This window comes from Erinaceus europaeus, chromosome 23 (genome assembly GCF_950295315.1).
Source record: "Erinaceus europaeus chromosome 23, mEriEur2.1, whole genome shotgun sequence".
Taxonomy (NCBI): domain Eukaryota; kingdom Metazoa; phylum Chordata; class Mammalia; order Eulipotyphla; family Erinaceidae; genus Erinaceus; species Erinaceus europaeus.
This window is the reverse complement of record NC_080184.1, coordinates 2,860,622-2,929,098: the sequence shown is the minus strand read 5'-3', so window position 1 is coordinate 2,929,098 and position 68,477 is coordinate 2,860,622. Positions and strand designations below refer to the sequence as shown.

Genomic DNA, 68,477 nt, shown 5'->3' with positions numbered 1-68,477 from the left:
AACATGGCTCCTGGGTGGCAGGGAGGGGGTCCGAGTCAGCTGACCAAGGCAGGAGAGCACATCACACATGCGTGTTATCTGCGGGGGTGTGGGGAGGTTAAGCCCAACTTGGGGGGGGCATGATATGGGGCCCCCGAGCACCTGGCCGCCAGGGAACATGGAGGCGCTGTCACGGGAGACCCGTGCCTGGCCCTTCTCTGTGGACAAGATTCTGTCTGAAGACAGCGGGATTCTGGGGGGGGGGGGGGCGCACCCAAGGCTTTTTTTCAGACAAAGGGTCCACCAGAGCCGAGCCACTGGCGAGAGGATGCCGGTCACAGCGTGCGGACAGAAAGCAGAAGTGCACGTGGCCTGCGGTGGTAGTGGGCTGACACCAAGCCCCGAGGGCTTCCTGGGGGCAGCATGTCTGTCAGGAGGCAAAGACCTTTTCTTTTTATTGGTTTCTTTTGTGTTTTGAGTTCTCCAAAGTGTCGGATGTACCGGCGCACACGTGTGTGTGTGTGTGTGTGTGTGTGTGTGTGTGTGTGTGTCCCCAGGGGGAAGAAAGCTGAGCAGTGGAGGTGGGGATGGGGAGGGGAACGACAAGTAGGCTGGCACCATGTCCAGCCACCCGGGGGTGACAAAGACAAAGGGCACATACAGCAGGGACACTGCCGGACCGCCCTGCCAGTCAATGAGCTGGCCGAGAAAAATTCCAACGGGGTCAAAAAGAAGAAAAACAATCGGCAGCCTAGCAGATGAGCAAGAATTTTAGGCGGGAGGGAGGGGGGAGACTCCTGGGGACCCCGCAGAAGGCCACCAGGGAGGGAAACACACGATCGCGACACCGCAGGGGGCAGGGGGCTCCGCTCTTCGTTACCTTTTTCTTTGACCAGGTCCTTGAGGGACTGCCACTTGACGTCGAAGGGGATGTTGGTGATGAAGGCCCGGTACCTCTTGCTGGGGTTGGCGTAGGGCTCGAAGCGATTGGCGCCCCGCTTCAGGTTCTTCTCTTTCCGCTTCTCCGTGGGGGCGGGCCGCTCCCCTTCACTGGATCCAGGGGGGGGGAAGAGGAGGGGAGGGGGAGGGGAGAGGGAGAGGCGAGGGGAGAGGGAGAGGCAGGGGGAGAGGGAGGGGGAGAGGAGGGTTAGGGTTAGAGGAGAGGGAGGAGAGAGGAAAGGGAGGGAGGGGGAGAGAGAGAGAGAGAGAGAGAGGAGTGCGAACGTCAGCACAAGGAGGACAGCCAATATTTGCCCTGCCAGGCTGACAAGTGCCACATGACCCCAGGGCCAATATTGACAAGGCGGTGGCCTGGGCCAGGTGGGTTCACACCCAGGTTCCTCACTTCCCCAGACCGCACCTACCTGTCACCAGCTGCCTGCCTTCCAAGCCAGAATTCAGAAGGAAAAAAAATAAAAGACAATAAATAAATAAACACGCCCCCCCCACCTGCAGGGGGAAAGCTTCTGAGCTGTGAAGCAGGGCTGCAGGTGAGTCTCTGTCTCTGTGTGTGTGTCTCTCTCCCCCCTTACACCCTCTCAATTTCTGGATGTCTCTATCCAATAAATAAAGATAACCACTCACGGCAACAGGAAACGTTCATCTGGGGAGCCCCTCCATATACCCCCTTCCCCAAGAAATCAGAAAAGCTGGCTCTACTGTTTTTTTTTTGGGGGGAGGGTGTTATTCTCTGTATTTATTGGCTAGAGACAGCCAGAAATCTAGAGGGAAGGGGGAGATAGAGAGGGAGAGAGACACAGAGACACCTGCAGCCCTGCTCCACCGCTCAAAAAGCTTTACCCTTGCAAGTGGGGGTTTGCCTCGAACCCAGGTCCTTGAGTACAGTACTATAGTGTGCGTGCCACCACCTGCCCCCCTTTTTTCCTGGGCTGACACTAGCTGCATCTCTCCAGGAATCTAGACTTCCCGCCCACCTTTATTTTTCAAATCAACAAGCCAGCACTCAGCTTTCTGATTCAACCACAAAAATGGACCTGAAACGGGAAGCAGGTCAAGTCAGATTTTAAATATATGTCGCAGCTTCATTTATTTATTTTTTTAAAAAAAGGGGGGGTGGTGGCGGCACACCTGGCGGAGCGCATGTTACAGTGCGCAAAGACCTGGGTTCGGCCCCCGGTCCCCACCTGCAGGGGACAAAGCTCTGCGAGCGGTGAAGCAGGGCTGCAGGTGTCTCTCCCTGTCTTCCCCCATCCCTGATTTTTGGCTGCCTCTCTCCAATAAAGATGACAATTTAAAAGGGGGGGATAGTTTCAACTCGACCTACATATTCAGCCGAAATGACCAGTTTCTCCCCCTGTACCTGACTAAATCACCCCCACAGTTCTGGCTGCTGCTAAGATGATCCCCCATTCTCCCGCCAGGGAGGAGGAGAAAGAGGAGGAGGAAGTGGAAAACCGGCTTCCAGGCTGGCTGCTGGCTCCTGGTGGCCACAGAGGTCACGCGCGAAATCTTCCAGAAGGAAAATCCTGAGAGGCCTCGTGGAAGAGGCTCAGTGTCTCTGAGTGTCACCGATCGACAGGCTTGACTGGGCCTCTGCCCCTCAGCAGGTGGGTTGGGATTTGGGGGTGGGCCTTGAGGAACTCCAGCCTGCCTTTGCCCTTTACACAGTCAGCTAGCTGGGATTTTGTGGGGTTGTGAGCTCATTAGGGGAAGAAGGAAGGAGGGAGGGAGGGAGGGAGGGAGGGAGGGAGGGAGGGAGGGAGGGAAGGGAGGGAGGGAGAGAGGAGTAAAGAAGGAATAAATGCAGGAAAAGAAGAAAGAATAAATGTGGGCCAGGAAGAAGGAAGCAAGGAAGCAAGGAAGCAAGGAAGGAAGGAAGGAAGGAAGGAATGTAGGCAGGGAAGATAAGATAGCACAGCGGCCCTGCAGGAGATTCCAGGCCCGAGGCTCCAGGGTGCTGGGTTCAATCCCTTCCCGGCACTGGCATCAAGGCCGAGCTGGGTGGGAGTCTGGGGGAAAAGGCAGGAAAGGAAAGGAAAGGAAAGGAAAGGAAAGGAAAGGAAAGGAAAGGAAAGGAAAGGAAAGGAAAGGAAAGGAAAGGGCCACCAGCCTCCTTCCAGGGGCGGGACTTTCTTCCTTTTTGAAATGTTATTCTCTTTATTTATTGGCTAGAGACAGCCAGAAATTTAGAGGGAAGGGGGAGACAGAGAGGGGGAGAGACAGAGACACCCACAGCCCTGCAGCATCACTCGCTAAGCTTTCCCCCTGCAGGTGGGGACCAGGGCCGGGACCCGGGGCTTGAACCCAGGTCCGGGGGGAGGTGTGTTAGCACCCAGCCCCTGGGTATGTTTTCTTTCATTTGGTCTCTATCTGAAAAAATTAACCCAGGAGCAGTGACACCCAGGAGGCAAACAAGCCAAAATAAAAATCTTAAAAAAAAAAAAAAAAAAAAGGAAGGATGGGGGGAGGGGAGGGGCACAGCAGATAAATTTTTGGAGTCAGGCAGGAGGGTCCTGGGTTCCAGCCCAGGTGTCTTGCCCCACCCGCCACTATGTACATGCTTTCAGAACAAGGAAATTAAAGTGGGCAGAGGTCAAGGAGATAGCAGAATGCAGAGGGGAAAAAAAAAAAAAACGGCATTCCAGGGTCCCTGGTTCAAGTCCCTCCCGTCCCCACCTGCGGGTGGAGGAAGTTGAAGCAGGGCTGCAGGCTATCTCTCTCCCCCCTTTTATCCCTCCCCTCTTAATTTCTTCCTCTATCCAACAATAAATAAATAAAATTAAAATATATATAAATTAAAACAAAAAACCAAACTGCTCAGCTCTGGCTGATGGTGGTGCGGGGGGATTGAACCTGGGACCTCAGCAGAGCCTCAGGCCTGAAAGTCTTTTTGGAGAACCACTGTGCTGTCTCCCTAGTCCTGCTTTATTTTATTTAAAAAAAAAAAATGAGGTAGATAGTATAATAGTTGTGCAAACAGACTCTCCTGCCTGAGGCTCTAAAGTCCCAGGTTCAATCCCCCGCACCACCAGAGCTGAGCAGTGCTCTGGTATAAAGAAAATAAAGACTTGAACAAAGAAAATGTCTATTTGCATGAGAAACACCAGATACCAGAGCACTGTTCAGCTGTGGCTTGAAAACAATGCGAATCAGATGTGAGCTTGTAAGAACAAGAAAAAAGAGAAAAACAAACAAACAAACAAACAAAACCTCGTCTCCAGGCTGGAGGTCAAAAGTGCTGGGCGCTCAGGCCTGAGTCCCGGGTTCGACCCCAGGCAACACATGTGCCCAAGGGAGGCTGTTCTTAGCCGCTTTTCTTAAACATTTCTTAAAAAAAAAAACTCTCTCTCCACCAATGTGTCCTGGAGCTCCGCTTCCCCAGAGACACACCCCACTAGGGAAAGAGAGAGGCAGACTGGGAGTATGGACCAACCAGTCAACGCCCATGTTCAGCGGGGAAGCAATGACAGAAGCCAGACCTTCCACCTTCTGCAACCCTCAATGACCCTGGGTCCATGCTCCCAGAGGGATGGAGAATGGGAAAGCTGTCAGGGGAGGGGGTGGGGTATGGAGATTGGGTGGTGGGAATTGTGTGGAGTTGTACCCCTCCTACCTTATGGTTTTGTTCATTAATCCTTTCTTAAATAAAAAATTTAAAAAAAAAAACTGTCTTCCCCCTCCTCTCTCCATTTCTCTGTCCTGTACAACACTGACATCAACAACAATGACACCAATAATTACAATAATAACTACAACAATAAAAAACCAGGGCAACAAAAGGGAGTAAGTAAATTTTAAAAAATTTAAATAATAAGGAGTTGGGCGGTAGCTCAGCGGGTTAAACGCAGGTGGCTCACAGCGCAAGTACCGGCATTAGGATCCTGGTTCAAGCCCCCGGTTCCCCACCTGTAGGCGAGTCGCTTCACAAGCGGTCTGCAGGTGTCTGTCTTTCTCTCCCCCCCTGTCTTCCCCTCGTCTCTCCACTTCTCTCTGTTCTATCCGGCAACAACATCAAAAAACAACAATAACCACAACAATGATAACAAAAGGAAAACAAACAAATAAATGACAGAGAGAAACGGAGAGAGGAGGGGAAGACAGAGGGGGAGAGAAAGACAGACACCTGCAGACCTGCTTCACGGCCTGTGAAGCGACTCCCCTGCAGGTAGGGAGGGAGCCGAGGCTCGAACCGGGATCCTTATGCCGGTCCTTGCGCTTTGCTTTGCACCACCTGCTCTTAACCCAACCCGCTGCGCTATCGCCAGACTCCCACAAAAGCTTTTTAAAGGGCCTGAAATCCAAGGAGCTTCTTTCCTTCCCCCCCTCCCCTCCCCAGCTGGGACACCTGGAAGCTGGTTCAGTGGTTAGAGCTCTGGAGCAAAAGCAGACTGGTGTGTGCTCTCTCCCTCTCTCCCCTGTTAAAAGTGAAAGGGCTGGGGAGACAGCACAGTGGTTATATATTTAAAAAGAAAAAGAAAAAAAAACTGAGGCTCTGAGGTCCCAGGTTCAATCCCCAGCACCATCATCAACTCGAGCTGAGCAGGGCTCTGCTACGAGGTGGTAAACAAAAAAAGAAAAAGACCCACAATAGACACCAGACACCGTACCACAAACTCCAGCAAAAACATCTGATCTGGGTGGGTCAAAGTTCATTGAGACGCCAGGTGGCAGCGCACCTGAGTAAGCGCTCAGCTCAGGTTACCACACTCAAGGACCAGGGTTCAGGGTTCGAGCCCCTTGGCCCCACCTGCAGGTGGCGGGGTGCTTCCTGAAAGTTCAGCAGGGCTGCAGGTTGTCTCCCTCCCTCTATCTCCCCCTCCCTTGTCAGTCTCTGTGTCTCTGTCCTATCGTAAATAAACAAACAAAAAAAAAATTTTTTAAGTGCATTGAGTTGATAAAAATCAGAGCATTCCACTGACATAACACGTGGGAAAAAAATGGAGGGAAGGAGAGAGGGAAAGGAATCAGTAAAAAAAAAAAAAAAAAACAGAAATCTTTCCCAAAAAGCCCAGCCTGAGGCTGAGATCCTCAGCCAGGGGGACTTTGGTCACAGATAAACAAACAAACAAGCATGGAAAGAGGGGAAGCCCTAGGTCCATCCCCAGGAGATCAATGGGTGGCTTCTCTCTCAATCTCCCCCACCTTCTCCCCCACTCCCCCACTCCCTCGACACCTTCTCTTAATACATTAAAATCCTAATAAAAACTGTAGTTATCCCCCGGGGGAGAGGAGAGGGTCGGACTTCTGTGATAACTGTACTGAGACAGTCACTAACCCCTCCTCAAATAAAAGTGTGTGTTTGGGGCGGGCATATAGATAGAATAAAATATGGAGGGCTGGGAAGCCTGCCTAATGGTTTTTGGAGGGGGGGAAAAAGAAAGTAAAAGAAGGGGACAGGGCAGACAGGACAGCGGAATGATTCTGCAATCATGATTCTGAGGCTCTGAGGTCCCAGGTTCCAGCCACCATCACCATCAGCCAGGGAGAGGCAGGCTGTTTTTCCTCTTTGTCTCTGTCCTCTCTCTGTGTGTGTCACTAAAATAAAAAGAGTATTTGTATTTGATATGGCTGGGGGGGAGGGGGACTGCGTCTGAGGTCCCGACCCTGAGCCAGAGCTGATGCGGGTGGGGGTGGGGGTGTATGGGCGCCAAATAAAAAGCAAGAAATAAAATACGATTAAAAAAAGACGGGAGGAGGACCTGGCCAAGACTCAGCTGCCGCTCAACTCTCCTAACACTTCAGATCATGGGCTCTGAGGGCTTTCTCTCTCGGATCGTCACCGGTCGGTTAGAATGGGTCTCAGAACTTTTAACTTAGCCGGCAGGTCTCCTGGCAGTATCAACACTCAAGATCGTGCCGGCGGCCACTTGCTGGAGTTTAGTTTTTCCAGCCAGACCCGCTGCCAGCGGAGCCGGATCCAAAGGAACCAAAAGCTGAGACCGGGGCGACCGTGCTCAGAGTCTCGGGGTTTCAGGACTGATCCCAAGCGTCCCATCTTTCTCGCGTGTTAGTAAAAATGCAAAATTTGGGGAGTCGGGCGATGGCGTGGCGGATTAAGCGCAGGTGGCGCAAAGCACAAGGACCGGCGTGAGGATCCCGGTTCGAGCCCCCGGCTCCCCACCTGCAGGGGAGTCGCTTCCCAGGCGGTGAAGCAGGTCTGCAGGTGTCTGTCTGTCTGTCCCCTCCCCCCCGTCTTCCCCTCCTCTCTCCATCCTATCCAACAACGACGACATCAATAACAACTACAACAATAAAACAAGGGCAACAAAAGGGAACAAATAGTTTTTAAAAGTTCTAAAAATAAATAAATAAAATAAAAAAGGGAGGGAGGGCTTTTTTTTTTTCCTTTTTGCACGAGGAGGAGGGGAGGGAGCGGGAGGGGGGAAGAAGCTACCCTAGCGGTGAAGCAGGGCGTGCGGGTGTCTCTCCATTTCTCTCTCCAATCATCAACACAAATATCAAAACAAAACAAACAAACAAACAAACAAAAAAGGAGGGGGGAAGCAAGGGGAAAAAAAGGCGATGGGATTCTCTCTCTCTCTCTCTCTCTCTCTCTCTCTCACACACACACACACACACACACACACACACACGAGAGACACGACCCACAAAAGACGGGGGGCCCTCCCCTCCCCTCCCCGCTTCCCCCTCCGCCCCAGTCCGTCTCCCGGCCTCTCCCTCATTTTCTCCCGACTCCAACCCCAAAATCGGGAGGAGGGGAGGGGAAAAACAAAGGAAAAAAACAACCCGCGGGAGGGGATTAGGGGGAAGGGAAGCCACGTGCGAGAACAAGGAGGGGGGGTCCCGTGCGGATGACATCATCACCGAGCGACCGCGATCTCGCGCGCGCGCGCAGTGGGGGGACGGGGGGGATGGGGGGGGAGGCGGCGCGAGGCGCGTGCGCGAGGCGGCCGGGCGCGCGCCCGGGAAACGGCGGGCGAGAGGGGGGACGACACCGACGGACAGACGGGGGGCGGGCGGGGATGTTGCCCCCCTCCCATCGCCTCCAAAAGGCCGTCTCGCGGGGCTTCCCCCACGTCGCCGTTTCCCTCCCCCCCAGGCGGGCGCCCCCCTCCCCACTTTGCGGTCTTCAATCACCTCCGCCATTCCCTCCCGGGGACCCCCGTCCCCACCCCGCCATTAGCGACGCCACCAAGGTCACCCGGGTGCCGGCCGCAGTCGGCGTGTCCTCCCCCCACCCGGCCACCCCCCCGCGGCGGCCTCGGCGTCACGGCCCGAGATCGGGCCCTCCCCCCCCATCTCCACCTCCATGGCGACGACGGTGTCCCCCCCACACACACACACACACCTAACGCCGCGGGGACCCGGGAAGGGTGGTGGGAGCCGAACGGGACGCCTCCATCCTCTATCCCCCGCCTCGGACTCACCCCTTGGGGCCCGGAGCCCCGTTGCCGCTCGGCACGCCGGGCGCGCCGCTCTCCTCCTCCATCTTGGGCTCCGTCGCCGCCACCTCGGTCGCCGCTTCGACCCCCGCCGCCATTTTCTCCGCGTCTGGGCTTTGTGTGAGGGAACGGGCGGCGCGGAACTGCGCCTGCGCGCTCACGTGACCTGGGCGCGACCAGTAACGCCTGCGCGCGCCGCGCCGGGCGACCGACCGACGTTCACGCGGAGGTGGCCACACCCCCTCCACCCCCCCCCCGCTTTCCCTACGCAGGAGGCCACGCCCTCTCCTCGCTCTCGCGCCGGGGGAAGCCACGCCCCAGATCACGCGTGGCCACGCCCCCGCCCTTCCCCGCTTTCCCTATGCAAGAGGCCACGCCCTCTCTTCTTTCGCGCGCGCGCCCCCGCCGGGGGAAGCCACGCCCAGATCACGTGTGACCACGCCCCCGCGTTCTGCGCAGGCGCGAGCCTGCCTCTGCGAGCCATTCGTTTCAATCCTTCCTTCCTTACTTCCTTTTTCTTTTCTTTTTAAATTTTTTTTTTTTTTTTTTTAACCAGAGCACTTTTTCAGCTCTGGCTTATGGTGGTGCGAGGGATTGAAGCTGAGACTTTGGAGCCTCAGGCATAACCATTATGCTATCTACCCTCCGCCCAATTCTTTCTTCCTCTTCTTTTTTTTTTTTTAAATATTTATTATTATGTCTGGTTTGGTTTGGTTCTGATGGCCGCCAAGGTCATCGCTGGAGCTCGGTGCCCGCACTACAAATCCACGGCCCCTGGAGGATAGTTTCTCTCTCTCTTTTTTCTTTAATTATCTTTATTGATTGATTTGGATAGAGACACTCAGAAATCGAGAGGGAAGGGGGTGATAGAGAGGGACAGACAGATACCTGCAGCCCTGCAGCTTTCCCCTGCAGGTGGGGACCAGGGGCTCGAACCCAGGTCCTTAAGCACTGCAACATGTGCATTCAACCAGGTGCGCCACCACCTGGCCCCAAGGCCAGTTTTTCTATTGGATATGACAGAGGGAAAATGAAAGGTGGAAAGAAAAAGAAAAAAAAAAAAAATGGGTGAGGATAGACAGCATCGTGGTTATGCAAACAGACTCTCATGCCTAAGGCTCCAAAGTCCCAGGTTCAGTCTCCCATACCACCATAAGCCAGAGCTGAGCAGGGCTCTGATAAAAAAAATAGAAATAAAAAAAGAGGAGGTAGAGATTGAAAGACTGAGAGACACCTGCAGCCCAGCTTAGCCACTGGCAAAGCTCTCCCCCTGCATGGGGGTGGGGGCTCGAACCCGGGTCCTTAAGCACTGCAACATGTGCATTCAACCAGGTGCGCCACCACCCAGCTGTTCATTTTTTAAATTTTATAGAAGAGAGAGAGACACCAGAGCCCTGTTCAGCTCTGGCTGATGGTGGTCTTGGAGACTGAATCTAGGCCCTCAGAAGCTCAGGCGGGAAAAATAGGGGGATTTTTTTTTTTTTTTTTTTTGCTTTAAATGGTGATTTCACCCTTTTTTATTTTATTATCTTTATTTATTTATTGGATAGAGACAGCCAGAAATCTAGAGGAAGGGGGTGATAGAGAGGGAGAGAGACACCTGCAGCCCTGCTTTACCACTCGCAAAGCTTTCCCCTTGCGGGGGGAGTCCGGGGGCTCGAACCCAGGTCCTTGCGCATCGTAACATGTGCGCTCAACCAGGTGCGCCACCACCCGGCCCCTGTTTGCTTTTTGCAGAATAGTTATGCTGTCTCTCCAGCCTCCACTGGTTAATTCTTAACACTAGAAAGGGAGAGGAGGGAGAGACGGAAAGAGGTAGAAGGATAAAGAGGAGAAGAGAGAAACAGGAGAAAGAGAGAAGAGAATGAGAGAGGAGAAAGGGGGAGAGAGAGGAGAAAGAGGGAGAGTGAGAGGAGAAAGGAGAGGGAAGAGAGAGGAGAAAGAGTGAGAGGTGGTCCGGGAGGTGGCGCAGTGGATAAAGCATTGGACTCTCAAGCATGAGGTCCTGAGTTCAATCCCAGACAGCACATGGACCAGAGTGGTGTCTGGTTCTTTCTCGCCTCATTTCTCATTAATAAATATTTTTTAAAAAATAAAGTTTTGGGAGTCCTATCCTATCCAACAACAACGACATCAATAACAACAACAACAGTGAGTCGGGTGGTAGCGCAGCGGGTTAAGTGCAGTCAAAGCGCAAGGACCAACTTAAGGATCCCGGTTCGAGCCCCCCAGCTCGCCACCTGCAGGCAGTGAAGCAAGTCTGCAGGTGTCTGTCTTTCTCTCCCCCTCTCTGTCTTCCCTCCTCATTCCATTCTTTCCAACAACGACGACAACAATAACTACAACAAGGGCAACAAAAGGAAATAAAAAGATCTCTAAATAAATAAAGTTTCACTTTAAAAAAAGTAAGAGAGAGGAAAAAAGAAAGAGAGGAGAAAGAGAAGAGAGGGAGAGAGGGAGAGGAGAAAGAGAGAGAGAGGAAAAAAGAGAGGGAGAGAGCACACACACCAGAGCCTTCCTTTGGCACCTGCCTCTCCCCCCAGTGACCTGGAGAGCCGGGTGTGTGGGTGCAGCGCCCCTGCCGGACGGCCGAAACACAACCTCTCCCCCAACCCCCCTCCTTCCTCCCCCCTGGCATCTTGGCGGGATTCCTGGGCTGGAAGCAGCCTCCTCCAGCGAGGTGCCAAAGTCAACCTTTCGGGATCCCCTGACACTGCGCCCCAAGACATGGCAAATGCAAAGAGGCGGGGAGCAGCTGAATTCAGCTCCCTAGTGGGAATGACTGCAATTAACTTCCTTCTCTCAAGAGAGAGAGAGAAGGGGAAAAGAAAGAAAGAGAGAGAGAGAAAGAAAGGAAGGGAGAGAGAAAGAAAAAGAAAGAGAAAAGGGAGGGAGAGGGGGCCAGGCGGTGGGGCACCTGGTTGAGTGCATATGTAACAGTGCCCAAGGACCCGGGTTCGAGCCCCCGGTCCCCACCTACAGGGGGAAAGCTTTGCGAGTGGGGAAGCAGGTCTGTAGGTGTCTGTCTCCCTCTTTTTTCTTTTTAAAGCATTGAATTATTTTTTTGACTATTTTTATTTATTCTTGGATAGAGACAGAGAGAAACGGAGAGGGGAGGGAGAGCTAGAGAGGGAAAGAGACAGAGAGACATCTGCAGCCCTGCTTCACCACTCAGGAAGCTTTTCCCCCTGCAGGTGGGCACCCGGGGGGCCAAACCCAGGTCTCTGCGCATGGTAACATGTGCGCTACCACTCAGCCCCTTCTCACTGGGACCAAGGAATAGGAGAATGTCAGGGAGGAGACAGAACAGGTACTGGGAGACGGGATTCCTTTGTGTTACGCCAGAAGCAAAGGACCCAAGTCTGAACAGCACATGGGAGAACCACGCATAGCTCCAGGGAAGTTCTATGCCTCTCTCTCTCTCTCTCTCTCCCGTGTAATTTTTATTCACTCTCTTAATGAGAAAGAAACAGAAAGACCAGAGCCCGGCTCAGCTCTGGTTGGTGGTGGTGCTGGGACCTGAGAGTCTCAGGCAGGAGAGTCTTTTTGCAGAACCATCATGCTGTCTCCCCAGTCCCTCTCTCTCTCTCTCATTAAATAGATAAAGACAGCAGGAGAGAGTTAAGCAGAAAGGTTCAACAATCCAGGGTCAATCCAGGAGGCCAGGGCAGTCTGGGTCACACACCAGGGGCTTGAACCTGGGTTCTTGAGGACTGTAATGTAAGCACTTAACCAGGTCTGCCACCGCCTGGCCCTCTCAACATTTCTTTCTTTTTTTTTTTGCCTCCAGGGTTATTGCTGGGGCTCAGTGCCTGCACTACAAATCCACTGCTCCTGGAGGCCATTTTTTCCATTTTGTTGCCCTTGTTGTTATCATTATGATTGTTGTTGTCGTTGTTGTTGTTGGATAGGACAGAGAGAAATGGAGAGAGGAGGGGAAGACAGAGAGGGGGAGAGAAAGACAGACACCTGCAGACCTGCTTCACCGCCTGGGAAGCGACTCCCCTGCAGGTGGGGAGCCGGGGCTCGAACCGGGATCCTCACGCCGGTCCTTGTGCTTTGTGCCACGTGTGCTTAACCCGCTGCGCTACCGCCCGACCCCCTTGATTTCTTTCTATCAAATAAAAGAAAGTTGCACGGTGGTTCTGCAAAAAAGACTCTCCAGCCTGAGGCTCTGAGGTCCCAGATTCCATCCCCAGCACCACCATCAGCCAGAGCTGAGCAGGGCTCTGGGGGAAAATAAATTAGTTAATTAATAGGAAACAACATTTTTTCCCCAACTGGACACATTTCAGGAAAAAACAAACATTTATTCCATCACCCCCGACTCCCTGCCTTTTGACTTGGGAATCTTGGACTGCACGTCTTCATCTGGGAATACTCAGAGGGTGATCTCTTCAAACCGGCACTGGGGTGAGACCCAGCTCCTGGGCCCCGGACTCTGCTGGCCTCGGGTCCGAGACGGCTGGTGACAAAGTCCACTTTGGGTTAGAAAGGACACACACCTAATTCATTCCGGGAAAAGGGGTGGGGGGGTGGGCAGAGAGGAGACCGGTGTGTGTTGGGGTGGGGTGGGGTGGGGCTTCAGCCACGCGGTGCAGCTATAAAGTGGTGTGTGCTTGGGATCCCCCAAAAGCCAGCCTGCCATGGGGCTGGGTGCAGAGAAGCAGCAGGAAGCTGGGTGGGGGATCCTCCCAGCCTAAATTTTTTTTTTTTTCTTTTGGAGGGGAAGAAGTTGTCTTTGCCTCCCCTCTGGCTGGGGCTTGGTGGCTCGCCAGAGAAGCTTGAAGGTCGTGTCCGTCTGAAACCCAGGGCCTGGTGTCTGGCCTCTTGGCGATGGTGGCAGGTAGGAGATTCTAGAAGCTTCCTCTGGCTGGGTCGAGGTGGGCATGAGTCTGGCCATAAGTCAACCAGCGCCTGTCACACGGGGGTCTCCTCGGCCGCCTTCTTCAGGAGCTCGGCAGTCAGGGGGGACAGCTGGGTACCCTCCGCCCCCCGGATCTTAAGGCGAACCTTCTGGTTGGTTCTCTTCCACTCTGAATAGAGCTGGCAATGGTACCGGAAGGAAACCTGGGTGGGAGAGAGGGGATGGGGGGCAGGTAATGGAGAGGGGCAACCAGGAGGGGGCCCTTAACCTGGACCCCCAGGCAGCCAGGCTCAGGCTCCCCAAGGTGGACAGGAGATGTAAGAAGTAACCATCAAAACAACAAGGTTGTGGTCCGGGAGGTGGCGCAGTGGATAAAGCATCAGGTCCTGAGGTCCTGAGTTCAAGCATGAGGTCCTGAGTTCAAACCCCAGCAGCACACGTAATACGGTGATGCCGGGTTCTTTCTCTCTCCTCCGATGTTTCTCATTAGTAAATAAATAAAATCTTAAAAAAAAAAAAAACAAGGGCAACAAAAGGGAAAATAAATAAATAAAAATATTTAAAATATTTTTTAAAAAAGAAGTAACCATCATATGATCGCACTGCAGTCACTCTCTAAGGGGTGTAGGAACTGAGCCCCCTCCAAAAAAATTAAGTTGGGGGGGGTCGGGCGGTAGCGCAGTGAGTTAAGCGCATAGGGCGCAAAGGGCAAAGACTGTCAGAGGGATCCCAGTTGGAGCCCCCGGCTCCCCACCTGCAGGGGAGTCGCTTCCCAGGCGGTGAAGCAGGTCTGCAGGTGTCTGTCTTTCTCTCCCCCTCTCTGTCTTCCCCTCCTCTCTCCATTTCTCTCTGTCCTCTCCAACAACAACGACAGTGATAACAGTAATAAAAACCACAACGATAAACAACAAGGGCAACAACATGGGAAAAACGGCCTCCAGGAGCAGTGGATTCATGGTGCAGGCACCGGGCCCCAGTGATAACCCTGGAAGCAAAAAAAAAAAAAAAGGGGGGGGGGTGGTAACACAGGGGGTTAAGGGCACATACCACAAATTTCAAGGGCCGGCATAAGGACTCGGGTTCGAGCCCCTGGCTCCTGAGATGCAGAGAAAGACCCCAGACCCCTGCTCAGCTGTGGCTGATGATGGTGCTGGGGATTGAACCCGGGACCCCAGAGCCTCAGGCTTGAAAAATCTTTTGCAGAACCATTGTACGATCTCCCCTACACGTTTTTTTTTTTAATATTTATTCATTCCCTTTTGTTGCCCTTCTTGTTTTATTGCTGTAGTAATCATTGTTGTTATTATTATTATTGTTGTTGATGGATAGCACAGAGAGAAATGGAGAGAGGAGGGGAAGACAGAGAGGGGGAGAGAAAGACAGACACCTGCGGACCTGCTTCACCGCCTGGGAAGCGACTCCCCTGCAGGTGGGGAGCCGGGGGCTCGAACCTGGGTCCTTACGCCAGTTCTTGCGCTTTGCACCACGTGCACTTAACTCGCTGCGCTACTGCCCGACTCCCTTTTTTTTTTTTTTTTTTTTTTTAATCATTAAGTCAACCAGAGCAGCAGGTCTCCACGAAGCAGCGTTCAAACAGACAAGCCGTTGGCACATTTCTGGCGAGTAAACATTAAACAAGAAAAAAAAAACAGCCTGTATTAGAAAGGACACAGGGTTGGCTGTCAGAGGGGTTTAGTTAAACCAACAAGGCAAGCCACAGCCAGAATCAGCCCCCTGGTGGCTACGTCTTTTGCTGAAGGACATCAGCAAATGACAGACAAACAGACAGAGATTGGGAGCTGTAAGGATTGTTTACCTGCTAGTGTTTCTCTCTCTTTTTCTTTCCTTTCTTTTTTCCCCACAGAGCCCCGCTCAGCTCTGGCTGATGGTGGTGCTGGGGAGTGAGCAGGCTCGAACATCCGGAGCCTCAGGGAGGAGAATGTTTTGCAGAAACATTGTGTTTTTTTCTCAGTCATATAAAATGTGTCATTATTTCAATGACACAGAGATACAGAGAGAAAGAGAGAGATACCAGAGCCCTGCTCAGCTCTGGCTGATGGTGGTGCTGGGCATTGAACCTGGGACTTCAGAGCCTCAGACAGGAAAGGCTTTTGCAGAATAACAACAATAACAATAATGCTATTGTTGTTATTGTTATTTTCCCAGAACCCTGCTGATCTCTGACTGATGGTGGTGCTGGGACTTGAACCTGGGACCTCAGAGCCTCAGGCAGGAGAATCTTTTTTTTTTAATTTTTACTGGGATAATTTCTTTTTTTTTAAAAAAAGATTTTACTTATTGATTGATGAGAAAGATAGGAGGAGAGAGAGAAAGAACCAGACATCACTCTGGTACATGTGCTGCCAGGGCTTGAACTCAGGACCTCACGCTTGAGAGCATTTTATCCACAGCGCCACCTGCTGGACCACTTTTAAAAATATTTATTTATTATTATTTATTCCTTTTTGTTGCCCTTTTTATTTTTTTAGTTATGGCTGATGTCTTTGTTGTTGGATAGGACAGAGAAATGGAGAGAGGAGAGGAAGACAGAGAGGGGGAGAGAAAGACAGACAGACACCTGAGACTTGCTTCACCGCTTATGAAGTGACTCCCCTGCAGTTGGAAAGCCAGGGGCTCGAACCCGGATCCTTGCGCTTAGTACTATGTTCACTTAACTGGGTGTGTCACAGCCTGGCTTCATGGAAGTGTTTCTGGAATGGAGAGACAGAGAAACAGACCCCAGCACCATACCTTCTCCAGGGCTCAAACCCATGAGTCAAACACATGGCTAAGTAACACACTACCCCAGAGTCCCCCCATCCTCTGTTTTGACATGAGATCCATGTATATATTGATGGAGGGGGAGCAGGGGGGAAGGCGGTAGGTAGCACAGCGGGTGAAGGGCGCAAAGCGCAAGGACTGGCGTAAGGATCCCGGTTCGAGCCCCCAGCTCCCCCACCTGCAGGGGAGTCGCTTCCCAGGCGGTGAAGCAGGTGTGCAGGTGTCTGTCTTTCTCTCCCCCTCTCTGTCTTCCCCTCCTCTCTCCATTTCTCTGTCCTATCCAACAACAATGACAGCAATAACAATAATAACAACAAGGGCAACAAAAATGGGAAAAAATAGCCTCCAGGAGCAGTGGATTCGTAGTGCAGGCACCCAGCCCCAGCAAGAAACCTGGAGGCAAAGAAAAGAAAAAAGAAGAGAAAAGAAAGGAAGAAAGAAAAGATAGCATGATGGCCCAGCTGGTTGAATACAGATGTTACAGCACTCAAGGACCCAGGTTCAAGCCCCTGGTCCCCACCTGCAGGGGGGAAGCTTCACAAATGGTGGAGCGGGGCTGCAGGTGTCTCTCTGTCTCTCTCCCCCTCTCTCTGTCTACCCCTCCACTGCCCTGAGCCTGGCTGGACAGACCCCTGAGGTCTGGACCCCTCACCCCCCCACCCCCACCCCCACCCCCACTCACCAGCGTCCAGAGTACGTAGATGGTGAAGAGGGCAATGGTGAGGGCAATCAGGCCCACGGCCTCCAGACGGCTATGCAGCCTGAGGTGGTCCTGAGCTCCCCGCAGACACAGCCAGCCCGAGATGGCGGCCAGCGGTGTGATGAACAGGAAGCAGACCATGTCACAACACAGTGTCCGCTTCTCGGTGCGGGGGCCCGGGTCCTTCAGCCACTGCGGGGAAGAGGGGAAGGATGCATGCACATTGAGAGACAACAGAGAAAGAGAGAGAGAGACTTTGCAGTTAGCAGAGCCTCCCTGGGTGCTGCAGGACCTCCCAGGTGGTGCTGGGGACTGGGACTAGAGAGAGTATAAAGGTTGTGGAAAGGAAAGGAAGAAGAAAGAGAGGGGGAAAAAAAAAAAGGAAGAAAGAGAAAGACAGGCTTTGTGGCCAGGTGGTGGTGCACCTGGTTGATTGCACACATTTACAGTGCACAAGGACCCAGGTTCAAGCCCCCAGTCCCTACCTGTAGGGAGAAAGCTTTGTGAGTGGTGAAGCAGGGTTGCAGGTGTCTCTCTGTCTCTCTCCCTCTCTATCTCCCCCTTCCCTCTCGATTTCAGGCCGTCTTTATCCAATAAATAAATAGATAAAAATAGATAATAAGTAAATAAATCAATGCTTTGATGCCTGAGGCCCCAGAGGCCCCAGATTCGATCCCCAGCACTACCAGAAGTCAGTGCTGAGCAGGGGTCTGGGGGAAAAAAAATTATAAATAAATCTGGGAGAAAGTCTTTTTGCAGAATCACTATGCTGTCTCCCTAGCCCTATTAAACATTAGTTTGTTTTTAATGAGAGAGGGGAAGGTCAGGCAGCAGTGAAACTGGGTAAGTGCACACAGTACAGTGCTCAAGGACCCCGGTTCAAGCCCCTCCTCCCCACCTTCAAGAGGGAAGCTTCACAAGCGGTAAAGCAGGTCTGCAGGTGTTTTTTTTTTCTTTAAAGATTTTATTTTATTTATTTATGAGAAAGATAGGAGGAGAGAGAGAGAGAAAGAAACAGACATCACTCTGGTCCATGTGCTGCTGGGGATCAAACTCAAGACTTCATGCTTTATCCATCAAGCCACCTCCTGGACCACTGCAGATATATATATATATATATATTTTTTTTTTTTTTTCCAGAGCACTGACCAGCTCTGGCTTATGGTGGTGCGGGGGAGTGAACCTGGGACTTCCTAGCCTCTTGCAGGACAGTCTGTTTGCATAAGCATTATGCTGTCTTCACCCGCCCTTCTGCAGGTATTTCTCCTTCTCTTTCTCCCTCTTCCCCTTTAATTTCCCTCTCTCTAGCCAAACAAATAATAAGTGTAACATTTTTTTTAAAAAGCATAAAAATAAACCAATAGGGTCCGGGTGGTGGTGCACCTGATTAAGAGCACATGTTGCAATGCACAAGGACCCAGGTTCGAGTCCCCTGTCCCCACCTGCAGGGGGAAAGCTTCATGAGCGGTGAAGCAGGGCTGCAGGTGTCTCTCTGTCTCTCTTCCTCTCTAGCTCCCCCTTCCCTCCTGATGTCTGGCTGTCTCTATCCAATAAATAAATAAAGATAATAATTTTTAATAAATTTATTTATTTATTATATTTTATTTATTTATTAACGAGAATGATAGGAGAAGAGAGAGAAAGAATCAGACATCACTCTGGTACATGTGCTGCCAGGGATCGAACTGGGGACCACATGCTTGAGAACCCAGTGCTTTATCCACTGCACCACCTCCCGGACCACAATAAAAAAAATGTTTTTTGAATAAACAAATCAATCAATAAAAACACAAGGGCCAGGCAGTGGCGCACCTGGTTGAGCGCACATGTTACAATGCTCAAGGCCCCAGGTTCAAGCCCTTGGTCCCCACCTGCAGGGGGAAAGCTTTGCGAGTGGTGAAGCAGGGCTGCGGGGGTCTCTTTCCCGTTCTTTCCTTTTATTATTATTTTTTTCCTCCAAGGTTAGTGCTGGGGCTTGGAGCTGGCTGCTCCCAGCAACCATTTCTCCGCCTCCCCTCCCGACTTTTTTTTCTTCTATTTTATTGGATAGGACAGAGAGAAATTTAAGAGAGGAGGAGGAGATAGAGAGGGAGAAAGAGAGACACCTGCAGACCTGCTTCACCTCTCCTGAAGCTTCCCTGCTGCAGGTGGGGAGCAGGGGCTCGAACCCAGGTCATTGCACATAACACTAGGTGCGGTGAACCGGGTGCGGCACTACTCGGCCCCCTCTCTTTCCCTTCCTCTCCGCTATCTCTCTGAATTTCTCTCTGTCCTATAAAATAAAATAAATCAAGCTTAGAAAAAATAAAAATCAGGGAGTCGGGAAGTAGCTCGGAGGGTTAAGCGCAGGTGGCGCAAAGCGCAAGGACTGGCGTAAGGATCCCAGTTCAAGGCCCCGGCTCCCCACCTGCAGGGGAGTCGCTTCCCAGGCGGTGAAGCAGGTCTGCAGGTGTCTGTCTTTCTCTCCCCTTCTCTGTCTTCCCCTGCTTTCTCCAGTTCTCTCTGTCCTATCCAACAACGACAGTAATAACTACAACAATAAAAAAATTTTAAAAAAACAAACCAGGGCAGCAAAAGGGAATAAGTAAATAAATAAATATTTAAAATAAATAAATAAATAAATAAAAATACAAAAAGAAATGAACCAATAACCAACTCCCCCTCCCAGCTTCCCCCTGGCCCCAGGACCTTTGCACCTGCTATGCACACTGGCTCTGCCCTTCCCGGGGTCCTTAGCACTGTTGGCTCGGGTCTCCATGACTGGAGGGTGGCAGACAGGCATCTCCTGAAGCCACCCACCCAGGCTATGGAAGGGCTCTGGGTCACCCCCCCCAACCCAACTCCAGGACCCCATCCCACCCCGCCGTACCTCAGTGAGGGGCCGGGGCCGCTTCTCCACGGCGAACTCTGTGTGGCACAGCTCACAGTAGCTGGTATTGGAAGAGGACAGCCAACGCTCCAGACAGCTCTGGTGGACGGCCCCCAGGGTCCCCGTGCAGCCACAGGGTGACAGAAGATTCTCCCCATTGGCCCCCTCGTGGCAGATACGGCAGAACGGGCCATCGCTGGGGGACAGAGACGCCACCTGTCAGCCAGCGGCCACTGGCCACCGGCCCACCCCACATCCCGCAGGCTCAATCTCTGCCCGCTCGGCTAACTCCTACTCATCCCTCAAAACCCGGTGGCCTGTACCCATTCCTCTGGGGGTGCTTTCCCCAAGCCCACACCGGCTTTGAGGTCCAGCTAGGCAGCATCAGAGCCTATCCCTGGAATGGTCAGGCTTGAGCAAACAGCCCCCTGGAGATTTCTTTTCCTTTTTTCTTGTTTGTTTGGTTTTTTAATTTTTAATTTTATTTGTTTTAAATCTTTTTTACATTTATTTATTTATTTTCCCTTTCATTGCCCTTGTTGTTGTTTTTGTTGTAGTTATTATTCTTGTTCTTGATGTCGTCATTGTTGGATAGAACAGAGAGAAATGGAGAGAGGAGGGGAAGACAGAGGGGGAGAGAAAGACAGACACCTGCAGACCTGCTTCACCACCTGTGAAGCGACACCCCTGCAGGTGGGGAGCCGGGGCCTCGAACTAGGATCCTTACGCCGGTCCTTGCGCTTTGTGCCACCTGCGCTTAACCCACTGCGCTACCGCCCGACTTCCTGTTGTTGTATCGATGTTACAGATATCGTTGTTAGATAAGACAGAGAGAAATGGAGAGAGGAAGGCGAGGGAAAGACAGACAGACACTTGTAGACCTGCTTCACTGACTGTGAAGTGACTCCCCTGTGGGTGGAAAGCCGGGGCTCAAACCATTTTTTTTTTAATTTACTGTTAGTTATTGGATAGAGACAGCCAGAAATCAAGAAGGAAGGGGGAGCTAGGGACAAAGAGAAAGAGCGATGCCTACAGCCCTGCTTCACCACTCACAAAGCTTTTCCCCTGCAGGTGAGGACCAGGGGCTTGAACTTGGGACTTGACACGCTGTAACAGGTGGGACCAACAAGGTGTGCCACCACCAGGCCCCGGCCTTCTTTTTCTCCTTCTTCTTCTTCTTCTTCTTCTTCTTCTTCTTCTTCTTCTTCTTCTTCTTTTAAATATTTATTTATTTTCCCTTTTGTTACCCTTCTTGTTATATTGTTGTAGTTGATACTGTTATTGTTATTGATGTCGTCATTGTTGGACAGGACAGAGAGAAATGGAGAGAGGAGGGGAAGACAGAGAGGGGGAGAGAAAGACGGACACCTGCAGACCTGCTTTCACTACCCATTGCTGCACTACTGCCCGACTCTTCACTACTCTCTCTTTTTAAAAGAAGCGGAAGCCAGGAGTCCGGCAGTAGCACAGCCGGTTAAGCGTAGATGGCACAAAGGATCGGCAAAGGATCCTGGTTCGAGCCCCCGGCTCCCCACCTGCAGGGGAGTCGCTTCCCAGGCGGTGAAGCAGGTCTGCAGGTGTCTGTCTTTCTCTCCCCCTCTCTGTCTTCCCCTCCTCTCTCCATTTCTCTCTGTCCTATTCAACAACGACGACATCAACAACAATAATAACCACAACAAGGCTATGGTGCAGGAACTGAGCCCCAGCAATAACCCTGGAGGCAAAAAAAAAAAAAAAAAGACTCTCCTGCCTGAGGCTCTGAGGTCCCAGGTTCAATCCCTAGCACCTCCATCAGCCAGAACTAAACAGCTAGAGGTCTCTCTCTCCTTCCTATCTATCTATCTCCCTATCTATCCATTACCTATCTCTCTCATTAAGTAAAAATACATTCCAAAGAAAAAGACTCTCCTGCCTGAGGCTCTGAAGTCTCAGGTTCAATTCCCAGCACCAACATCAGCCAGAGCTCTGTTTTTTCTCTCTGTATCTCTTTCTCACTCTCTCTTCTTCTCTCCCCCTCCCTCTCCCTTCTTTCCTCTTTCTTGAACTCTCATAAAATAAAATAGAACAAAATACTGAAGAGAGAGAGAGAGAGAGACACCTGCAGCACTGTTCCACCCCTCATAAAACTTCCCCCACTGCAGGTGGGTAGCCAGGGCTCGAACCCTCAAAAGACGAGAGCAGGAACAGATAGGCCACCCCCCCCTCAAGCCAGTCAAGCCTCCCAGGGAAAGACTCAGCTGCAATTAGAGACCCCGGGACTTCATTCCTGCTATCCCTTCCTTCCTCCCTTCACATCCAGAATGTCTAGCAACTGGAACTGGCTGAAGACAGCAGGCTGGTCCACTGGTGGGGGTCTGTGGAAGGCAGGCACCCACCGGGGAGAGCAGAGAGCAGGGCCAGGGGTCCTGGATCAAGTCAGACTCCCGCAGGCCACAATCGCTTTGGGCGAAGCTGATTCATCCAGGAAGGTGCGACTTCCCTGCAGTTAGAGGCTGGGCATTGGGCCAGGAATGGCAGCGTCTCCAGGAAATAAGTTCAGAAATCCCAGCTTTCTCAGCGAGTTGTGGACTTTGGGGGGGGTGGGAGGCAAGGGGGTCCTCTTCCTGAGACCAGTCAGGAGGAAGGCAGCCCGGCTGAGATCTCTCCATCCCCCCTTCAGGGATTTCATGAGTCACTGTTTTCCAGAAATTTCTGCCCAGAACCAGGGAGAAAGGAGGAACCTGGCTGGCTGTCTTTTAAATTTACAGAAAATTCCACCTCCCTCCAAAGTGTCTTTCTCTATCTCTTTTCCTCTCTGCCTAGGGTTTGGGGGGGGGGAGCTCAGAGGCTTCAAAACCAGAGCACACACAGACCCCTTGGGTGGGCCAGAAAGCTCAGCTTTTGAGGAAAAGAAAAACACACGGGAAAATATGACAAAGATATTTTAGTCAACAGAGCCGAGCCCTGCACAGCTCTGGCTGATGGTGGCGGTGCTGGGGATGGAACCTGGGGCGTCAGAGGCTCAGGCAGGAGAGGCTTTTGTAGAACCATCCTGCTATTTCCCCAGTCCTATTTTTACTTATTTAATTATTTTTGAAAGATTTTTTTTTCTTTTTTTTTTGCCTCCAGGGTTATTGCTGGGGCTCAGTGCCTGCACCACGAAGCCACTGCTCCTGGAGGCCATTTTTTCCCCCTTTTGTCACCCTTGTTGTTGTAGCCTTGTTGTGGTTATTATCGTTATTGTTGATGTCGTTCGTTGTTGGATAGGACAGAGAGAAATGGAGAGAGGAGGGGAAGACAGAGAGGGGGAGAGAAAGACAGACACCTGCAGACCTGCTTCACCGCCTGGGAAGCGACTCCCCTGCAGGTGGGGAGCCGGGGGCTCGAACCGGGATCCTCACGTTGGTCTTTGCACCACTTCTGCTTAACCCGCTGCGCTAGCCCCCCCCCCCGACTCCCCCCAGAATTATTCTTTAATGATACAAACAGGAGAGAGACAGACAGACCGAGAGACCCCAGGCCACCCAAAAAGCTGCCTTACAAAGGGGTCGAACCCGGGTCATGCAACGCCAGGTTATGGGCTATTCCATCGGCCCACTCACCTGGGCGTGTCCAGGGCCCGGATGACACTGGACAACAGCCGCCCATCCCTGGCGGTCACCTGGGCCACATACAGAGGCGGCCCAGGGCCCGTGGCCTCCACCACCTTGGAGCCCGCCGGAGGTCCAGAGCAGTCACACAGGGATCCGGGCAGGTGGTAACAGTCCCCCGTTGTCATGACTGCAAGGCGCTCTGGGGGCTCAGGGTCCGAGGCCCATGGTCCAAGGAGGCTGGAGAGAAACCAGCAGTGAGGTCAAAGGCAGGGCCAGCCCAGTGGCTTTGGGGGCTCCAGGAGCTGTGTGTGACCTTCAAGGCTGAGGAGTGAAGGGGGAACTACAAGACGTAAAGGTGGAAGGCCCCAGGGTTTGAGTCTTCCTCATACAGAAAAATAAATGAGTTGGGAGGAAGGGAGAGGTAGCAGGATGGTTCTGCAAGGAGACTCTCCTGCCTGAGGCTCTGAGGTCCCAGGTTCAATCCCCAGCACCTCCGGAAGACAGAGCTGAGCTGGGCTCTGGTAATAAAATAATAATAACAATATTAATAATTAATATTACTTAACTAAGGGTTGAGAAGATAGAAACATGGTTCTGCAAAGAGTCTCGCAGGCCTGAGGCTCTGAGACCCCAGGTTCAATCCCCCACACCATCACTAACCAGAGGTGAGTAAAGAGAGAGAGGGAGGGAGTTAATGGGATAGCTCTCCTTTGCCCTCTGTTTCTCCAGCTATCAAAAAAAGGGGGGGCAGTTGGTGGCACACCTGGTTAAGCCCTCACATTACAGTGACTATGGCCCCAGGTTCAAGCCCCATCCCCACCTGCAGGGGAAAAGCTTCTGGAGTGGTGAAGCAGGGCTGCAGGTGTCTGTCTGTCTTTCTGTCTCTATCTATCACTCTAGATTTCTGGATGTCTCTATCCAATAAGGAAATAAAGATAAATAAAAAAAATTTTTTAAGGGGCCAGGCAGTGATGCACTTGGTTACACACACATAGTACAAAGCGCAAGGATCCTGGTTTGAGCCCCCAGTTCACCACCTGCAGGGGGGACACTTCACAAGCGGTGAAGCAGGTCTGCAGGTGTCTTTCTCTTGATATCTCCATCTCCCCCTTCTCTCTTGATTTCCTCTTTGTTCCACCCAAAAATATATAAAAAATATATCCGGGAATCGGGCAGTAGCACAGTGGCTTAAGCACAGGTGGCACAAGGACCGATGTAAGGATCCCGGTTCGAGCCCCCGGCTCCCCACCTGCAGGGGAGTCGCTTCCCAGGCGGTGAAGCAGGTCTGCAGGTGTCTGTCTTTTTCTCCCCCTCTCTGTCTTCCCCTCCTCTCTCCATTTCTCACAGGCGGTGAAGCAGGTCTGCAGGTGTCTGTCTTTCTCTCCCCCTCTCTGTCTTCCCCTCCTCTCTCCATTTCTCTGTCCTATCCAACAACGACAACATCAATAACAACAATAACTACAACAACAATAAAAAGGGCAACAAAAGGGAAAATAAATAAATATAAAAAATAAAAATAAATAAATATAAAAAATAAAAATAAATAAAAATTTAAAAAAGGGATTTAACAATATCTCATGGAGCAAGACCACTGGGTTTGAGCCCTGGTACCGCAATGGTGTCTGGCTGGCTGTCTCTTTGTCTCTCTCTGATCTGAATGAAGCAGCAGCCCAGGGTGACGAAACTGAACCTTTGTGAGGCCACAGCTCTGCCAAAATTAATAATTGAAGAGAGAGAGAGAGAGAGAGAGAGAAATGACTTGTACAGCTCAGCTTTCTACAAGCCTACAGGGCCCCAGGGGATTCTTCGGAGCCCTGAAGTGAGGTTACAGCAGGCCAGATAAACAAGGATCCCAGAGGCTGGGGGAGTCTGGGAGGAAGGCTGTGTGACCGAGATAGCGCGGCTGGGAGGTGACTGACAGGACTTGCGACCGTCCCTGAACTCAGAGAAAGATCAGCTCAGAGGCCACAGCAGACTCCTCAGGGGAGGGCAACTTCTGCTGGTTTTGAATTGAATTGAATCTTTAAATATTTCTTTATTCATTCCCTTTTGTTGCCCTTGTAGTTTTATTGTTGTAGTTATTATTGTTGTTAGATAGGACAGAGAGAAATGGAGAGAGGAGGGGAAGACAGAGAGGAGGAGAGAAAGATAGACACCTGCAGACCTGCTTCACCGCCTGTGAAGCGACTCCCCTGCAGGTGGGGAGCCGGGGGTTCGAACCAGGGTCCTTAGGCCGGTCCTTGCACTTTGTGCCACATGCGCTTAAACCGCTGCGCTACCGCCCGACTCCCCTTTATTGACATTTTAAATGTTGTCTCTTAATCCAAAGAACTAGCACAGTGGTAAAGCAAAAGTTTTTCCCAGGGACCGGGTAGTGGCGCACCTGGTTGAGCAATGTGCAAGGACGCAGGTTCGAGCCCCCAGTCCCCACTTGCAGGGGGAAAGCTTCGCAAGTGGTGAAGCAGGGCTGCAGGTGTCTCTCTGTCTCTCTCCCTCTCTAGCTCCTCCTCCCCTCTTGGTTTCTGGCTGCCTCTAGCCAATAAACAAGAAAAGATAATAAAAAAATTAAATCCTGGGAGTCGGGCTGTAGCGCAGCAGGTTAAGCGCAGGTGGCGCGCTTTAAGGATCCCGGTTGGAGCCCCCAGCTCCCCACCTGCAGGGGAGTCGCTTCACAGGCGGTGAAGCAGGTCTGCAGGTGTCTGTCCTTCTCTCCCCCTCTCTGTCTTCCCCATCTCTCTCCATTTCTCTCTGTCCTATCCAACAACAACTACAACAGTAAAACAACAAGGACAACAAAAAGGGAATAAATAAATATTTTTTAAAAATTAAATCCTCTCTCTCTCTACACACACACACACACACAGGAGCCAAGCGTTGGCACAACCAGTTGAACTCATACATTACAGTGCGTAGGGACTCAGGCTCAAGACCCTGGTCTCCCTCTGAGAGGGGAGAAGCTTCCTTAGTGGTGAAGCAGTGTTGCATGTGTCTGTCTATCAACCCTGGCGATCAACGGGGTGACAGATGTCGCAGCCAGATTGCCCTCACATCCGCATGTGTCTATCTATCTATCTCCCCCTTGCATCTCAATCCAAAATAAGTCAAATGTATTTTAAAACAAGAAAGAAAAGGGCTGGGGAAATAGCATGGTGGTTCTGCAAACAGACTCTCCTACTTGAGGCTCTGAGGTCCCAGGTTCCATCCCCAGCACCACCATCAGCCAGAGCTGAGCAAGTCTCTGACCTGGTTCTCTCTCTCCTTCCTATCTATCTATCTATCTACCTATCTATATTTCTTTTTTTAAAAAAAGAAACTTTTAAAAAAATTTATTCCCTTTTGTTGCCCTTGTTGTTTCATTGTTGTACTTACTATTGTTGTCGTCGTTGTTGGATAGGACAGAGAAATGGAGAGAGGAGGGGAAGACAGAAAGGGGGAGAGAAAGACAGACACCTGCAGACCTGCTTCACTGCCTGTGAAGTGACTCCCCTGCAGGTGGGGAGCCAGGGGCTCAAACCGGGATCCTTAAGCTGGTCCTTGCACTTTGCGCGACGATCCAACTCCCCCTATCTATATTTCTATCTATCCATTCAAATCTCTCTCTCTCTCTCTCATTAAATAAATAGTACATTCCTAAGAAAAAGACTTTCCTGCCTGAGGCTCTGAGGTCCCAGCTTCAATTCCCAGCACCACCATCAGCCAGAGCTGAGCAGGGCTCTGTTTTTTTTTTTAAACCCGCATATGTAAAGAGTGATTACAAATCAACAAGAAAAAGACAGGGCTAGAGAGACAGCAGAGTGGTTCTACAAAAAAAGACTCTCCTGCCTGAGGCTCTGAGGCCCCAGCTTCAATCTCCAGCACCACCATCAGCCAGAGCAGAGCAGGGCTCTGGAAACAAGCAAACAAAACAAGAAGGAAAGATGTCAAGGGGGGAGGAGGGGAGGATGGTAAATATAGTAAAGGAATGTAAAAAAAAAAAAAAAAGTATGGAATGGAACCCAGGGCTTGCAAAGCCTTACTCTGTGGGTGATAATCTCTCTCTCTCTCTCTCTCTCTCTGTCCTTCTTTCTTTCCCTCTCCCCTTCCTCCTTCTCCCTTTTCCTCCAGTATAAGCCAGGCCTGCAAGCCCTCCTCTCTACCTCCCAACCCACCTCCCTGGTCACTGCAGGCCAGGTTCTAATCCCAGCACTGCCCTGTATTTCCTGTGTGTCTCTGAGCTACTACGTGCTTCACCTCTCTGAGTCCGAGGGAGCCAGGTAAGTAGCGCAGTAACCAGAGCACTGGACTCTCAAGCCCGAGGTCCCCGAGTTCAAACCTCAGTATTGCATGTGCCAGGCATTCTCTCCCTCCGCCTGTCCCCCCTTTCTCAGAAATAACTAAATAACTATATATACATGTATATATATATATATTAATTTTTAATATTTATTTATTCCCTTTTGTTGCCCTGGTTGTTTTACATATATTTATTTTTTGACCACAGCCCTGCTCAGCTCTGACAGATGGTGGCGCTGGGGATTGAACCCTGGACTTTGGAGCCTCAACTAGAAAACAAAAGTCTCTTTGCATCAACACTATATTATCTCCCCAGCCTGTCTCATTCTATTTTCCTTCATTTTCTTTTTTCTCTTTCTCCTTTTTTTTTTTTTTTTTGGTTTTAACCAGAGCCCTGTTCAGCTCCGGCTGATGGCTGGCGGTGCTGGGGATTGAACCTGGGACATCAGGTTCTCAGGCGGGAGACTTTTCTCCTCCTCTTCCTCCTCCCCCTTCTTTTGCTAAAACAATTAGGCTGTCTCCCCAGATCCTTTCTCTTTATTTTACTTTATCGTATAATGAGAGCCCTGCTCAGCTCTGGCTAATGGTGGTGCTGGGGACTGAACCCAGGACTTTGTAGCCTCTGGCACATAAATCGCTTTGCAGACCCTCCCTCCATCCCTTTTCTTTCTTTCTTTTATTTTTATATTTTTTCCCTTTTGTTGCCCTTGTTGCTTTTTATTGTTGTAGTTATTATTGTTGCTGTGATGGATGTCGTCGCTGTTGGCTAGGACAGAGAGAAACGGAGAGAGGAGGGGAAGACAGAGAGGGGGCGAGAAAGACAGACACCTGCAAACCTGCTTCACCGCCTGGGAAGAGACTCCCCTGCAGGTGGGGAGCCGGGGGCTCGAACCAGAATCCTTATGCCGGTCCTTGCGTTTCGTGCCACGTGCGCTTAACTTGCTGCGCTACTGCCTGACTCCCCCTCCTATCTTTTCATGAATAAATAAAATCTAAAAGAAAGAAAGGATCACAAAGGGGTGTCAGAGTAGAAATAATTCACAATATCATCCACTTCAGGGTTGATTGCAGCATATATATATGTATCTAACAGGGCCCTACTCAGCTCTGGCTGATGGTGTTACAGGGGATTGAACCTGAGACTTTGGGGCATAATCATTATGCTATCTACCCTCTGACCCAAATCATCTGTCTTATTTTAAAAAAATATTTATTTATTCTCTTTTGTTGCCCTTGTTTTTTTTTTTTTTTTTTTACTGTTGTAGTTATTATCATTGTTGTTATTGATGTTGTCGTTGTTGGATAGGACAGAGAGAAATGGAGAGAGGAGGGGAGACAGAGAGGGGGAGAGAAAGACAGACACCTGCAGACCTGCTTCACCGCCTGGGAAGCGACTCCCCTGCAGGTGGGGAGCCGGGGGCTCCGGGATCATTAGGGGTCCTTGCGCTTTGCGTTACGTGCGCTTAGTCCGCTGCTCTACCACCCGACTCGCCCTTATTTCTTTTTCTTTTCTTCCTTTTTGAAAACATGTCTTTATTGGAAGATTTTATGATTTTCCCCCAGCCTCTTTCTATCTTTCCCTTCCTTCCCTTCTTTCTTTCTTTCTTCCTCCCCTTCTTTCTTTCTCTCTCTCTCTCTCTCTTTCTTTCTATCACCAGGGCATTGCCCAGCTCTGGCTGACGGTGGTATTAGGGATTGAACCTGGGAGTCTTTCTGCAGAACTACCGCGCTGCCCCCCGACCCCCGCCCTAAACTAAATCTTACTTGTAAAAGGCGCCTGTCACTTAGACTGGCAATGACAGCCACCCCGGCCATCAAAGTTCCTAGCACCCAGCACCCAGCACCCAGCACCCCCCGGCTGGTGAGTGCTCGTGCGCGGTTGCCCGCGAACCTGCTCTAGTCCCCCCTCTGGGACAACCAAGTGGCCGAGGAGGCCCCTGTCCACTTCCTGGGTGACCCCTCCCGATCGTCCCCCCCTGGGTGCCCGGGGGTGACCTGATTGCACGGAGCCGAGCCTTGCAGCCCTGCCGGGTGCTGCACCCGGGGTGCACCCTGCGCCCCACCCCGCCCAGGTGGAGGCCCAGGGTCCGAAGTGGGGGTGGGGCGGAGGGGCTAGAACCCGGGGCCGGTGCGCGGACACGCTGCCCGCCTCTCCGATCCCCCGCCGCCGGCCCGCTGCTTACCTGATGCGGGGCCGGGCCGGGCGGCCGCTCAGGGGCCTCCGCTCGCCGCCGGCGCGCTCCCGGCCCGGCCGGTCCCAGGGGCTCCGATCGCTCTGCTCCGGGCCGGCACCTGCGTCCGGACACCGCCTGGAGAGCCAACGGCGCCGCGGACCAATGGCGAGCGACTCTGGGCGGTGCCGGCCAATCACGGCGCTTGACCCGCCTATGGGGTGTGGCTTCGGGTCCAGGGACCGTCCTGGGGCGCACAGGCTGGCAGCGGCTGGCCCCGCCCCCGCCCTGGATAGACCACGCCCACTAGGGGAAGACCACGCCTCTCGTGTTGGCTCCGCCCCCGAATCCCCACCCCTGGCTTGGCTCTTCCCTGCTGAAACTTCTTTTTTGCCCTCCCCTTCCTCATCCTCCTGTTCCTCCTCTTTCCCCTATTCTTCTCGACTCATTTCTTTTCTTTCTTTCTTTCTCTCTTTCTTTCTTTCTTTCTTTTTCTTCCTTTCTTTTTTTTTTAAATTTATTTCTTTATTGGGGAATTAATGTTTTACATTCAACAGTAAATACAATAGTTTGTACATGCATAACATCCCCCAGTTTCCCATTTAACAATACAACCCCCACTATGTCATTTATCATCCTTCATGGACCTGTATTCTCCCCACCCACCCACCCCAGAGTCTTTTACTTGGGGGCAATACACCAATTCCATTTCAGGTTCGACTTGTGTTTTCTTTTCTGATCTTGTTTTTCAACTTCTGCCTGAGAGTGAGATCATCCCATATTCATCCTTCTGTTTCTGACTTATTTCACTCAACATGATTTTTCAAGGTCCATCCAAGATCGGCTGAAAACGGTGAAGTCACCATTTTTTTACAGCTGAGTAGTATTCCATTGTGTATATAGACCACAACTTGCTCAGCCACTCATCTGTTGTTGGACACCTGGGTTGCTTCCAGGTTTTGGCTATTACAAATTGTGCTGCCAAGAACATATGTGTACACAGATCTTTTTGGATGGATGTGTTGGGTTCCTTAGGATATATCCCCAGGAGAGGGATTGCAGGGTCATAGGGTAGGTTCATTTCTAGCCTTCTGAGAGTTCTCCAGACTGTTCTCCACAAAGGCTGGACCAATTGACATTCCCACCAGCAGTGCAGGAGGGTTCCTTTGGCCCCACACCCTCTCCAGCATTTGCTGCTGTTACCTTTTCTGATGTATGACATTCTCACAGGAGTGAAGTGATATCTCATTGTTGTCTTGATTTGCGTTTCTCTGACAAATAGAGACTTGGAGCATTTTTTCATGTGTTTCTCGGCCTTTTGGATCTCTTCTGTGATGAATATTCTGTCCATGTCCTCCCCCCATTTTTGGATGGGGTTATTTGTTGTCTTGTTGTTGAGTCTGGCAAGCTCTTTATATATGTTGGTTATTAAACTCTTATCTGATGTATGGCATGTAAAGATCTTCTCCCATTCTGTGAGGGGTCTCTTGGTTTGGGTAGTGGTTTTTTTTGCTGTGAAGAAGCTTTTTAATTTGATGTAGTCCCATAGGTTTATACTTGCCTTAGTCTTCTTTGTAATTGGATTCGTTTCATTGAAAATGTCTTTAAAATTTATGCAGAGGGAGTCGGGCGGTGGCGCAGTGGGTTAAGCGCACGTGGCACAAAGGGACCGGCATAAGGATCCCGGTTTGAGCCCCTGGCTCCCCACCTGCAGGGGAGTCGCTTCACAGGCGGTGAAGCAGGTCTGCAGGTGTCTATCTTTCTCTCCCCTCTCTCTCTGTCTTCCCCTCCTCTCTCCATTTCTCTCTGTCCTATCCAACAACAAAGCAACGTCAACAATGCCAATAATAACTGCAACGAGGCTGCAACAACTAGGGCAACAAAAAGGGGGAAAAATGGCCTCCAGGAGCGGTGGATTCATGGTGCAGGCACCAAGCCCAGCAATAACCCTGGAGGATAAAAAAATTTATGCAGAAAAGAGTTCTGCCAATATTTTCCTCTAAGTATTTGATAGTTTGTGGTCTAACATCCAAGTCCTTGATCCACTTGGAATTTACTTTTGTATTTGGTGAAATACAGTGATTCAGTTTCATTCTTCTGCATGTTTCAACCCATTGTTTCCAACACCATTTGTTGAAGAGATTCTGCTTTCCCCATGTAATAGCCTGGGCCCCTTTGTCAAAGATTAGATGTCCATACGTGTGGGGCCTCATTTCTGGGCTCTCAATTCTATTCCACCGGTCAGTGTGTCTATTCATGTTCCAGTACCAAGCAGTTTTGATGACAATGGCCCTATAATATAGTTTGAGATCTGGCAGTGTGATGCCTCCGGTTCTGTTCTTTTTTCTCAAGATTGTTTTGGCAATTCTAGGTCTTTTCTGGTTCCAGATAAACATTTGTAGCATTTTTTCTATTCTCCTAAAAAATGTGCTTGGGTTCTTGATGGGGATAGCATTAAATTTGTAGATGGCTCTGGGTAATATATTCATTTTGATAATGTTAATTCTTCCAACCCATGAACATGGAATATCTTTCCACTTCTTTGTATCTTTTTCAATTTCTTTGAGTAGTGACTCATAATTTTCAGTATACTCTTTCTTTCTTTTTTAATTTTTCAAAATCTTTATCTGGGAAGTAGCACAAAGCGCAAAGATCTGCGTAAGGATACAGGTTCGAGCCCCCAGCTCCCCATCTGCAGAGGAGTCGCTTCACAGGCGGTGAAGCAGGTCTGCAGGTGTCTTTCTCTCCCCCTCTCTGTCTTCTCCTCCTCTCTCCATTTCTCTCTATCCTTTCTAACAATGACGACATCAATAACAACAATAAAACAAGGGCAACAAAAGGGAAGAAATGAATATTAAAAAAAGAGAGAGACATACAGAGAGTAGATTGGCCAGTTCGAGGCCCCGGCTCCCCACCTGCAGGGGAGTCACTTCACAGGCGGTGAAGCAGGTCTGCAGGTGTCTGTCTTTCTCTCCCCCTCTCTGTCTTCTCCTCCTCTCTCCATTTCTCTCTATCCTTTCTAACAATGACGACATCAATAACAACAATAAAACAAGGGCAACAAAAGGGAAGAAATGAATATTAAAAAAAGAGAGAGACATACAGAGAGTAGATTGGCCAGTTCGAGGCCCCGGCTCCCCACCTGCAGGGGAGTCACTTCACAGGCGGTGAAGCAGGTCTGCAGGTGTCTGTCTTTCTCTCCCCCCTCTCTGTCTTCCCCTTCTCTCTCCATTTCTCTCTGTCCTATAAAAAAAATTATTTATTTATTTCCTTTTGTTGACCTTGTATTATTGTTGTAGTTATTATTGTCGTCATTGTTGGATAGGACAGAGTGAAACCAGGTCGAACCAGGATCCTTATGATGGTCCTTCCACTTGGCGCCATGTGCGCTTAACCCGCTGCGCTACCACCCGACTCCCTGTTCATTTCTTTTTAAACCAGAGCACTGTGGGCCCAGGCGGTGGCGCACCTGCTTAAGCTCTCACATTACAGTGCATAAGGTCCCGGGTTCAAGCCCCAGGTCCCCACTTCATGGGGGGAAGCTTCACGAGTGGTGAAGCAGGGCAGCAGGTGTCTCTCTGTCCCTCTCTCTTTCCATCTTCCCTTCTCCTCTTAATTTCTGTCTGTCTCCAATAATAAATAAAATCAAGACATTAAAAATAAACCAGAGCATTGGTCATCTCTGGCTTATGTTGGTGCTGACAACTGAGTATGGGAGGACTTTGATACCTCAAGCATGAGGTCTTTTAGCAAAACTATGCTTTATGCTATCCCCTGACTTTATTATTGTTGTTATTTTGGGAACACACACACACACACACACACACACACACACACAGAGAGCTGGACTTGAACCTTGGCCCTGTACTAGGCCAACCTTCTGACTACATAAGAAAGATATATATATATGTATGATATAATATATATATTCGCTTCCAAGGTTATCACTGGTGCTGGGCACCTGCACTACAAATCCACTGCTCCTGGGGTCATTTTTTCATTAAAAAAATTTTTTTTAATATTTATTTATTCCCTTTTGTTGCCCTTATTGTTTTACTGTTATAGTTATTGATGTTATCGTTGTTGGATAGGATAGAAAGAAATGGAGAGAGGAGGAGAAGACAGAGAGGGGGAGAGAAAGACAGACACTTGCAGACCTGCTTCACTGCCTGTGAATCGACTCCCCTGCAGGTGGCTGATGGTGGTACTGGGGATTGAACCCGGTACCTCAGAGCCTCAGGCAAGAAAGTCTTTTTGCAGAACCGTTATTCTGTCTCCCCCAGCCCTAGCTGGATTGACCAATTGATGAGAGAGGAGGGGGAAAAGAGAGAAACAGTATCTTTCTGGCAAATGCATCGCCAAGGATCAAACTAACCACCATATGCTAGAGAGCCCCACGAGTTGTCCTGGCCTCTTTGTTATTTTTTAAAGAATTTAAAAAATATTTACTAATTCCCTTTTGTTGCCCTTATTGTTTACTGTTGTTGTAGTCATTATTATAGTTGTTGTTAATGATGTTGTCGTTGTTGGATAGGACAGAGAGAAATGGAGAGAGGAGGAAGACAGAGAGGGGGAGAGAAAGACAGACACCTGCAGACCTGCTTCACCACCTGGGAAGCGACCCCCCTGCAGGTGGGGAGCCGGGGGCTCGAACCAGGATCTCTGAGCTTAGTACTATGTGCTGTGCTTAACCGGGTACGCCCCCGCGTGGCCACCGCCATTATTACTGTTTTACAGTCGGCCTGGTCTCACTCCCTGGATCCAGATGCATGTGGGCAGAACTATTTGTTTTCATCTATATCCTGTCCCTAGCTCCCCCTGGGGAGTACTTGCTTGTGGATTTTATTTCTCTCTCCTCTCAATTTCTCTTTTTATCAATAATAAATAAAATATCTAAAAAATAACAAAATTTTAAAAATAAATGAAAGAGGGAGTCAGGCAGTAGCACGGCGGGTTAAGCGCACATGGCGCGAAGCACAAGGACCGGCGTAAGGATCCTGGTTCGAGCCCCCGGCTCCCCACCTGCAGGGGAGTCGCTTCCCAGGCGGTGAAGCAGGTCTGCAGGTGTCTGTCTTTCTCTTCCCCTCTCTGTCTTCCCCTCCTCTCTCCATTTCTCTCTGTGCTGTCCAACAACGACGACATCCATAACAACAACAGTAATAACTATAACAATAAAACAAGGGATACAAAAGGAAATACATATATATTAAAAATATTATATATATATATATATATATATATATATGAAAAAGAGAAATATCCCCACCTACAGGGGAAGCTTCACAAGTGGTTAAGCAGGTCTGCAGGTGTCTCTGTCTCTCTCCCTCTCTATCAACCCCCTTCCCTCTCAATTTCTGGCTGTCTCTAGCCAATAAACAAATAAAGAGAATACAAAGAATAAAATAATAATAAAATAGAAACAGAGTGGGAGTACAGAGAAATTAATATTTGTCCCACAAGGGGGCACTGTGACTCCAGCACTGGATTCTCAAGCCCAGCTTTCTGTTTTTAGAATTATTTTTTTCATTTATTTCTTTTTAAAGAAAATCTTTATTTATTTGATAGAGACAACCAGAAATCAAGAAGGAAAGGGGAGATAGAGAGGAAGAGAGACACCTGCAGCCCTGCTTCACCACACGCAAAGCTTTCCCCCTGCAGGTGGAGACTGGGGACTTGAACCCAGGTCCTTGCCCATTATAACATGTGCGCTCAACCAGGTGCGCCACCACCGGGCCCCACGAGGTCCCAAGTTCCATCCTCTGTATGGCATGTGCCAGAGTGATGCTACGGTTCTGTCTTCCTCCCACCCCTCTTAAACCTTTTCTGAAATATAAAAAGATAGCGACTGAATTGACCACAGAGAAAGTCTTCCCAGGAGTAGGCGGTGACTCACCTGTTTATCATGCACAAGGACCCGGGTTCAAGCCCCTGGTCCCCACCTGCATGGGGAAAGCTTCATGAGTGGTGAAGTGGGGCTGCAGGTGTCTCTGTCGCTCTATCTCTCACATCCCTCTTGATACCTGGCTGTCTCTAGCAAATTAATTAAAAAAAAAAATTTTAAGGGGCCAGGTGTTGGTGCACCTGGTTGAGCACACATTACTGTGTGCAAGGACCCAGGTTCGAGGCCCCGGTCCCCCCGCAGGGGGAAAACTTTGTAAGTGGTGATGCAGGGCTGCAGGTGTCTGTCTGTCTCTCTCCCTCTCTCCCATACCCTCTCAATTTCTGACTGTGTCTATCAAATAAAGAGATAATAAAAATGTTTATTTATTTTTTCAAATAACAGGAGGGGGCTGGGCAGTAGCGCAGCGGGTTAAGTGCAGTTGGCGTGAAGCTCAAGGACCCGCGTAAGGATCCCGGTTTGAGCCCCCGGCTCCCCACCTGCAAGGAGGTCGCTTCACAAGCAGTGAAGCAGGTCTGCAGGTGTCTATGTCTTTCTCTCCCCTCTCTGTCTTCCCCTCCTCTCTCCATTTCTCTCTGTCCTATCCAGCAACAATGACAACATCAACAATGGCAATAATAACCACAACGAGGCTACAACAACAAGGCCAACAATGGGAAAAAATGGCTTCCAGGAGCGGTGGATTCAAGGTGCAGGCACCGAGCCCAGCAATAACCCTGGAGAAAAAAAAAAGTATAATAAAAAATTTCCTCCTATATTCTCCACCTCTCTCACACACACACCCAGCCATCAGCTCAAATAGTTAAATTCCCTAGTGTTGTCGCTAACCTCTATTTTCCTTTCTTTCTAGAATCAGTTTTTCATCTTCATTTATTTTTTTTTCCCAGAAGCTGTGTTAAGAAAGACAAATCCAAACTAGGAGACTCACGATGCTTAAAAATGCTCAAAGCCTGAGTCTTCTGTGTTAAAAGACACAAGTCCTTCCAATGATCAATCGGCAAAGCGTCTTATCTGACTTGCAGTTCGGGCAACGTGTCCAATTTGTCAACGGGACACGGCGATTTTCCCGGGGTATTTAGGATCCGTGCTCTGCTCCAGGCCGAAAGCTAGAAGCTGCTCTGGGTTACCGAGGCGAGCAGAAGCAGCTTTGCATTTTATTTGTTTAAGTCCTTATTTATTCCCTTTTGTTGCCCTTGTTGTTTTATTGTTGTGGTTACTCTTGTTATTGATGTCGTTGTTGGATAGGACAGAGAGAAATGGAGAGAGGAGGGGGAGACAGAGAGGGGGAGAGAAAGACAGACACCTGCAGACCTGCTTCACCGCCTGGGAAGCGGCTCCCCTGCAGGTGGGGAGCCGGGGGCTTGAACCTGGATCCTTGTGTGGGGATACTGGTTCGTACTTTGTGTGCCTAACTTGGTGTGCTACTGCCCGGCTCCCATGATGCTCTGGTCCTCTGTCTTGCGAATAATTAAAACAGGGCTCGGCGGGGGCACAGTAGATACACCATCAGGCTCTCAAGCATGAGGTCTCGAGTTCAAGCCCCAGCATCACATATTGCAGAAGGGGGGCTCTGCTTCCCACTCTCACTCAATTCTCATAAATATGATTCAAGATTGGGCTAGGCAGAGAGCATAGTGGTGATGCAGAGTATCTGAGTATGCCTGAGGCTCTGAGATCCCAGATTCAATTCCCAGCTTCACCATCAGCCAGAGCTGAGCAAGGGCTCTGTTAAAAAATAGTAAGCGGGGAGTGGCGTTGAGGATCCCCACCTGCAGGGGAGTCGCTTCCCAGGTGGTGAAGCAGGTCTGCAGGTGTCTGTCTTTCTCTCGCCCTCTCTGTCTTCCCCTCCTCTCTCCATTTCTCTCTGTCCTATCCAACGACATCAATAAGAACTACAACAATAAAAAAACAGCAAGGGCGTGGCCCGGGAGGTGGCGCAGTGGACAAAACACTGGACTCTCAAGCATGAGGTCCTGAGTTCAATCTCCAGCAGCACATGGACCAGAATGATGTCTGGCTCTTTCTCTCTCTTCCTATGTTTCTCATTAATAAATAAATAAAATGTTAAAAAAAAAAAAAAGCAAGGGAAGGGAATGGATATTTTAAAAAGTAAAAAATAAAAACTTAAAAGGGGGGGGTCGGGCGGTAGCGCAGCAGGCTAAGCGCAGGTGGCGCAAAGCGCAAGGACCGGCGTAAGGATCCCGGTTCCAGCCCCCGGCTCCCCACCTGCAAGGGAGTCGCTTCACAGGTGGTGAAGCAGGTCTGCAGGTGTCTTTCTCCCCCTGTCTCTGTCTTCCCCTCCTCTCTCCATTTCTCTGTCCTATCCAACAACAAGAACAGTAATAATAATGACAACAAGGGCAACAAAAAATGGGAAAAATGGTCTCCAGGAGCAGTGGATTCATGGTGCAGGCACCGAGCCCCAGCAATAACCCTGGAGGGGGAAAAAAATTAAAATATCAAAAAAAAAAAAGCAAAAAAAAAAATTAAGAGACCAGGGGGTTGGGGAGACGATATAATGGTTTTACAGAAAGACTCCTGTTTGAGGCACTAAAGGTCCCTGGGTTCAATCCCCAGCAGCACCACCATCCAGTGGAGCTGAGCAGGACTCTGTGGGCAGGGAGATGGCATGACGGGGTTCTGCAAACAAGACTGTCATGCTTGAGACTTCAAAAGTCCCAGGTTCAATGCCCTCCACCACCATCAGCCAGTGCTGAGCAGTGCTCTAGTAAAAATAGTAAGTGATTCCTTAGTCAAGGGACTTTATTAAGTGATTAGTCAGTCAGGAGATGGTTCATCCAGTGGAGCAAATCCTGAGGACCGGGGTTCAAGCCCTCCAGCGTGGTACCACCAGGGAGCACTGTGTGAGGGCAGGGAAGGCTCCACCAACAGTAGCGATGCTGTGGTATCTCTCCTCTCTCTCTCTTCAAAATTGGATAGGAAGCTTAAAGCTTAACCTGCTGCACTACCGCCTCCCCCCCTTAAAGTATTTTATTTATTTTTGAGAGAGATGTAGAGAAAGATACAGAGAGAAACACCAGAGCTCTGCTCAGCACTGGCTGATGGTGGGGCAGGGGACTAAACCTGGGACTTCAGAGCCTCAGGCAGGAGCGTCTCTTTGCAGAACCATTATGCTGTCTACCCCCCACCACCACCTGACCAATCTCTCTTTGAAAAAAATCACCCAGGGGAGCCCCAGGAAATGGGGTGCATGTCCTGGGAAGGAGGGAACTCCCTCCTGAGTCTCCCCCACCACCAGGGAGATGAACACACACTCACAGGAATTCTCTCTTGGCCAGAGGGGGACAACTCAGAAAGTCCAGCTCCCTGGGGGAATCTCCTTGGGGCTGTGGGTTTCACACCAGGCCTCCCCATCTTGAGAAAGTGGGGGACTGTGAGTGTGTGTGTGTGTGCGTGTGTGTGTCGGGGGGGATCAGGATATCTGACAGTGGAACAGGCAGGAAGATAATCACAAGAGGCAGAAGGCGGCAGGTTCCTGTCCAGGAAATCAATTCTACATTTCAGGACCCGAGGGGCACAGTCAGGATGGGGTGGGTGACAGATAAACAGGGGTCCCCCCCTGGGGTAGAAGAGGAGGAAGGGAGTAAGGCAGGAAGGGATAGGTGTGTTTGTGTGCAGTCTGACCACGTGTATAAAGAACCTTGAGTGTTTCTGATTTTTCCCAAGGACCCAAAAAGAGACCGAGAGAGGTTACGAGAAGAGGCTCCGTATATACAAAACTTGGAGATATTGCTTGGCGGACAGGCGCCTTGGGAGGGGGCCAGGTTAGGGGTGGGGTGGGGTGGGGGGATAGCGCGCTGCGTGCAGAGGGAGGAGGGGGCCACGGAGACACAGGTGGGTTTGGGAGGGGGTGTCTCCTGGCCTGTCTGGTGCCCCCTCCTGGGGCGCCCTGCCTCTGGGCTGTGTTTGTTGGGGAGTCCTGGTTGGGGGGGCTGGAGGGTTGGGGGGGGCTTCAGTGCGGCTGTGGGGTTTCCCCAGGAGTTCTGCCAAGGTGGCGTGGGCCGGTGAGGGGAGCGTGGTTCCCCCTCTGGTGATGTGGGGGGTTGGGGAGGGGAAGGGAGGGCGGCACGGCCCGGAGGGCTGGGGGGTTCCGGGGTGCGGGCCGTCACAGGCTTTGACAGCACTGCAGCTTGGTGGGTTTCTGTCCGTCGCTGGTGGGAGGCACGCTGATGTCCACCACGTTGTTTCCCGGGGACTCGTCGTGGGCGGCCCTGTCCGCGATCTGCTTCTGGGACACGATACGGTAGATTTCTGTGGGGGGGGGGGGAGGGCAGGGGGCCGGGGTGAGTGTGCCTCCAAATGGGGTCACCCTGCTAGGCAGGGCTGAGCCCCTGGCACTGAGCCCTGTGTCCCCCCATTTCTAAATGACCCTGCCACTTGGACGAACCCCAAGATCAGAGACACCCCAAGATCCCAGGGAATGAAGGCCTGTGTACCCCACAAAATGGGGTCACTCCTGGGGGGGAGATCCCAGGGAAGGAAGACCCTGTGGAATTAGGTCTCCAGAGCTGATATTTAGCTGGGAGAGGGGACATAAATATAATTTGTGTGTGTGTGTGTATGTGTGTCATATATAGAGAGGGAGACGCCACACCTGTGAGCTTCCCCTGGTGAAGTGGTTCTCCCGTGTGGTGCTAGGGCTTAACGCCTGTGTTGCCTGACCTGATCAGCCCCTTAAAGGACTCGGATTCAGGGCTGGGGGTCCTGCCCATGGCCCGGACGAGCCCTCAGGGTCACCTGTGAGAATGTTCTTGAAGGCTTCCTCCACGTTGGTGGAATCCAGGGCGGAGGTCTCAATGAAAGACAGGCTGTTCTTTTCTGGAACAGAGACAGAGACAGAGAGAGAGAGAGAGACAGAGAGAGAGAAAGAGGAAAAAAAAACAAACACTGCCCTTATCCGGTTTGACAAGGGAGCTGACCTGGGGGCTCCCTTGGAGATCAAGCTCTCTCTCCCCTCCCCTCTCTCTCCCTCCCCCCTTCCCCTTCTCTCCCCATCTCTCCCCTCCCGTCTCCCCCCTCCTCCTTATCCCTTCTCTTTCCCCCTCCCCACTATCTCCCCTTCCCCTCCCCTCCCCTCTGTCTCTCCCGTCTCCCCCTTTCCCCCTCCCTGTCTCTCCGTCTCCCTCTCTCCCCCTCCTGTCTCTCCCTCTCCCGTCCCCCTCTCCCCCCATCTCCCTCTCTCCCCCATCTCTCCCCTGTCTCCCTCTCTCCCCCTCCCCGTCCCCCTGTCTCTCCCCGTCCCCCTGTCTCTCCCTGTCCCCCTGTCTCTCCCCATCCCGTCTCTCCCTGTCCCCCTGTCTCTCCCCGTCCCCCTGTCTCTTCCCGTCTCCCGCTCTCCCTCGGGGGTCTCCGGGAAGCCCCTCACCCGCGAAGGCGCGGGCCTCGTCGGTGGGCACGGCGCGCAGGTGGCGCAGGTCGCTCTTGTTGCCCACGAGCATGATGACGATGTTGCTGTCGGCGTGGTCGCGCAGCTCCTTCAGCCAGCGCTCCACGTTCTCGTAGGTCAGGTGCTTGGCGATGTCGTAGACCAGCAGCGCGCCCACCGCCCCGCGGTAGTACCTGCGGCCGCCACGGGGCGGGGAGAGGGGGAGAGGGGGCGTCCCTGAGCCACGGCCGACGGGGCAGGGGCGGGGCCTAGCAGCCCGAGTGCCACCTCTGGGGGCTGGAGACACTCTCCCCAGATACTCTGCTCACAGGGTAGGGTGCCCGCCTGGTGGAGGGAGGGAGAGAGGGACAGAAGCAAGGAGAGACAGAGACGGAGAGACAGAGACAGCACTCAAATACGAGGGGCCGGGCGGTGCTGCACCTGGTACCACATACACCTGGAGGACAGCACAGGACAGGCCAGGAGTAAGGATGGGGGTAAAAGAATAGGACAGAGAATAAAAACAGAAGAGGATAAGATAGGATGGGACGGGAGTCGGGCTGTAGCACAGCGGGTTAAGCACAGGTGGCGCAAAGCACAAGGACCGGCATAAGGATCCCGGTTCGAACCCCGGCTCCCCACCTGCAGGGGAGTCGCTTCCCAGGCGGTGAAGCAGGTCTGCAGGTGTCTATCTTTCTCTCCTCCTCTCTGTCTTCCCTTCCTCTCTCCATTTCTCTCTGTCCTATCCAACAATGACAACAACAATAATAACTACAACAATAAAACAACAAGGGCAACAAAAGGGAATAAATAAATAAAATAAATATTTTAAAAAAGGAAGAAAAAAGATAGGATGGGACAGGATGAAATAGAATAGAACAGAATAGAATAGAACAGAGTAGAATAGAATAGAATAGAGAAGAACAGAACAGAATGAATAGAATAGAATAGAACAGAGTAGAATAGAATAGAGTAAAACAGAACAAAACAAACAGAATAGAACAGAACAGAATGAATAGAATAGAATAGAATAGAATAGAACAGAACAGAACAAATAGAATAGAATAGAACAGAGTAGAATAGAATAGAATAGAATAGAGAAGAACAGAACAGAATGAATAGAATAGAACAGAGTAGAATAGAATAGAATAGAATAGAATAGAGTAGAACAGAACAGAACAAACAGAATAGAATAGAATAGAATAGAATAGAATAGAATAGAATAGAACAGAACAGAACAGGACAAATAGAATAGAACAGAACAGAACAGAATAGAATAGAATAGGGTAGAGTAGAATAGAATAGAGAAGAACAGAACGAATAGAATAGAATAGAACAGAGTAGAGTAGAGTAGAGTAGAGTAGAACAGAGTAGAATAGAATAGAGAAGAACAGAACAGAATGAATAGAATAGAGTAGAACAGAACAGAACAGAACAAACAGAATAGAATAGAATAGAATAGAATAGAATAGAATAGAACAGAACAGAACAAATAGAATAGAACAGAATAGAATAGAATAGATTAGAGTAGAATAGAATAGAATAGAACAAACAGAATAGAATAGAATAGAATAGAACAGAGTAGAATAGAATAGAATAGAGAAGAACAGAACGAATAGAATAGAATAGAGTAGAACAGAACAAACAGAATAGAATAGAACAGAATAGAGTAGAACAGAACAGAACAAAACAAATAGAATAGAATAGAGTAGAGTAGAATAGAATAGAACAGAATAGAGTAGAACAGAACAAACAGAGTAGAGTAGAGTAGAATAGAATAGAATAGAATAGAGCAAATAGAACAGAGTAGAGTAGAACAGAACAGAACAGAACAGAACAGAATAGAATAGAATAGAATAGAATAGAATAGAATAGAATAGAATAGAATAGAATAGAATAGAATAGAATAGAATAGAACAGAATAGTCAGGCAGTAGAATAGTGGGTTAAGGGCACATGGCACAAAGCACAAGGATCCCAGTCCGAGCCCCCGGCTCCCCACCTGCAGGGGAGTCGCTTCACAAGCAGTGAAGCAGGTCTGCAGGTGTCTGTCTTTCTCTCCCCTCTCTCTCTTTCCCTCCTCTCTTCATTTCTCTCTGTCCTATCCAGCAACAACGACAGCAATAATAACTACAACAATAAAACAAGGGCAACAAAAGGGAATAAATATTTTTTAAAAAATAATAGAATAGAACGGAATAGAACAGAACAGAACAGAATAGGGGAGTTGGGCGGTAGCACAGCAGGTTAAGCACACATGGTGCAAAACCAAGGACAGGCCTCAGGATACCAGTTTGAGCCCCCGGCTCCCCACCTGCAGGGGAGTCGCTTCACAGGCGGTGAAGCAGGTCTGCAGGTGTCTGTCTTTCTCTCCCCCTCTCTGTCTTCCCCTCCTCTCTCCATTTCTCTCTGTCCTATCCAACGACAACAACAGCAAAAACAACAATAATAAAACAACAAAGGCAACAAAAGGGAATGAATTTAAGTACATAAATATTTTTTTAAAAAAAGAATAGAATAGAACAGAACAGAATATAAAACAATACAATTAGGATGGAACAGGGTCAGGAGTAGAACAGGACAGGACAGAATAGAAGCAGAATAATGGGATACAAACATCACCATGCAAAGGACCTGAGTTCAAGGCCCCTGGTCCCACCTGGTGAAGCTGGACTACAGGTGTCCCTGTCTCTCCCCTTTATCTCCTACTCCCCCCTTTTCTTTTTCTTTTTTTATAAAGAAGTTTGATTTTAATATATTTATTTATTCTAATGAGATAGATAGGTTAAGACAGATAGATGATAAGATAAATGATAAATAGGTAAGATAGACAATAGACAGATAAGACAGATATATGATAGATAAAACAGATAGATGATAGATAGGTAAGACAGATAGATAAGATGATAGATAAGACAGACAATAGATAGATAAATGATAGATAAGACAGATAAATGATAGATATGACAGATAGATAAATGATAGATAAGATAGACAGACAGACAGACAGATAGGTAGACAGACAGACAGACAGACAGATAGATACCACAGCCCTGCTGAGCTCTGGCTGATGGTGGTGCTGGGGATGGAATCTGGAGCCTCAGAGCCTCAGAGCCTCAGGCAGGAGAGACTGAAAGTTTTCTGCATGACTACTGTCTCCCCCGCCCTCCCCCTCCCTCTCAATGTGTCTTTACTGAAAACAATACAAGCAGAAGTAAATAGGAGGACAGTACAAGATCCAGTGACGCCACTCGAACCCGGGGCCCTGTGCGTGGCAAATTACACACCCTCTTTCCCACTGAAGTTGAAAAGAAACAGGAAGGAAGGAAGGAAGGAAGGAAGGAAGGAAGGAAGGAAGGAAGGAAGGAAGGAAGGAGGGGAGAAAGGCAGGATGGAAGGATGCCAGCCCCCTCTCCTGCCCAGGGCTGGCCCACCACCCGCCCCGCCCCGCCCCGCCCCGCAGCTCACGCCGAGGTGATGGCCCGGTAGCGCTCCTGGCCGGCCGTGTCCCATATCTGCGCCTTGATGGTCTTGCCGTCCACCTGGATGCTGCGGGTGGCGAACTCCACGCCGATGGTGCTCTTGCTCTCTAAGTTGAACTCGTTGCGGGTGAAGCGGGACAGGAGGTTGCTCTTGCCCACGCCTGAGTCCCCGATCAGCACCACTGGGGGGGTGGCGGGCAGACAGACAGGGGGACACGGTGAGGAGGGGGTGCTGCCTACGTCCAACACCCGCATCCATTCCTACCATGGCACTGGGTGTCCCGAAGAATTACGGCCCCTCTCTGCTCACAGTGTACCAGAGAGAGAGAGAACACACACAGACACACAGAGACCCCAGAGCCCTGCTAAGGTCTGACTGACCGTGGTGGTGGGGACTGAACTTGGGACCTGGGAGCCCCAGGCAGGAGAATCTGTTTGCAGAATCAGCGTGCTGTCTCCTCCCTGCCCATGAATGATTTTTTTTTTTCTTTCCTTATTCTTTTTTTTTTTTTTAATATTTATTTATTTATTCCCTTTCGGTGCCCTTGTTGTTTTTTATTGTTGTAGTTATTGATGTTGTTGTTGTTGGATAGGACAGAGAGAAATGGAGAGAGGAGGGGAAGACAGAGAGGGGGAGAGAAAGACAGACACCTGCAGACCTGCTTCACTGCCTGGGAAGCGACTCCCCTGCAGGTGGGGAGCCGGGGGCTCGAACTGGGATCCTTAGCCGGTCCTTGTGCTTTGCGCCACCTGCACTTAACCTGCTGTACTACAGCCTGACTCCCATGAATGAATATTTTAAATATTCTATCTTATGATATATTTTTAACACTAATTTTTTAAATATATATTTTTTATATATTTACTTATTTCCTTTTGTTGCACTTGTTTTATTGTTGTAGTTATTGATGTCATTGTTGGACAGAACAGAGAGAAATGGAGAGAGGAGGGGAAGACAGAGAGGGGGAGAGAAAGACAGACACCTGCAGACCTGCTTCACCGCCTGGGAAGTGACTCCCCTGCAGGTGGGGAGCCGGGGGCTCGAACTGGGATCCTTATGCCGGTCCTTGCGCTTTGCGCCACCTGCGCTTAACCTGCTGCGCTACAGTCCCACTCCTGATATACTTTTTTTTTTTTTAAAGATTTTATTTATTTATTGAGAAACATAGGAGGAGAGAGAAAGAACCAGGCATCACCCTGGTACATGTGCTGCCGGCGATTAAACTCAGGACTTCATGCTTGAGAGTCCGATGCTTTATCTACTGCACTGCCTCCAGGACCACCATGATATACTTTTTATTTACTTTTTTTTTTTTTTATCTCCAAGGTTATCACTGGGGATCGGTGCCAGCACTACAAATCCACTGCTCCTGGAGGCCATTTTTCCCATTTTGTTGCCCTTGTTGTAGTTATCGTTGTCATAGCTGTTGTTGTTGGCTAGGACAGAGAGAAATGGAGAGAGGAGGGGAAGACAGAGTGGAGGAGAGAAAGACAGACACCTGCAGACCTGCTTCACCGCCTGTGAGGCGACTCCCTGCAGGTGGGGAGCCGGGGGCCCGAACCGGGATCCTTACGCCGGTCCTTGCGCTTTGCGCCACATGCGCTTAACCCGCTGCGCCACCGCCCGACCCCTGACTCTTTTTTTTTTTTAATTTCTTTATTGGGGGATTAATGCTTGTACATGCCTAACATTTCTCAGTTTTCCACGTAACAATCCCACCCCCACTCTGTCCTCCTCTGCCATCATGATCCAGGACCTGACCCCAGCCCCCCCCCACCCCAGAGTCTTTGACTTTGGTGCAAGACACCAGCTCCAGTGCAAGTTCTGCTCACTGTTTTCTCCTTCTGATCTTGTTTTTAGCTTCTGTCTATGAGTGGGATCACCCATCTTCATCCTTCTGTTTCTGGCTGATCTCACTTCACAGGATTCCTTCAAGCTCCATCCAAGATGGGGGGAAGAAGGAGGAGTCACCATTTTTAACAGCTGAGTAGTATTCCATTGTATCTCTAGGCTGCCACTGAGGGAAAGTGGTCTGAGTCCTGCTCGGCTCCAGCTGATGGTGGAGCTGGGGATGGAACCCGGGGCCTCGGAGTCTCAGGCGTGTAAGCCCTATGCTCTAACAGGCTGAGCCCTCGCCCAGGGAGGCCTCCAGCCATCTCCTCCTGGCCTCCTGGGATCCCCCCAGTCTGCACCAGCGGGCTGTTCTCCGCCTGGCTGCCACAGGCGGCAGTGAGCTCCCAACCTGTCCACAATTTTTTTTTGGGGGGGAGGGAGTAGAGGCAGCCCCTCCACCTCCCCAGCAGATAAAATGTAAGTCTTGGGCTGGGGAGGCAGCAGGGTGGTTCTGCAAAGTGACTCTCTCCTGCCTGAGGCTCTGAGGTCGTCCCAGGTTCCACCCCCAGCACCACCATCAGGCAATGCTGAGCAGGTCTCTGGTGTCTCTGTCTCTCCTCTACCCCCTCAGGACCGGGTGGTGGCGCACCTGGTTGAGCACACATGTTATAATGCACAAAGACCCAGGTTCGAGCCCCTGGTCCCCACCTGCAGGGAGGAAACTTCACAATTGGTGGAGCAGGGCTGCAGGTGTCTCTCTGTCTCTCTGCCTCTCTATCTCCCCCTCCTCTCTCAATTTCTGGCTGTCTCTATCCAGTAAATAAAGATTTTTAAAAAATAAGAAGAAAAGAAATCTCTGGGGCCAGGTGATGTTGCTCCTACCTAAGTTCACACATTACAGTGCGCTAGGACCCAGGTTCGAGTCCCCGCTCCCCACCTGCAGGGGGACAGCTTCCCGAGTGGTGAAGCGGGGCTGCAGGTGTCTCTCTGTCTCTCTCCCTCTTCGTCTCCCCCCTCCTCTTGATTTCTGCCTGTCTTTATCAGTAAATAAAGCTAACAAAGATTTTATGGGGAAAAAAAAAGAAATCCTACTTATTTTTTCTAAACCCGGGTCCTCGTGCATTTGTTGTTTTTTTAAAATATTTTATTTATTTATTTATCTATTTATCTATTTGTTCCCTTTGGTTGCCCTTGTTGTTTTGTTGTTGTAGTTATTGATGTCGTTCGTTGTTGGCCAGGACAGAGAGAAATGGAGAGAGGAGGGGAAGACAGAGAGGGGGAGAGAAAGACAGACACCTGCAGACCTGCTTCACCGCCTGGGAAGCGACTCCCCTGCAGGTGGGGAGCGGGGGGGGGGGGGGGGCTCGACCTTGTGCATTTGTAACAAACGTTCAAGCGGCTGTACCACTACCTGCCGCTCACCCCCCTGAAAGAAAGGTTTATTTTCATCAGATCGAAGGTTGTACTAGAAGACGGGGCACCCCACCCCACCCCACCCCCAGCCATGATCAGCAGCCTGGAACTGAGCCATGGGGGGGGTGTCTAGGCCCAGCCTCCCCCCGCCACCACCCTGGGGCACCCTGACCCCCAGAGGAGGCTGGCGAACTCCTAGGCAGCCCTCAAAACCCAGCGCTCCGGGACCACCTGCCACTCCCTCCCGACCCATGAGGCCAGGGGCCGATGTCTCCCAGTGACACGGTGGCCACCCCCCCACGTGTGCCGGCCCCTACATCTATCCCTCTACCCCCGCTCCCCACCCCTCACCCCCTTCTGGCCCAGATCTGGGACATCAGCCCCGGAAGGTTTCGCTTCCTGAGTCCCTGTCACCTCACCCTTCCAGTTCAAGAGTTGGGGACAATCCTCCCAGAGCTGTCAGTCGCCCCCCTCCAACTTCCCCTCCCCCAGGACCCCAGGATGAGCTCAGCTGAGACCCGGGCAGGGTGGAGGACCACCTGGCAGAGGCGGCCCTGCACAAAGGCTTCGTTTGTCTCAGGGTGACAAAGGGCCATTGAGGACGGGGTGGTGGCCAACAGTACCCCCCTGCCCCCCCCACTCCACCCCCCAAACCAGCCCTGGGCTGGCAGAACAGCAAAAGCCCGAAGCTGGCAGAGCCTGAAAGGCCTAGGTCCTTGGGAAACAATTCAGAGTGAGGGCCGCCGGTAGTCAGTGGGACTGGTTCTCCTCCAGGAAGCCTGTCTGGATTGGCACTGGAGGACAGTCTCATTTGTGTGTGGGGGGGGGCGATCTGGGGCCTTCCACACACATGATTTCACTGACACTGGGATGCAACCTCTCTTTCCCTCTCTCCTTCTAGCTGGAAAGTTAAAAACAAACAAACAAACAAACAAAAAAACCTGACTCAGCCCCAGTTAAGGACCAAAAAGCAGAGAAAAGGTGACAGGTGGAAAATAGCTCAGCGGACGGAGTGCAGTTTCCTGCACTCATGAGGACGCGGGTTCGAGCCCTCTGCCACCACGTGCCCCCCTCCCCCAATTCTTCATGAGCAAGGAGAGCGGTGCTGGGAGTCTCTCGTCTCTCTCATCATCTATCTAGAGACGTCGTGCGGGTGACAGGCCCCGATGATAACCTTGCCTGCCAGAGAGAGACAGACAGACAGAGACAGACAGAAAAGAGATACAGGGCTGGGAGTCGGGCGGTAGCACAGCGGGTTAAGCGCACATGGTGCAAAGTGCAAGGACCGGCATAAAGATCCCAGTTCCAGCCCCCGGCTCCCCACCAGCAGGGGAGTCGCTTCACAGGCGGTGGAGCAGGTCTGCAGGTGTCTGTCTTTCTCTCCCCCTCTCTGTCTTCCCCTCCTCTCTCCATGTCTCTCTGTCCTATCCAACAAGGACATCAATAACTAACAATAATACTATAACAATAAAACAAGGGCAACAAAAGGGAATAAATAAATAAATAAATATTTTTAAAAAAGATACAGGGCTGGGGAGCCAGCACAGAGGTTCTGCAAAGAGACTCTCCTGCCTGAGGCTCTGAAGTCTCAGGTTCAATCCCCAGCATCACCACCAGCCAGAGCTGAGCAGGGCTGGGGCGGGGGGGAGTGTGAAGTGTGTGTGTGTGTGTGTGTGTGTGTGTGCGTGTGATTGCATGTGTGTTACAAAGAGAAAAACAAGAACATGTGAGTCAGGCGGTAGCGCAGAGGGTTAATCGCACGTGCCGCAAAGCACAAAACTGGCAGAAGGAGCCTAGTTCGTGGCCCCGGCTCCCCACCTGCAGGGGAGTCGCTTCACAGGCGGTGAAGCAGGTCTGCAGGTGTCTGTCTTTCTCTCCCCCTTTCTGTCTTCCCCTCCTCTCTCCATTTCTCTCTGTCCTATCCAACAACAGCGACATCAATAACAACAATAACTACAACAATAAAAAACAAGTGGTCCAGGAGGTGGCGCAGTGGATAAAGTGTTGGATTCTCAAATATGAGGTCCCGAGTTCAATCCCTGGTAGCACATGGACCAGAGTGATGTCTGGTTCTTTCTCTCTTCCTATCCCTCTCATTAATAAATAAATAAAATATTAACAAAAAAACACAAGGACAACAAAAGGGAAAATAAATAAATTTTAAAAAATCTAAAAAGGGGCCAGGTGGTGGCGCACCTAGTTGAGCGCACATGATACAGTGCGCAAGAACCCAGGTTCCACAAGGGCCCGGGTTCGAGCCCCCAGTCCCCACCTGTAGGGGGGAAAGCTTCATAAGTGGTGAAGCAGGGCTGCAGGTGTCTCTCTGTCTCTCTCCCCATCTGTCACTTTCTTCCCTCGCAATTTCTGGATAATAAATACAGATTAAAAAATTTTTTTTGAAAAAATTAATGTAATAAATAAAGATTAAAAAAATTTTTTTTTCAAAGATTAAAAACAAAAACAAAACACAAGACGACACAACCCTCGAGCTTCCCCAAATGCTGCAGCACCTTCTATGTGGTGCCAGGGCCTGGACCATGAGACACACACACACACACACACACACACACACACACACACGTGTAAGCGTGTCAGCAGGGCAGGTGCCGTCTCCAGGGAGCTGTCCTCCTGGCCCTGGGGGACTCCACCCACAATCTCCACGTCCTGCGTGAGAACAGAGCGCTCAGGTGCCAGGCTGGGGCTTCCGGGGAGCCACCTGGCAGGAATGCAGGCCGGCCTGGGTAGCCCTGGGGGACACATCAGAGGAGAGACTGGGGGGGGTGCTTCCCTTGGGATCCCCAGGCATGCTGGGAATGTGGCCCGTGACCCACAACGCCTGATTAGGTCCGATCAACAGTTCGTCCCCAGGGGAGGGGAGGGAGATAAACAGCACGTGGGGGTCCCCCTCCTGCCCGCCCCCCCCAGCCCTGGGGACACTGTTGGCCTTGACCCCGCAGGGCAGGGGTGACCCCGTGTCCCCAGCTGGGTGGGGAGGTGGGGGTGGGAACCTGACAGGGCCAGGGCTTCACCCTCTCTAAACTCGCTATTTTGTTTCTTTCCTTCTAAATATGTTTTATTTAGAGACAGAGAGAAATTGCGGGGGGAGAGGGAGAGGGAGACGGAGACAGAAAGACACCTGCAGCCCTGCTTCAGCACCCCCCCCCACAGGTAGGGGGGCTCCCTCTGGCAGGGGCAATCCTGGTGACTGAAATCAGGACCCCCCCACAGCACCCCCTCCTGGGCCGCCGTCCCACCCCACCCCCCGATTCCCACAGGTGAAGAGGTGCTGGTGGCTTCTTCATGTGTGAGGCCCAGGTTCAAAGCCGGGCACCACATGGGAAGCGCCCTGGGAATGGGGGAACTCCAGTGTTCTCTGGCTTCTCTCGTTCATTCTCTCTCTCCCTGGGCACCGTAAGTAAGCAGGGAGGAACTTCAGGGGGCAAGAAGGGGATGCCAATGGTGGTCCATGGGGTTGAAAGCACGAATTAGTATGCACGAGGACCCGAGTTCAAGCCCCCACTCCCCACCTGCCGGGGGAAGATTTGCCAGTGGCGGAGCAGGGCTGCAGGTGTCTCTCTCCCTCTCTATCTCCCCTTCCCTCTTGATTTCTGGCTGTCTCTACCCAATAAAGATAATGATTTTATTTTAAGATTTTATTTATTCACGAGAAAGCTAGGAGGAGAGAGAGAGAACCAGACATCACTCTGGCACATGTGCTGCCGGGGATCGAACTCGGGACCTCACGCTTGAAATCCAAAGCTTTACCACTGCACCACCTCCAGGACCACGCAAGATCATGATTTTTTTTTTTTTTACCAAGCCCCAGTGATAACCTGAGGCCAAATAATAAAAACATTCACTAACTAATTAATCAAATAAGAAGAGCGGGGGAGGATGGCAGTGGAGGGGTGCGGCGGCGGGGGGCAAGCAGGGAGGAGAGCCAGAAGGCTGCCCTCGGATACAACCGGACCTGGGAGCTGTGGGTCTGGCTCACAGCCCGGGGTCACAGGGCCTGGGCCTGGGGCGGGGGGACGGACAGGCTGGTCCTCGCCAGCTGTCCTGCTGCCCCTGACCCAGTGACGGTTCTGGGAACAAACTTCAAGGCAAATAAATAGCCCAAAGGTTATTTCCTGCGGGCCGGGAGGCCTCGTGCAAAGGTTATTTATAACATCAGAGGCTTGGGAATAGCCAGCTTTCCCCTCGTGGCAGGTGACCAGAGGACACCCGGAGGAGGAGAAGGAGGAGGCAAGGAGGAAGAAGAGGAAGAGGAAGAGGAGGAGAAAGAGAAGGAGGAGGAGGAGGAAGAGAAGGAGGAGGAGGAGGAGAAAGAGAAGGAGGAGGAGGAGGAGGAAGAGAAGGAGGAGGAGGAGGAAGAAAAAGAGGAGGAAGAGGAGGAGGAGGGGGTGGGTGGTGGCCATGGGGGACACCAGCTACAGTGGGAGAAGGGGACCCATGTCCCTGTCACCCCCACCCCAAACATCCCACAGCCCCGGGGGTCCCTAGATTCCCCTGGCCCCCTGCTCCCAAGGTGCTGGGGGACCCCAAAGACGCATCCCCCGACTCCCAGGAGGAGGCCCCAGCTGGCCTGGGAGGCAGAACCTTACGGAGCAGGTTGGGAGGTGCTGGCTCTGGCTTTTTCGGGATTAGGTGATGGGGGCTCTTAGGAGCTCTGTGTGTCTCTGTTTAAATGGGGGGGGGGGGCGACACACACAGCTGGGGAAATAACTCAGCTGGCAGAGAAATGAACTTTTATGCCTAAAGTTCTTGGTTTGATCCCCAACTCGTGATTCTCTCTCTCTCTCTCTCTCCCTCTTTATTTATTTATTTATTTATTTATTTATTGGACAGAGACAACCAGAAATCGAGTGGGAAGGCGGTGATAGGGAGGGAGACAGAGAGACACCTGAAGCCCTGCTTCACCACTTGCAAAGCTTACCCCTTGCAGGTGGGGACCAGGGGCTTGAACCTGGGCCCTTGCGCATTGGAATATGTGTGCTCAGCCAGGGTGCGCCACCACCCGGGCTCTCTCTCTCTCTCTCTCTCTCTCAAATGTAAAGGCAGGTCCTTTGAAGCGGGCATCTCTAATAAAAGCATTGACTTTTCTGCCTGAGAGGTAGCACTGGGGAGAAAGTTTAAAACAGAGAGCACCCTGTCCTGAGTTTGATCCCTAGCACCACAAGTAGCTACCAGAATGACAACCTAATTCTCTCTGTGTGTACATACTGTAAATAAACCTCTTTAAAAAGAAATGGAGGGAGTCGGGCGGTAGCGCAGCGGGTTAAGCGCACGTGGTGCAAAGCACAGGGACCGGCATAAGGATCCGGGTTCCAGCCCCCGGCTCCCCACCTGCAGGGGAGTCACTTCACAGGCGGTGAAGCAGGTCTGCAGGTGTCTGTCTTTCTCTCCTCCTCTCTGTCTTCCCCTCCTCTCTCCATTTCTCTCTGTCCTATGCAACAACGACGACATCAATAACCACAACAATAAAACAACAAGGGCAACAAAAAGGGAATAAATAAATATTTAAAAAAAAAGTTTAATCCCCAAGTGATAACCCTGGAGGCAAAAAAAATAAATAAGAGAGAGAGAGAGAGAGAAAGGAAAGGAAGGCTGAGTTCAATTCTAGGCAGCCCAGGTACCAGACAGATGACACTTTGGCTCTTTCTGTCTCTCTTCCTCCTCCTTCTCCTCCTCCTCTCTCTCTCTCTTATTAATAAAATCCTTTTCTTACTTTTTTAAAGATTTTATTTACTTATTAATGAGAAAGATAGAGAGAGAGAAAGAACCAGACATCACTCTGGCACATGTGCTGCCTGGGATCGAACTCAGGACCTCATGCTTGAGAGACCAAAGCTTTACCGCTGCGCCACCTCCCTGACCACATCTTTTCTTATTTTTTAAAGAAACTATTCATTTTGATAGAACGGAGAGAAACTGAGAGGGCGGTAGAGAGAGGGAGACACCTGCAGCCCTGCTTCACCACTCCTGAAGCTTTCCCCCTGCAGGTGGGGACCAGGGGCTTGAACCTGGGGCCTTGTGCATGGTCACACATGTACTTATGTACTTAACCAGGTGTGCCACCACCATCTGGCCCCCTTAATAAAAATCTTAAAAAAAAAAAAAAGGGGGGGAAAGAGAAAAGAAAGAAAGAAAGATGAATAATAGTAAGGATCCCTGCGGTGAACCTCTAAGCCAGCTTGGGCATCCGGACACCTGCCACCCCCTGGCGCCCCACCGGGTTGAGACTGAACCCCAATTCAGGACCCCCCCACTTCCCCTTGGCCAGGTTCATTGATAAGAAACCCCAATGCCTGCAGTCGGCCCCGCCCTCCATAAGCCACGCCCCCAGACGCACGGCTACCAATCAGACTCAACCCCGCCTGGAAGGCACGCCCCCTGGGCGACACACCCAATCCGGTCTATGAATGGAGGAAACCACGCCCCTTATGAAAGCCCCGCCCACTGAGTGAGCAGGCCACGCCCCATCGCGAAAGCCCCGCCTCCAACGGCTTCGCCCACCGCGGCAGGCCCCGCCCACCCCGGCCCGGCCCCGCCCGCCTCCTCCGCGGCCTCGGGGCTTCTCCCGGCCGCCCGCCCCGCTCCTCACAGCCGTCCCGCCCCGGCCTCCGGCGCACGTCGCCCGGCCCGGCTCAGCCCTCGCGGCCGCCGCGCCCAGAGCCCCCGCAGGGCAGGATGCGGCCCGGACGCGGCGGTCTGGCGCGTAGCCTCGGCCGCTCAAGCCTGCCGCCTCGCCGCCGCGGCCCGGCCCGCCTGGACCCCGCCGCTCGCACCTTTGAATAGGTAGTCGTACTCATCGTCCCGGGTCCCCATTGTCCTGGCGCTTCCGGCGGGATCCGGCGACTCCGCAGCCCCACCACAAACACCCGACGGGGGCGGAGCCGGCGCCGTGCAGAGCGGCGGGCCTCCAGCCAATCATCGGCGGGCGGCGTCGCGACGGGCACCAGAAACAGCCAATCAGAGGCGGCAGCGAAGCCCTAGGGGGCGGGCTCCTCTGAGTCCCGCCTTCCTCTCCAGCGGTCTCCGGGAGAAAGGCGGAAGGAATGCGGACCTTTGTGGAGTGACAGGCGCGCCAGCCAATCAGGAGCGGGAACTGGGAGGTGGGGGCGGGAGGCGAGCGGATTGATGGGACGTGCAGCCAATGAGAGGCTGGATTGAAAAACCCAACCCGAGGACCGGTGGCCCTGTCCTGGAAGGAAACTAGGGGGACTACGTCCAGGTGATGGGACCCGGGGGTGGGGGTGGGTGGTAACGTCCCGGTGACGTCATAGGTCAAGGGTCCCAGGTCGCCCCTCCCCCCCAAGGAATGACAAGGGGGGAGGCACCGGCGCTCTGCCCCAGTTTCCCCCTGGGTATCACCGGGAGCAAATACCCCTTGTGGCCACTTTGCAGGATGAGAGAGGTCAGTTTCCCAGCGCGTTCACTCAATGAACCATCCACCTGCTGATAACGTATATTCTTAATATTTACATTTTGGTTTTTTTCTTTTCTTTTCTTTTTTTTTTACTATTAGATCGATAGAGAGAGAGAGACAGAGACCAGAGCCCTGCTCAGCTCTGGCTGATGGTGGTGCTGGGGATGGAACCTGGGACCTCAGAGCCTCGGGCAGGAGAGAGTCTTTTTCTTAGGAATATATTATTTATTTAATAAAGGAGATAGATGATGGATGGATGGGTTAGAAAGAAAGGAGGGAAGGAAAGAAAGAAAGAAACCAGAGCCCTACTGAGCTCCGGCCGATGGTGGTGCTGGGGATCGAACCTGGGACCTCAGATCTTCAGGCAGGAGTGACTTTATGTTAGGAATATATTATTTATCTAATGAAGGAGATAGATGATGGATGGATAGATAGGTAGGTAGAAAGAGAGAGAGAAGGAAAAGAAAGAAAACAGAGCCCAGCTCATCTCTGGCTGATGGTGGTGCTAGGGATCGAACCTGGGACCTCAGAGCCCCAGGCAGGAGAGAGTCTTTGGCAGAACTATTCTGCTGTTTCCCCGGTCCTGTTTATTATTTTAATTTGACATTTAAAAAAAAAATTCAAGGGAGTCGGGCGGTGGCGCAGCGGGTTAAGCGCAGGTGGCGCGAAGCGCAGGGACCGGCGTAAGGATCCCGGTTCGAGCCCCCGGCTCCCCACCTGCAGGGGAGTCGCTTCCCAGGCGGTGAAGCAGGTCTGCAGGTGTCTGTCTTTCTCTCCCCCTCTCTGTCTTCCCCTCCTCTCTCCATTTCTCTCTGTCCTACCCAACAACGACGACATCAGTAACAACAGTAATAATAACTACATTGACAATTTTAAAAAAAGGGCAACAAAAGGGAAAATAAAATTACAAAAAAATATATAAAAAAATTCAAGATTCTTTTTCTTTGTAATTTTTTTTTATTATCTTTATTTATGTACTGGATAGAGACAGCGAGAAATCAAGAGGAAGAGGGTGATAGAGAGGGAGAGAGACAGACACCCGCAGCCCTGCTTCACCACTTGCAAAACTTTCCCCCTGCAGGTGGGGACCAGGGGCTTGAACCGGGATCCTTATGCTGGTCCTTGGGCTTTATTATTATTATTATTTTAATCAGAGCACTGCTCAGCTCTGGCTGACAGTGGTTCTGGGTCTTACAACATGAGCATTAGGGGCTCAGGAAGGAAATTCTTTTTACAGAACCATGATGCTGTCTCCCACTTCCTCCAGAAGTTTTCAACTTTGTCTCTCCCTTTTCCCATGCCTGCGTGACTCACACTATGTTGCCTGCACATTACCACTCTCAGGACCGGGGTTCAAGTCCCTGCTCCCCACCCGCAGGGGGGAGGCCTCATAGGCGGCGGAGCATAGCTGCAAGTGTCTCCTTGTCTCACTCCCTATCCCCTCCTCCCCTCTCATTCTCTCCGCCCTATCTAATAATACTAGCAATAAAAATTTATTGCATGAAAGAGAGAGAATCTCACAAGGGCACAGAAAGGCAGCCAGTGCCGGGGATCAAACGGGGAACTTGAGGCAGGCAAGTTCGGTGTTCAGGCAGGGGGGACAGCTTGATGGTTCTGCAGAAAGACAATCCTGTCTGAGCCTCTGAGGTCCCAGGTTCAAGCCCCCGCACCGCCATCAAGCCAGAGCAGAGCAGGACTCTGATAAAAATAAATAATAAAGGGAGTCGGCGGTAGCACAGCAGGTTAAGCACACGTGGCACGAAACACAAGGACCGGCGTAAGGATCCCAGTTCGAGCCCTCGGCTCCCCACCTGCAGGGGAGTCGCTTCCCAGGCGGTGAAGCAGGTCTGCAGGTGTCTGTCTTTTTCTCTCCTTCTCTGTCTTCCCCTCCTCTCTCCATTTCTCTCTATCCTATCCAACAACGACAACAATAATAATGACAACAACAATTAAAAAAAGCAAGGGTAACAAAAGGAAAAATAAATAAACATAAAACAAGATAGGGAAGGGAAATGCAATCAAGGGGCTGCCGGGGGTTAGCACAGTGGTTCTGCAAAGAGACTCTCCCGCCTGAGGCTCTGAGGTCCCAGGTTCCATCCCCAGCACCACCAGCAGCCAGAGCTGAGCAGCAGTTTGGGGGTGGGGCGTAGGAATCAACAGAGAGAGAGGCCCAAAATGAACCACCTTCTCCTGTGGGAGGTGACAGGCAGGCCCCCCCACACACCATGTCCTCAAACCGCCCAAATGCAGTCCCCCTCCACCCTGGGCACGTGTTCCAGTGGACTTCGAAACCGCACGAGGAAGAAGGAGGACCAAGACAGAACATTCCGACCTCGTTTTTTTGTTTGTTTGTTTGTTTTGTTTTTTGTTTTTATTCCAGGAATCCTCCGAGTCCCGCCCAAGGCTCCAGCTGCGAGCCACCAGGCAGGGCCAGCACCATTGGGACAAGCCCCCACCACCACCACCACCACCAGCTGCCCAAGTCCCCCTCCCCCCCCACAGTCAATGTGACTGAATCTGCTCTGGGAGGGCAGGGCTGTGCCCACCCCCTCACCATGGTCCCTCAGTGCCCCACCCAGCTCCTTGGATGATGGGAAATCGAATGGGAATGGGTGAGCCTCTGGGGCTCAACGCGCTTCTGGGTCCCACACTTCGGGGCTCCCCAACTCCACACGGGGCCCCCCCAGCAGCCGCAGTGCCACTTCTTTGTCCTTGGGGCTCCAGCTGGCCTCTGGTCCGGACCCCCTGGCCATGGGCAGGGAGTGGCCACAAACACAAGGAAATAAAACGGGCCTTTGGCGACGTCACTCTCCTCTGGGACCTTCGACCAGGCCCCTGGCGGGTGGAGGCTAGGAGGCGGTATCCGACGCCCCCACCCCGATGGCGGGTTGGATCAGCATGGTGGTGGCCTGTAGTGGGTAGTACCGGCCTCGCCAGGTCTTCCAGAAGATTCCTTTCTTCCTCTGCTGCCTCTGTCTGGGGACGGAGCGGAAGTACTGGCCATTGAGGTTGGAGTGACTGCAGGTACCACCAAACCACCAACCACCTGGAGAAAGGGGACAAGGTCGGGGGTCAGAGAACTGAAGGAGACTCTCCAGTGGGGTTCTGAGGGTAAGGTTCCTTAGGACAGGACGCAGTGGGGGTGTCTCCCTGCCCTCCCACCGACACCCAGAACGTCAGCGCCAGAGGCCGAACGGTGGCGCACCTGGTTGAGCGCACATGTGGCAAGGCGCAAAGACCCAGGTTCTAAGCACCCCTCCCCAGGTCCCCACCTGCAGGGGGAAAGCTTTGCGAGTGGTGAAGCAGGGCTGCAGGGGTCTCTCTGTCTCTCTCCCTCCCTATTTACCCCTTTACCCCTTCCCTCTCGATTTCTGGCAGTCTCTACTCAATCCGTCAATAAAAGATAAAGTTTTTTTAAAAAAGAAAAAAAACAAACAAACCGGGGTCAGGCGGGTAGCTCAGTGGGTTAAGCGCACGTGGTGCAAAGCACAAGGACTGGAGGAAGAATCCCAGTTCGAGCCCCGGGCTCCCCACCTGCAGGGGAGTCGCTTCACGGGCGGTGAAGCAGGTCTGCAGGTGTCTGTCTGTCTCTCCCCCTCTCTGTCTCCCCCTCCTCTCTCCATTTCTCTCTGTCCTATCCAACAACAAGGACATCAATAACAACAATAATAATAACCACAACAATGGTGAAAGGAACCAGGGTAGCTAAAGGGAAAAAAATGGTCTCCAGGAGCAGTGGATTTGTGGTGCAGGCACCGAGCCCCGGCAATAACCCTGGAGGAGAAAAAGAAAAAGAAAAAAAGAAAAGAAAAAGAACAACAGGGAGAAACAAAAAAAGAAGAAAAGAAAGGGCCAGGCTGTGGCGCACCTGGTTAAGCACATTTTAGTGTGCAAGGATCCAGGTTCAAGCCCCAGATCCCCACATGCAGAAAGGGAAGCTTCTCTCTTTCTCTCCTCCTCTCTAGCTCCCCCTCCTCTCAATCTCTCCGTCCTACCTAGTAAAAAAAGATTAGGGGGAAAAAAAAGCAGGGAATTGGGTGGTAGTGCACGTGGCACAAAGTGCAAGGACCAGTTAGGACCCCGGTTCAAGCCCCCGGCTCCCCACCTGCAGGGGAGTCGCTTCACAGGCGGTGAAGCAGGTCTGCAGGTGTCTCTCTGTCTCTCTTCCTCTCTGTCTCCCCCTTCTCTCTCAATTTCTCTCTGTCTCTAATAACAAAAAATAAATAAAAAAGAAGGCATTAAAATAAATAATTTTGTTATAAAAAGCTGAGAAAGTAAAATACAATACAATACATGAAAATAAACCAGAGTAGAGAGGCCGAACACAAGTGGATGGAACTGGGAGCAGAAAGCAGGCTAGAATGGAGTGGCCAGGGGAACCCTTCAGGCCCAGGAATTGGGGGACACCCCCACCCTGGCTCACCAGAAAGGTTCTTGGCACAGTTCTTGTCCCTATGGAGGTCATGATCTTGGTCCCAGGTGGAGAAGGGCAGGGAGAGGCCCCCGGGGGAGAGGATAGGGACCCCCAGAATTCTGGCCACGGGTGCGGTGAGCTGCACGCTGTAGCCCGTGTCCTCGCCCCCTAGATACACGGGGAATTGGAGGCTCTGGGCATTGCCTTCCCAGTCCTGCAGTTGAATGGAGAGCCGACTTCCCTGGTCTCCCATGATGCTGTGCACCTTCTCCAGGCCCAGCCAGAACTCGCCTACAGAGGGGCAGGGTAGGAGGGTAGAGATCAGTGGGTGGGGAATTGGCCCCAGAGATGGGCAGCCCTCAGTCCACCTCCTTGTCCCATCCCTGATCTCTGGTTCCCAGCAGTACCCACCTTGAGGGTCTCCGAAGCCAGCCTTGTAGGCCTCCCAAGACTGATTAAAGTCCACCGAGCCATCCTGGCGTCTCTGAATCACCGTCCAGCCCCCGTCTGTGATGGCAAATGCAAGGTCATCCCAATCAGATTTATCTAAGGTCAACCCATCCTTGCTGAAGGCCAATATACCCATCTCAAGGTCAACATCCAGGGCAACCCACCATTGGGCAAGGTCAACACACCCTGACTCAAATCAACTCCATCCTCCTAAACTCCTCCCTCTCTAGCCCAAGGCCAATCCACCCTCACCCACAGTTTATCCTCATCCACAACCAACTAATCAGTGCCCAAGGTCAATTCACTTTCAGTCAAGTCAACCCCACCATCACCCAAGGTCAGTTCATCACTGGCCAAGGTAAACCCACCCTGACTCAAGTCAACCTCACTCTCTGAAAGTCAACTCACCCTCACTGAAGTCAACCCTACACTCCCAAGGTCAACCTAACCTCACCTGGGTCAACCAACCCTCACTCAAGTCACCCACCACCATCCAAGTTCAACCAACCCTCATCTAAGTCATCCACCATTGGCCACAGTCAACCCACACTAGCCCAAGGTCAACCTACCCTCATCCAAGTCAACTCCACTCTCCCAAAGTCAACCCATCCTCACCCACCGTCAACTGACCACTTCCAAGGTCAAAGCATCATCACAGAAAATCAGCCAACACTACCAAAGTCAAGCCACCACTGCCCAACGCCAAGCAATTCTCATCTAACGTCGCCCCACACAGGAAGCAGGATGCTGGCTCCCACCAGAGAGACTGGAGAGGCCCGTACCCCATCCCCCATGGAAGGCAGGACACTGAGAAGCCAAGGGGGGGTGCCTGGTGGTGGGCCTACCTTCAGTCATCTTGCAGTTAACCAGGAAGGGTGGGGACCCCGGAGGCTGGATCTGGAAAAGGCCACTCTGCCGCTCCCCAGCTTCGAAGAGGGCTTGGCAGTCCCTGGGCAACTCTGTAGAGGAGAGGGGAGAGGGGTCAGATGGGGGGGGGGAGTAGGTTAAGAGTAGAACCAAGAGGCAGCCCGAGGAGGGTGGGCTCAGGCCATGGGCAGAAGAGGACTTGGAGGCCAGGGGGTCACCCTGAATCATGATGCCCCACCCCTTGCCTGGAATCTCCCAGCTACAAAGCACCCCTAGACTAGCCCTAGTACCCACTCTCATCCACCCCAATCCTAGGCTTCTTGAAACTGCGGGCACCCCCTGACCACAGGGACTGTCTAGTTGAGTAGGCTCCGATGGGAACCGCCATGTGTTTTTTTTTTTTTTTTTTGTCCTTTATTTGCCTCCAGGGTTATTGCTGGGGCTCAGTGCCTGCACCAGGAATTCACTGCTCCTGGAGGCTATTTTTTAAAAAAATATTTACTTATTCCCTTTTGTTACGCTTGTTTTATTATTGTTGTTACTGATGTCATCGTTGTTGGATAGGACAGAGAGTAATGGAGAGAGGAGAAGAAGACAGAGAGGGGGAGAGAAAGACAGACACCTGCAGACCTGCTTCACCGCCTGGGAAGCGACTCCCCTGCTGGTGGGGAGCCGGGGGCTCGAACTGGGATCCTTACACCGGTCCTTGTGCTTTGGGAGGCTATCCCCCCAGTTGTTGCCCTTGTTGTATTATCAATGTTGTGGTTATTATTGTTGTTGGATAGGACAGAGAGAAAGGGAGAGAGGAGGGGAAGACAGAGAGGGGAGAGAAAGACAGACACCTGCAGACCTGCTTCACCTCCGTGAAACGACCCCCCTGCAGGTGGGGAGCCGGGGCTCGAACCGGGATCCTTACGCCGGTCCTTGCGCTTTGCACCACGTGCGCTTAACCCGCTGCGCTGCTGACCGACTCTCCGTGTCATGCTCTTTAACTCTTTATTAAAAATATATATATTATTTAGTTTGTTTTTAAAATGAACTTATTTATGGATTAGAGACAGAAACTGAGAAAGAAGGAGAAGGGAGACAGACATCTACAGCCCTGCTCCACCACTCGGTGAAGCTTTCCCCTTGCAGGTGGGGGCCAGGCGTTCGAACCTGAGTCCTAGAGCACTCTAACATGTGCGTTGTGAGCACTTAGCCAGGTGTGCCACCGCCCAGCCCCAAAACAAAGCATGATTTAAAAAATACTTTTAGGGAGCTGGGCAGTAGTGCAGGAGGTTAAGCGCTCGTGGCACAAAATGCAAGGACCGGTGTAAGGATCCTGATCCCGGTTCGAGCCCCCGGCTCCCCACCTGCAGGGAGGTCGTTTCACGGCGGTGAAGCAGGTCTGCAGGTGTCTGTCTTTCTCTCCCCACCCCCGTCTTCCTCTTCTCTCTCCATTTCTCTCTGTCCTATCCAACAACAAGGACAACAACAACAACAACAATAATAACTACAACAGTAAAACAACAAGGGCAACAAAAGGAAATAAATAAATATTTTTTCCTTTTTGTTGCCTCTGTTGTTTTATTGTAGTTATTATTGATATCATCACTGTTGGATAGGACAGAGAGAAATGGAGAGAGGAGGGGAAGACAGAGAGGGGGAGAGAAAGACAGACACCTGCAGACCTGCTTCACCACCTGGGAAGTGACTCCCCTGCAGGTGGGGAGCCGGGGGCTCGAACCGGGATCCTTACGCCCATCCTTGCGCTTTGCACCACCTGCACTTAACCCGCTGTGCTACTGCCGGACTCCCCCTTTTCCTCTTTTTAACCAGAGCCCCGCTCAGCTCCGGCTGATGGTGGTGCTGGGGACTGAACTTGAGACTTTGTCTGTCTGTCTGTCTCTCTCTCTCTCATTGCCTCCTCCTCTTTCAATTTATCTCTGCGTTTATCCAAAAATAAGTAAATAAATAAAAATGTGAAAAAGAGAGAGAGACACCTGCAGCCCTGCTTCACCACACGTGAAGCTTTCCCCCTGCAGGTGGGGACCAGGGGCTTGAACCCGGGTCCTTGTGCACACACTGTAATGTGAGCACTTAACCAGATGCGCCAATGAGACCCTAGGTGCCTTAGGCATGAAAATGTTTTGGCATCACCCTGAAGATATCTCCCCAACATTCTCATCCTCTCTCTCCCCACCTATCTAAGAAATAACTACGCTGTAAAACAAAAAAAGTGGGGGGCCAGGTGGTGACACACCTGGTTGAAAGCACATGTTACAACATGCAAAGACCCAGGTTCAAGCCCCCGGTCCCTACCTGCAGGGGGAAGCTCAGTGAGTGGTGAAGCAGGGCTGCAGGTGTCTCTCTGTCTCTCCCTCTCTGTCTCCCCTTCCCTCTTGATTTCTGGCTGTCTCTATCCAATTGTTAAATAAAAGTAATTAAACAAATAAAACAAAAAAGTGAAACCGGTCGCAGGGTAGATAGCATCATGGTTCAGCAAAGAGACTCTCCTGCTTGAGGCTCTAAAGTCCCAGGTTCAATCCCCTGCACCACCATCAGCCAGAGCTGAGCAGGACTCTGGTAAAAAAAAAGAGAGAGAGAGAGAGAAAGAAAGAGAGGAACAGAGGGAGGGAGGGAGGGAGGAAGCAAGGAAGAAAGAAAGAAGAAGAAATGAAGACTAAACAAAGCAGTGGACTGAGGGGCTGGGCCTGGGGTCCCAGATTAGCCAGAAGGAGGGAATGCGAGAGGGAGGGACAGAGGGGAGAGGCGGGGCAGGCGGCCCTAGACGGCGGGTGACCACGCCCCCTGCCCAGCTGGGAAAGTAGGGGAAAGGTCGCCCCGCGCGGCGCGGGGGTGGAGGGGGGAATTGGAGGGCGGTAAACTGGAGTCACTTTGGGGGTAGCACCCCCCCTCAGGCGGGTCCCCTTTCCCCTACTTTCTGCTCCAGTCCAAGGAGGCCGGGGCACCGGGCCAGCCAGCCCACGTGGCTTTTATCTGAACCAGCTGTTTGTCTTTCTGTCCTACCCTGAACCTTCCCCTACTTGGCAGGGGGGGGGGGGGGAAGATGTTGGAGCCTGGGAGTCCCCCAGCTAACCCTGGGCCTCCCCACCCAGTCCTGCCCAGTCCTGCCCAGCCCTGCCCAGCCCTGCCCTGCCCTGTCCTGCCCTGCCCTGCCCAGCAGCTTATGCGCCAACAGGCTGACTGCACCCCACAAACACCTCATTCCAAGACCCTCCCTGTGCTGGGGCTGGGGTAATAACAAAGGGGGAGGGGGTCTCGGTTTATTTTTAGGAGGGAGGAGCCCTCAAGATTAGAGGTCTTTGGAGAGATGCCAGTGACCAGCCCAACTAAACAGAGGGCAGGGTGTGGGTGTGAGTGTTTGTGTTAAGCGGGGAACCCCATCTTTGGCCCAGTTGGATGCAGGCAAGTCAAAAGGATAACTCAGAGTCAGAATTTTTTTCTGGGGGGGGGGTGGCGGGGGTCGGGCAGATCAAGAAAAAAAAGAAAGACCCTCAGTGTGGTCGCTGCTGGGAGCCTTGGGTTTTGTAAGAAATTGCAAGAGTCCTGCAGAGGGTAGCTAGCATAATGATTCTGCAAAAAGGTCCTCATGCCTGAGGCTCCAAAGTCTCAAGTTCAATCTCCTAGCACCATCATCAGCCAGAGCTGAGCAGGGCTCTCTGTCTTTTTTCTACCTGTCTATCTCTATCCATCCATCTATTTATCTATCTATCCATTATCTATCTCTCTCATTAAGTAAGAAAGATATTCCTTATGCCAGTCCTTGCAAGCTTTACGCCACCTGCGCTTAGCCCGCTGTGCTACCGCCCAACTCCCAAAAAATATATTTCTAAGAAAAAGACTCTCCTGCCTGAGGCTCTGGGAAGGCCCCGGGTTTTATCCCCAGCACCACCATTAGCCATAGCTGAGCAGGGCTTTGGAGAAGAAGGGATGGATAGATGGAGAGATGGATGGATGGATCTGGCCAGCAAGATCTGTGTGTGTGTGTGGCTCTCCCCTGCCTTAATCCCGCCCCCCCCCCACACACACACACTTTCCTTCCTAGAATTTGAATTGGAGAGAGACATCAAACCCCTCCATTCCCAGGAGTGGAAGGGGAATCACGTGGGGAAAGACAGCCACTCTGGCCTTCAGAAAGGGGGGAGTCTCTGACCGCTGTGCCTTCTCCCCTCTTAGGGAGAAGCCCCCCCACACACCACACATGCACACACTGGGCTAGCGGATGGCCCAGCTGGGTACAATGGAATCTAAACCAGGGGCTCCCAGAGGTGTGTGTATGGGGGGTGGGGTGAGGAGGGGGAGCTGGGAAGTGGGGGATTGGGTTAACCTGATGGAGGAGGGGCAGAGGGCTGGTCACTCACCATGCAGGCTGCTGGCATTGTGAGCCAAGCCACTGGACTGGGTCATCTTGGGGAGACGCTTCTGTCTGGCCGGCTGGGGTTCTAGGCCGGGGTCCACATGCACGGGAGCCAAGAGACCCACCTTCAGCCAGACCACAGAGAGACAGAGAGAAGAGAACAGAGAGGGTGTCAGCTCTGGCAGGGCTCCAGCTGTCAGCCCCCAAACTCCCCGAAGTGGGCTGGGCTCTTCCATTCCTAGAACACCAACCATGTCCCGGGGGTGAAGTTTGGGGAGGTGGTGGGGGGCAACCCTCCAAACACCTTGGTTTGTAGTTTTTGTATTCTCAGGTGTTGTTTCTCCAAGTGGCGCTGCTGTTCCAACATTTTCTGAAACAGCTGCTCGATGCGGCTGCTCTGAGCCTTGAGCTGAGTCTGGGGGCAGGGAAGGGGACAGATTAGATCCTTGTGAGACCCCCCTGAAACCCCACCACCACAACACACACCGCCCAAGCCTTTTCTGTCTCCCTGCTGGCCACTGGGCCAGCCAACCATCCATCTCCAAGCGGGTTAAGAGTGCAAGGACCTGCGCAAGGATCTTGGTTCGAGCCCCCAGCTCCCCACCTGCAGGGGAGTCACTTCACAGGCGGTGAAGCAGGTCTGCAGGTGTCTGTCTTTCTCTCCCCCTCCTCTCTCCATGTCTCTCTGTCCTATTCAACAACGATGACATCAATAACAACAATAATAACTACAACAACAATGAAAAGCAACAAAAGGGAAAATAAATAAAAATTTTTTCAAAAGTCACGCCAGGGGAGGCCGAGGAAGTGGGGGACCCCCACGCCACCCAAGGCTGCTTGCTCCATCTGGCTGAGTCTGGGGAGAGAGGAGAGACCCTAGTAAGATCCTTCCCCCCACCAAGCCTTCTGCATCCTAGCCTCCACAAGCCCCCACCCATCAGCCTCCTAATCCTAATTCCTTCTTCTTTACAGAGAGCCAGAAATCAAGAGGGGAGGGAGGGAGAGAGAGAGAGAGACAGAGAGACACATACAGCCCTGTTTTACCACTCCTGAAGCTTTCCCCCTACAGGTGGGGATGGGGGAGGCAGTTGAGCAGTATAATGTGTGTGCTCAACCAGGTGGCCCAACCCCCCCCTTAAAAATATTTATTTATGTATTCTCTTTTGTTGCCCTTTTTTTGGTAGTTATTATTGTTGTCGTTGTTGTTGGATAGGACAGAGAGAAATGGAGAGAGGTGGGGGAAGACAGAGAGGGGGAGAGAAAGACAGACACCTGCAGACCTGCTTCACCACCAGTGAAGCGACTTCCCTGCAGGTGGGGAGCCGGGGGCTGGAACCGGGATCCTTATGCCGGTCCTTGGCTTTGTGCTACCTATACCACCGGACTCCCTTTTTTACCAGAGCCCTGCTCAGCCCTGGGTGATGTTGGTCTGGGGACTGAACCTTCTGAGCCTCAGGCATGACAGTCTCTTTACTGAACCATTATGCTATCTACCCCACACACACACACACACTCACCCCTGGCCTTCTCAAATTGCCCAAAGACAAGCCAGGGAGATAATGGGAGTCTAAGGGGAACCCTAAAGTCAGTACTGCCCCCCAGCCCCCAACCAGTCCCCTCTCCTGCCTTCCCACCTCTCCAAGGCTCATCATCAAAGACCCTTATCCCTCCCCCAACCCCCTCCCACTTGCTCCACCCGGCTGAGCCTGGGGAGAGAGGAAACGGGAAAGGAGACATAGAGGGAGGGGATTAGACCCTGGTGAGACCCTCCTTTCAAAGCCCACGCCCACCCACCCACCAGCCTTCCCACCTCTCCAAGATCCCAAAGGCACACCAGGGGGACCAAGGAAATAGGGGGGGCACTTACTCCATCCAGCTGGACTGAGTCTGGGGAGACTCCCACCCCCCCCAAAAAAAACTTTCTGCCTCCCAGCACCCCCCCCCCCCCCCCGCAGCCCACCCACCGGCCTTCTCACCTCTCCAAGCCAGCAAAGGCGCGCCTTGGGGACAGAGTGAGTGGAGCCCCCAGCCCCCCAGCTCCAGGGGCACCCCGGGGGCGCACTGACCTGCAGACTGCGGAGGGCATCCGGGGGGGCTTCGGGGCTCCCGTGGGGGTCCCCCCAGGCGTCCAGCCTGCGCTCCAGGGCGCCCAGCTGCCGGCGGGTGCGCTCCACGTGGTCTCGGAGCCCGTGGCCGAGCTGCAGGAGCCCGTGGGCCAGCACGTTCACCTCGTCCCAGGACGCGAAGCGAGGCGGGGTGTCGGGGTGCGGGGGGCGCCCCTGGGCGCTCAGCAGCCCCGCGGTGGTGGCACACAGCAGCAGCGCGGCCCCGACAGTGGGCGCACAGCGCATCTTTGGGGGTCTCCGAGTGGATCTCCTTTTTTTGGGGGGGAGATGAGCTTGGCACGAGCTGCAACGCTGGGGACCCCGGCAGAGAACCTTCTTCTTTTCGGGGTGCAGAAGTCACAGGGGCGCGCCGTCCGTGGGCCCCAGACACCCCGGTTTTATAAGTCGGTTGGGGCGCCGCTGGAGGCGGGGCGCGGGGGAGGGGCAGGGCCGGGGGAGGGGCAGGCGCCCGGGGGTGGGGTTCAAGCAGGGAGGCCGGGAAGGTAGCCAGGGTGGGTGGGGGGCGCCCCGAGCTCTGAGTCCCTCCTGTCTTTCTTTCTTTCTTTCTCTCTTTCTTTCTTTCTTCTTCTTTTTTTTATATTTTATTTATTTTCCCTTTTTTATTGTTGTTGTCGTTATTATTATTATTATTGATGTCGTTGTTGTTGGATAGGACAGAGAGGAGGGGAAGACAGAGAGGGAGAGAGAAAGACAGACACCTGCAGACCTGCTTCCCTGCCTGGGAAGCGACTCCCCTGCAGGTGGGGAGCCGGGGGCTCGAACCGGGATCCTTATGCCTGTCCCTGGTCCTTGCGCCACCTGCGCTTAACCCGCTGAGCTACCTCCCAAGTGCTTCTTTTCTGCCCCCTCCCCAACCTTCCCTCCCTCCTCGTTCTCCTCTTCCATCCACCTCCACCCCCCACTTGGCCACTTTTCCCCTCCCAGCGCCCCAATACTGAGCACCCACCACCTGGCTGGGGAGGCTGTGTGGCATCAGCTGGTGACATTTCTGAGTCAGCCCCATCCCCAAGCCCAGAACTGGGGGGGGGGGGGCGACAGACAACTAAGAAAGTGGCCGGGGGGGTTGGGGGTGGTGGCGCACCTGGTTGAGCGCACGTGTTACAGTGCACAAGGACCCGGGTTCACGCCCCGGTCCCCACCTGCAGGGGGAAAAGCTTTGCAAGTGGTAAAACAGGGCTGTTGGTGTCTCTCTGTCTCTCTCCCTCTCTACCACTGCCTTCTTCTAGATTTCTGGCTGTCTC

The 68,477-nt window shown here is 51.9% G+C and overlaps 4 protein-coding genes across 7 annotated transcripts in view; all 4 read right to left on the bottom strand.

The window, feature by feature from the left end:
• The window catches only part of HNRNPM (heterogeneous nuclear ribonucleoprotein M), a 32,150-nt gene extending 23,665 nt beyond the window's left edge, over positions 1-8,485 (bottom strand). For both annotated transcript variants that reach the window (XM_060181589.1, XM_060181590.1), the window contains exons 1-2: positions 8,328-8,485; positions 860-1,029 (exon numbers count right to left, since the gene is read on the bottom strand). In XM_060181589.1, the coding sequence (XP_060037572.1) occupies positions 860-1,029; positions 8,328-8,440 (283 nt within the window). In that variant the 5' untranslated portion in view covers positions 8,441-8,485. The remainder of the gene's footprint in view (positions 1-859; positions 1,030-8,327) is intronic.
• Positions 8,486-12,631: 4,146 nt separating this feature from the next.
• Positions 12,632-29,744, bottom strand: MARCHF2 (membrane associated ring-CH-type finger 2). 2 transcript variants are annotated; one of them, XM_007537237.3, is made up of 5 exons: positions 29,587-29,744; positions 23,141-23,368; positions 19,560-19,755; positions 16,673-16,882; positions 12,632-13,412 (listed from the first exon to the last, which is right to left on the bottom strand). In XM_007537237.3, exons 2-5 carry the CDS (start codon positions 23,314-23,316, stop codon positions 13,263-13,265), a joined length of 732 nt encoding a protein of 243 aa, XP_007537299.2. In that variant the 5' UTR covers positions 23,317-23,368; positions 29,587-29,744; the 3' UTR covers positions 12,632-13,262. The 2 variants fall into 2 exon arrangements, with proteins under 2 accessions (XP_007537299.2, XP_060037590.1); XM_060181607.1 differs by lacking the exon at positions 12,632-13,412 and adding an exon at positions 15,490-15,626.
• Positions 29,745-38,966: 9,222 nt separating this feature from the next.
• Positions 38,967-54,511, bottom strand: RAB11B (RAB11B, member RAS oncogene family). Its single transcript, XM_007537236.3, has 5 exons — positions 54,376-54,511; positions 44,327-44,522; positions 40,860-41,053; positions 40,232-40,312; positions 38,967-39,745 (listed from the first exon to the last, which is right to left on the bottom strand). Exons 1-5 carry the CDS (start codon positions 54,413-54,415, stop codon positions 39,600-39,602), a joined length of 657 nt encoding a protein of 218 aa, XP_007537298.1. The 5' UTR covers positions 54,416-54,511; the 3' UTR covers positions 38,967-39,599.
• Positions 54,512-57,510: 2,999 nt separating this feature from the next.
• ANGPTL4 (angiopoietin like 4) lies at positions 57,511-67,504 on the bottom strand. Of its 2 annotated transcripts, none has more exons than XM_007537240.3 (7): positions 67,177-67,504; positions 65,415-65,525; positions 65,115-65,235; positions 60,726-60,839; positions 59,842-59,937; positions 59,440-59,721; positions 57,511-58,062 (listed from the first exon to the last, which is right to left on the bottom strand). In XM_007537240.3, exons 1-7 carry the CDS (start codon positions 67,459-67,461, stop codon positions 57,866-57,868), a joined length of 1,206 nt encoding a protein of 401 aa, XP_007537302.1. In that variant the 5' UTR covers positions 67,462-67,504; the 3' UTR covers positions 57,511-57,865. The 2 variants fall into 2 exon arrangements, with proteins under 2 accessions (XP_007537302.1, XP_060037586.1); XM_060181603.1 differs by lacking the exon at positions 67,177-67,504 and adding an exon at positions 65,899-66,063.
• Between the last annotated feature and the right edge of the window lie 973 nt (positions 67,505-68,477).

Coding starts and splice junctions, on each gene's coding strand:
- MARCHF2 (XM_007537237.3), bottom strand. CDS start 23,316: ATGACAACGGGGGACTGTTACCACCTGCCCGGATCCCTGTGTGACTGC. Junction 19,756..23,140: donor CGGGCCCTGGACACGCCCAG/GTGAGTGGGCCG, acceptor TCTGTCCCCCAG/CGATGGCCCGTTCTGCCGTA. Junction 13,413..16,672: donor TCTACGTACTCTGGACGCTG/GTGAGTGGGGGT, acceptor TCTCCCACCCAG/GTTTCCTTCCGGTACCATTG.
- RAB11B (XM_007537236.3), bottom strand. CDS start 54,415: ATGGGGACCCGGGACGATGAGTACGACTACCTATTCAAAG. Junction 44,523..54,375: donor GTACGACTACCTATTCAAAG/GTGCGAGCGGCG, acceptor CCACCCCCCCAG/TGGTGCTGATCGGGGACTCA. Junction 40,313..40,859: donor CGAGGCCCGCGCCTTCGCGG/GTGAGGGGCTTC, acceptor TCTCTGTTCCAG/AAAAGAACAGCCTGTCTTTC.
- ANGPTL4 (XM_007537240.3), bottom strand. CDS start 67,461: ATGCGCTGTGCGCCCACTGTCGGGGCCGCGCTGCTGCTGTGTGCCACC. Junction 65,526..67,176: donor ATGCCCTCCGCAGTCTGCAG/GTCAGTGCGCCC, acceptor CCCTGCCCCCAG/ACTCAGCTCAAGGCTCAGAG. Junction 65,236..65,414: donor TACAAAAACTACAAACCAAG/GTGTTTGGAGGG, acceptor GTCTGGCTGAAG/GTGGGTCTCTTGGCTCCCGT.